At 45.3% G+C, this 72,089-nt stretch overlaps 1 protein-coding gene across 1 annotated transcript; it reads right to left on the reverse strand.

Annotated features, from left to right (window-relative positions):
• Positions 1–14,918: 14,918 nt before the first annotated feature.
• LGI2 (leucine rich repeat LGI family member 2) lies at positions 14,919–42,818 on the reverse strand. The gene is made up of 8 exons (XM_082608048.1): positions 42,607–42,818; positions 40,613–40,684; positions 39,555–39,626; positions 37,496–37,567; positions 32,109–32,180; positions 31,248–31,417; positions 25,131–25,295; positions 14,919–16,008 (listed from the first exon to the last, which is right to left on the reverse strand). The coding sequence occupies exons 1-8, from the start codon at positions 42,801–42,803 to the stop codon at positions 15,191–15,193; spliced, it is 1,638 nt and encodes a 545-aa protein (XP_082464174.1). The 5' UTR covers positions 42,804–42,818; the 3' UTR covers positions 14,919–15,190.
• Between the last annotated feature and the right edge of the window lie 29,271 nt (positions 42,819–72,089).

Consider the following 72,089-nt stretch of genomic DNA (forward strand, 5'->3'; position numbering starts at 1 on the left):
AAACCAGATGGACATTGTAACACCTTTTAGGGTGGACATTCCCTAGGGAGGCCCCCATGATTGCTGTGCCCTAATATCTACACCCTGTGTAATCCCCATGCCTTGAAGTAGCAGGAACTGTGCCCTGATTCTAAGAATGTGGCCAAGGCAACAGACTGTCACCCCCATGATTAGGTTACATTATATGAGAAAAGTGTAAGGATTCTTCAGATGCAATTAAGGTTACTAATCAGTTGACTTTGAGTTAATAAAAAAGCAGATGATCCTGAATGGGCCTGACCTAATCACATGTACCCTCTAAAAGAAGGCCTAGACCTTTCCAGAAGTGAGGGACTCCAAGAAACAGAGACTGTCTCTGTCCATTGCTTGCTGTTATGGGCTGAACTGTGATCTCTCTAAATTCATATGTTGGAGTCCTAACCCACCCCACCATATCTCTGAATGTGACTGTTTGGAGACAGGGCCTTTAAAGAGGTGATTAAGTTAAAATGAGACCATGAGAGTGGTCCCTAATCCAACCCAACTGGTGTCTATAAGAAAAGGAAGTTAGGACACACAAAGAGACACCCAGGATGTACACACACAGAGAAAGGACCATGTGAGGACCCAGCGAGAAGGCAACTATCCACAAGCCAAAGAGAGGGGAGAAACCTGAGAAGAAACCAAACCTGCCAACACCTTGATCTCAGACTTCCAGCCTCCAGAACTGTGAGGAAATAAATTTGCGTTCTTTAAGCCACCTGACGCTGTGGTGTTTTGTTATGGCAGCCCCAGCAAACTAGGACCTTGCCTTGAACAAGTCATTTGACGAATTTGACAGTCACAAGGAAATAAATTCTGCCAGAATGCCAAGGGAGCTGGAAAGTGGCTCCTTCCCTAGTTGAGCTTCCAGATAAGAACACAGTCCAGCCAAATGCCTTGATTTCATCCTTGGGAGACCCTGAGCAGAGAATCCAGCTAAGCTGTGCCTGGACTTTTGACCCACAGGGAGTGTGCGATCATAATGAGTGTTGCGGTTAGCTGCTGTATTTGTGGTAATTGACTACGCAGCATAGACGTTGAATCCGTCTTTTCTGATCCAGCCTTGGAAGTCGCAGCATCATTTCTGCTGCACTTCACTGGGGACAAGTGAGCCATAAGCCCACCCAGATTCAAACACTGAAATGGGAGTTATTGCTGGGACCAAATTTGGAAAATACAGCCCGTGGCACCTGTATAATTAAACTTTAATTTGTGGCTCATGGTTGAAATGGTAGCCTGTTCTTTATCTACATCATCTTAGTTTACACTGCATGCTTTCTCCAAGTGGTCTTCACATGGGCCTCTACTGAGGCCTGTTTGAGCCCCTCTGGAGGATGTTTGTCTGTTCCTTTGAGGACACCCCCCAACATACATAATACCAGCATAGCTTGTAAAACAGGCTTTTCCAAACATACCACCCACATTTTATGACTCTTCAGTCAGACGTTTTCTCATGGTGCCTTGATAGAAACATTTATTTATTTTCATAGATTTTTCTTCGTCCCACCTTTGCTGTTTCCAGTGGCTGGTTCCATCTGTCAAGGCTGGGAAAGCATGAGTGTGGTGAGTGATGGGAAGCGTGTCTCAACACCCTGTCAAGTGGCCCCTGACATAGGTTCTCGGCGGGTGGGAGGCGTTATCTGCTGTGAGAAACCCCCAGTCTGGGCTTGTACTGTACCTGAGGGCGTAACAAAAAGTCTGGCTCAGGTGCCTCCAGCTGGGAAGGCCCCTGGAAACCCCTAGGCCAACCAGACATCTGGGCTGCGTTCCCTTCTACAACATCCCCATCTAGTGGGTCTGCTGGAGTGCTTCTCCAGTGGGGATAATAATAAACCCCAGTTGCCCCAGGGAAGGAAAAGAGCAGGTTCTATCTGGAAGAAAGAGGTCATTCATCAGCTTGAGTCTCTAAGCTCCCTTCCTTGACCTCCTTAGCAAGTCAACAGTCTTCACAGCCAGGCACTGTCAAAAGGCACTGTCTAAATTCCTCTAGTTTGATTACATGTTAGAGCTTGGCTGACTAGAACAGAGAGTTTTACCTTAAGACAGAGGAGAAAGAAGCCATGGTATGAGGCAGAGAAGATGGGCAGTCCATTTCTTCTACTTTGGGAGATTATGGGAAAGGGGGAAGATGCAGGGGAAGCCAAGGGCCAGCCAAGGTCCTGGCTGTGCAGGATGTGTTGCAAAGGTCAAGGTGAAGGCCAAGAACTCAGCAGAGCCAGTGACCCACTTCTCTACACGTCCCAGTGGTGGCTGCAGGGTCTAAGAGAAGCTCACCTAGTGGCTTCTTCCAATATGGCACGAGGGGAGGGATGGTGACCCTGACAGAGAAGCTTCTGGCCCCATGGGATTTCAACATCTATGCACCTTGGGGAGCAGGGCTGCAGAGGCTGAGAGGGCTGGCAGGGAGGCCTGTGAGGGGGACAAAGAGGCCACTGGTCTTTTATTATGATCACAGTTTTGTAGATGAGGGAATCTGCGCAAGGTCACTCAGAGAGAAGAGATGGGATCAGCCAGACCTTAGTGGTCCCAGGGCCAGGGACCAGACCAGGGCAGGGCAGAGGCCAGAAAATTCTACATGTACGTGAGGACCACTCCCTACCCCAATCCCACTGCCATAAGGACCTTGAAAGCTCTCCTGAAGGAGAAGCCGAGAGGGTTGGAAATCTGAAAAACTGTGTGTTTGACTCACCACAGCCTGAATGATCTAATGAGACTATTTAAATTGTTGGGTTAGACTGAGTTTACTAGATTGGCCTGCACTTAGTTTACTCATTACCCCTGGGGTGGGATCCATTAAAAAAATATTAAGTCAATTAGAGGAAAAATACAGGAGCTTAATTTTTTGCATGTTTACTAGAGTGCAAGTCAACTTAGGACTTAACATCAAAGCTAGCCTGGCTTATCAAAGGCACTATTTGGTCTAAACTTGAGATTCAGACAGTTCTGGGTTGGAATTGCAGCTGAGCTACTACTCACTAGCTATTTGACTTTGAACAACTTATTTAACCCTCGAGGGCTTCAGTTTCTTCACATGTAAAATGATGATCACGAGTGTATGTTCTTTAGATCAGAGGCCAGCAAACATTTTCTATAAAGGTCCAGAGAGTAAATATTTTAGGCTTTGCTGGTCATGGAATCTCTGTCGCAACTATTCAGCTCTGGTTGAAGCACAAAAGCAGCCACAGGTGATACATAAATGGTGAGCATGGCTGTGTTCTAATAAAACTATTTACAAAATCAGACAGAGCTGATCAGGGGAGTCCTTACCGTGGTGAGGACTGGGGTCAAGGATGACGTCTCCAGCTTTTCATGTTCCCCACGCAGCACTCTTTGTGTTCCTCGATCCAACACTACACGTACAGGCTTTATTTAGAATGGAGTCAAACACATGTGGACCAGCAGTCGGCACTTACAGCCTTTTTTTGTATTTGTGAATTAAAGTGTGAATGTAGCACAGTGGATGAGGGTATACTCTTTGATGCCAGATTTTCCTGGGTTCAAAGCCAGGCTCTTCCACCTGCTGGCTGTGTGACTCCAGACAAGTTCCTTAACCTCTCTGTGCTTCTATTGCTCTGTGTGTGAAATGGGTAAAATGATTGGAACTGGCTTGCAGGACTTGTGAGGACTAAGTAAGAAAATAGGTATAAAGCTCTTAAAAGAGCACCCATCACTGGACAAGTGCCATGTAAGGGATAGATGTAATTAGCATTTTCTGTGTGATTTTAAGGCAAAAGGCATGAGCTCTTTGGGCCTCAGATTCCTCTTAGTATTGACCCTGCACATTGGTTATGAAGATGAGATGCAAAAATTTACATATGATGTAAACTATCCAGACATACAAACTAAAATGACGGTGGAGGGGGATCCTTCTCCCCAGCTTCACTTTGAGCATCTTGAAGACAGTGCAGTGCAGTGGTTAAAAGTGTGGGTTCCGGATTAGGGTTGCCAGATTTAGCAAAGAAAAGTACAGGACACTGTACCTGTTAAATTTGAATTTCAGAAAAACAAAGCATAATTTTTTAGCATAAGTATATCCCATGCAACATTTGGGATATCCTTATGCTTAAAAACACTGTTGCTATCTGAAATTCAAATCTAACTGGGCATCCTGCATTTTTAACCCTAGTCTGGAGGTGAACTATGTAATTGTGTTCTCAACCCAGGTCTTAATCGCTGAACAAACGTGAACAAGTCACCTGCCTTTGCCACTCTTTAAAGTGTGACCCAGAGAAGCCCTCAAACTCTTTGTGACTCCATTCTCTTGTCTGTGAAGTGGGGATACGAGAGTGTCTGCTTCACAGGCTCATGACATACTGGGTGCTGGGGAAACAGTGGTGACCCACAGACACAGCCCGTGGAATGAGAGCTTCCTCCTGCCATGGCCTCCTTCTCCACCCACAACTTTAATGGTTATAGAAGTTCCACGCCTTTAATTTCCTAACGGCCATTGAGCTTTTGTTTGAATTCACTTATTTTTCCTTTACAAATGTCCACTCATCCCTTCCTCTGGGCCGTCACGACTATAAATCCTTGTCTGTGATTCCATGCTTAGAAAGAGCCAGGGCTAGAACCTACTCATTGGAGGGTTATACTGGGTTATTTATTGTGACAGAAAATGCAAATGCATTGGCAGTAAACATCAGGGCAAAAAGCTACCTCAGCAGTACACACAGAACGTAAATGCAGATGGAAACGGTGGGGAGAGATTGTCATTTTTAGTAAGTAGAGCAGATACTCCACTTTGCTGAAAATATGAAATGCCAGAAAATTCTCCTGAATTTCTATGTTACTGAAAGACAATTAAAGTTGACCTGCTTCTTCTTTCAGGACCCTGGAATGACATTCTATTTCACTATATTTGGTGCTATGCAATGTGAAAAGCTGATAAAATAGCAAATAAAAATTAGAAAGGGATTGTGGGGAGAACAGAGCTTTACTGAGTCATATCTACTCCCATCACCTGCAGGGAGGATCCTCCCTCAGTGCTGGCAAACTTCCCTTTTCTTCTGGTCTATTTTATACCAAAAGATCTTTTCCAAATGGTTAGGAATATATTCCCCTGGTCTCTGTGGACGACTTGCAAAGAGTTAAGGAACAAGCAGCCGAGCTCCCCAGATCCACTCAAGGATCAAGAAACATTGCCTTATCCTGAGCTGTTGATGGTAGCAGAGAAAAGGCTCCTTTCCTTCTCCTGATGTTGCCCTCCACATGGAGGGGGCCCAGGAGCATTTATTCCTGGCACCAACGTGTTGGCCTTCTCTCTCCACCTTGGAAAGGGGGGTGGGATGTCCGAATGCAACTGGTGACTGAGGATGAGAAATCAGACGTGCTAAACCCAATTGCACCCTCTCCCTCCTAGTCTGCCTGCAGAGAGCAAGCACGTCCCTTGCTCCTCCAAACTGTAAGTCTGTGACCAGGTATGGCAGTCTGTTTTGGGGTTCAGTGTTAAGAAGCCCACTTGCCTGCAGATAAGTCACAGTCTCTGAAGTGACCCTTATCGGTTATAGAGGTGCTATTCTGGCATTTTCCTATTTCACAATGGGAACAGTTTTCAGACAGAGAACAGGGGCTTGTGTCTTAGTCTGTTCAGGCTGCTATGACAGAATACCATAGGCCGGGTGGCTTAAACCACATTTATTTCTTGCAGTTCTGGAGGTGGTAAGTCTATGATCAAGATGCTGACAGATTTGTGTCTGGTGAGGACCCGCTTCCTGGCTTGCAGACGGCTGTCTTCTTGTTATATCCTCATGTGACAGAGAGAAAGATCCCGTGTCTCCTCCTCTTTTATAAGGGCACTAACGCCATTCTTAAGGGCTCTGCCCTCATGAGCTAATCACCCCCCAAAAGCCCCACCTCCAAATATCATCCCATTGGGGATTAGGCTTCAACATATGGATCTTAGGGGGAAACAAACATTCAGTCCATAGCAGCTAGTGACAGGCTTACCCCAAAGCCCAGGAGTTGACAAAGATGTCTCTGAGGTATCCTGAATGGTCTTCAGAGCATCGCTATCTTTCTCTAGGTCAACCACAACCCACAAGCCTCACTGTCACTAAGAATTCTTCTTGGGAGTGGTTAAGGAAGTTAAGGCAATTGCATTCCTCTTCCACACTCAATTCCCAGTCAAGATTCTGCTCATATGTCTTCAAGTAACCTCTCCTGATTTTTTTAGGTAAACTGAATATTTTCTCCTTTTAATTTTAATACAGCTGTTTACTCAGGAGGCATATACCAACCTAGGAATGAACTATTTGTGGAAATGGCACCTGTCACTTAAACAATGTGTGTGTGTGTGTGTGTGTGTCTGATGTGGCATGTATGTGTGGGGCTGTGTGGCTTGTGTATATGTTGGCTCCTAAACTTCCTCAAATTAAGGGATTCACTTGGCAACAATCTCATTCCTATAAGCCAATAAAAACATTATATGGTTATTCATTACTGCGCAACAAATTACTCCCAAACTCAGCAGCTTAAAATAATAACACTTATTATCTCAGTTTCTGTGGGTCAGAAATGCAGGAGTGGCTCAGTGGCACAGGGCCTCTCATGAGGCTGGAGTCAAGATGTTGGCCAGGTCTGCAGTCATCTGAAGTCTTGACTGAGGTCGACAGATCCACCTCCAAGGCGGTTCACTCACATGGTGCTGGTGTTGGCAGGAAGCCGCAGTTCCTCCCACATGGGCCTCTCAACAGGCTGCTTAAGTGTCCTCACAACATGGCAGCTGGCTTCCCAGAGTGAGCAGTCCAAGAGAGAACAAGGAGGAAGCCACAATGCCTTTTAAGACCTATTCTCAGAAGTTACACACTGACACTTCCACTACATTCTGTTCCTTAGAAGTGAGTCACTAACTACAACTTGCACTCAGAGAGTGAAATCAGGCTCCAACTCCTGGGAGGCAGGGGGGGAAATAAAATAATTTGTACACATATTTTAAAACCACCATGAGTAACATGGTGCAGAAGGAGAGAAGCAAAGTAAGAAGAATCTTAAAATTTTCTGAATTTACTACAGCAAGCAATAAAATATATTAATGTTTGAGCATTAGTGCTTCTTTCCCTCTACTGTTGTCCCAGAAGAACTGAGGTGAAGAAATGGGAAAGAGGGCCAGGCAGCAGATGACAAGGTGATGGAGGGAAGGTTTTTGGAACAGTGGAGACTCAGGACTGGGGTTGCTGCTGGGGGTAAGCTGTTGGAGAGTGAAGGGCTTGAGGGAGACTGGATTTAGGAAGCAGTGTGTAGAAGGTTATGAACAGGCTTTCCTCTCCTTTCAGGGACACAAGTAGAGATCAGAATCACTCGTGTTAAGTCTTTGGTTTAGGGCTGTTTCATTAAGTGCTACACTGTGGTGAGACTGGATCACATGGGCCTCATTATTTACTCGGGTTACATTCACACTTCCTGAGAATTTTCACCATGAACGTAAAATGGCAAGGAAACACTATTTTTAAAGCTTCTTAAATGCTTCTGCCTCTTACTAAAGTCTTTTGTATTCTTGGTATCTAGCACAGCACTGTTCACATAGTGGGTACTCAATATTATCTAAAAAGAATCAAGTGAAAAAGTTCATTTGGATTTTCACATAATTTATGAACCAAGATGCTATAATCCAAAGGAACAGAGGAACAAGGTAAACTTGAAATGAAAATATTTTGGAGTTGCAATGTGTCCAGAATTCTTAGATGGGTCAGGAAAACCAAAGGCAGGAGATTAGGAGCGAGTCACCCCAGGGGTGAGCAGAGTGGTGCTTAGGGCCAGGCAAAATGTCAAGACTGCTATTTTTTCCTGAGGCCACAACCTTACTTTCAGATGCTCTTCAGGCCTACTGCCCTTGAGAGCAAATAGGGAGATGACAGAGCTAATTGGGCTGCCGACACAACCTGGAATCTCACAGCCCTACTGCTGGAGATGCTGACTGGGGCTCTGGGTCATTTCTAGGGATGCTGGATGGGGGAAGGTGGGGTCTGGAGGGCACAGCCAGTTTCTAGTAGACTTTCTGGAGCAGAACCTGGAGATGTATGCAGGAGAATGTTCTCCAGGGCTCACATATAATTTCAGAAAAGCCTGGGGATTCTGCCGTGGCTCCTCCATTACTGTGGACCTCTCTGCCTGTGTTGTTTTGGTTTGTTGTCTGGCTGAAGGAGAATCTCAGGTTTACCAACAGGCTGCCTGGAGCAGAGGGCAAGAGGTGGGGTTCACCAAAGGCCTTCAGTCTCAGCTCTGCTACCAATTTGTTGGAAGAAGTCATTTGTGCCAATTAGACATGGTTAGTAAAGGGCTGTAGTGTCTGGGAAATAGGTAGAGAAACCAATTGCAAGAATAGGTGATCAATGCAAGTAACACATTACTTATGCCTCCAGTTCTTTTTAGACAATTAGCCCCCCTCAATCAGCTCTCTGAGAAACAGAGAAAATAAGTGTGCTTGCCTTGCTAATGGGCACATGGTCAGGACCGGGCAACTTGCACAGAGCATTTTAGTTCCAAGATGAAATGCACTGAGAGACTGGGATGAATGAGCTTCTGACTTGCAGGTGTGGAAAAATTCAGTTCTTTCCTGCACGTCTCCACTAACACAAAACAATCATGAAAAGGAACGAGGCCCTTCTCCCCTGTATCCTGGTCAAGAGTTCTTGCCCTGTCATGAAGTGACTTTTTCTCCTACAAAATTATTATTTTTTTTATTTTTATTTTTTTGCGGTACACGGGCCTCTCACTGTTGTGGCCTCTCCCGTTGCGGAGCACAGGCTCCAGACGCGCAGGCTCAGTGGCCATGGCTCACGGGCCCAGCCGCTCCGCGGCATGTGGGATCCTCCCAGACCGGGGCATGAACCCGTGTCCCCTGCATCGGCAGGCGGACTCTCAACCACTGCGCCACCGGGGAAGCCCATCTCCTACAAATTTATTATCTGTATTAATAGCTCATGTTCCACTGGAATGCACTGGTCTAGGTTGTTCATGACTAGTATCTACTCTGATCAGCAGGGCATCCATTCTATTTGGCTGGTGCCTGTTTTGGACACACCCTAAGGTGATCTGTCTCCAGGAGTCATGCTCTTTATAATTCCCTCCCTATGAGTGAGGGTGGGACCTGTTTCAAATCAATAACAGGGCAAAGGTGATGGAATGTCATGCCCAAGATTCCTGATGACCATGAAGAAACCAACAGTTCATGTTGTGAAGACAACTATGGTGAAGGTCAGTGGCATGGAGCCGTGAGGGGCCTCAAGGAGCTGGAAGTGTCCCCCCAACCACAGCCAGCAAGAAATTGGCCCTCAGTCCTATAATCACAAGGAAATGAATTCTACCAACCATCAGAATGAGCTTGAAATCAGATCTTTTCCTAGCTGAGCCTCCAAATGAGAATGTGGTCTGGCTGACACCTGATTGTAGCCTCGTGACGCCCTGAGCAGAGGACCTGGTGAGACAGGCCAGGACTCCTGTCCCACGGGAACTGGAAGCTGATGAACGTGCTTCTGTTTAAACCGCTACATGTGTGGTCATTTATTAAACTAATTCAGGGCACACGCCATACCAGTAGTTAAATATTTGGTTGCCACCCTTACTTGTCCCATTCATTGCACAGTTAGTCACACACTGCTTTGCAGAATATTCCTTAAACCTCATACTGTAACTATAGCTTCATGCAATTATGACTTCTCCTCTTCACTGGATTGTAAATCCAATGAGGGCAAGAACTCTGGTCTTGTATTTTTTAAAAAGCCCCACAGCATATCAAAGTACCTGACACACAGTAGGGACACAGTCATATGTGATTTGAGGTTTTGACCCTTCATTTGTTCAACTAAACCAAATGGGTCTTAGATTAAAGGCAGGTGGCTGACTTGGACTGCATGACTGCTGGGTACCAGGTTAGACCTCAGACATGCAGAGAACAAATCAGAAGTCCTGACCTGAAGTTGATCATGGCTCAAGCCAGCCAATGGGATCTTATAATCTCATCTCCTTCTCACCAGCAGAATCAGAAAATACCCAAAGATCCCTAGAGTTCTTTGTCAATCTGTCAAGATTACGGGGTTCTGCTGATCCGGCCAAGGTATAACTGTAAAAGTTCTTCAGTGACTTTTTAGTTTGCAAGTAGAAGAAGCAAGAGGCACCTGCCATGCCCATCTTCCATGTAAACGGGGAGGAAGCCACCAAGAGAAATGGGCACACGTTGCCCTTCCTCAGTAGCCCATTGTGGGCAGCCCTCCAACTCCACGACTCAAGTGGCTCTATCCAGATTCAAGCAGACCAGAAATCAAAGCCATATTAGGCACGGGTTACTTTTTATTCACAGGCTTACAGACTATATTGAATTAAGAGGCAAGTCATTTGTTAAGTCTATTTACCAACAAGAGCTAAATATATATTCAGCCTTAAAATTCATCCATGGTAGCTTGCATTGTATTGTAGATTGCAAAATCTGCTTTCATATACATATAAACTATTCTTATTCGGCCTAAGTTATACATTTAAAATACATAAAAATGGTACCAAATGGCATATTGGCCAATTTGTCACAGGTCTTATACATTCCTGATAGTCAAAGAGATTGATAGGGAATGCATAGTTTCCTACTAGAAAAAAGGCAGATTCAGATACAAGCAATGGAATGATGTCAGGATAGGAGTGCCTCAGTGTAGATCTCAGTAGCTTTACAATATAATTCTTATTTTAAATTGCATTACACTTGGTCCTCTTCATTAATAATTGGGATGCTGTTAAATTTGCCTGGTCTTTCCACCCTCTACTTGCTCGGCTGAGGCAAAGGAAACCATTATTACTTTTTCTTTTCTTCCACTTTATTTCTACTTTCCCAAGAGAGTTTCCTCCACAGCCATCTGCCCTGCTTCTCTGCCCATTCCATTATCCCCCAAGTCTGGGCCACCTTGCTCACTGCATCAACATCTAGATTATGGCATTCCACTCCAGAATGCTGCTTAACAGAATCTTTGACCACAGCCTAATTAGAGAATTCTCTTCCAAAACCACGAGCGAAGGCCTGATACCTCTGCAGAAGAACCAGGAAGCTGGCTAAGGACATTTTCTTTAGATGGCATGCAAATAGACTCCCCTCCTGCAGACCTTCATCTCTCTTTCATTATACCCAGGTCGGAGAAATTGCCATTGTGAGTGTTCCTGGCAGCCAAACCTCCAGCATCCCACGCTGATTTCTTGCCTAAAAATATACAGCCTCTCACTCCATGGGGAAGAAAAATGCAACACTGCCATTTCCAGCACGCTCCCCAAAGGCTGATTACGGCCCGGGAGCAATTCATCATCACTCGTGCATTGGAGGTTTTAGTTTTTCCCTCATGGAACTCTTCTTGCTTATCTTGTGGACATTGTGACAAGAACCAGATGTGTCTCAACTTTAACATCCCTCCCATAGCTATCTGGGGAAGGGGTTGGGGAGAAACTATCATGCTAGCTAAAAACCCTCCTTAGAACAGAAAATTATCTGTAACTTCTGGCAGACTTTTAAGAGGGTCTTGCTTGTAATAGCAGTTCTGTACTGTTTAATTGTTAAATGGACCGGTTGATTGAATGGTGTCTGTTCAGCACGATTTTCCCTCTATGCACATTTTGTTGCATTTTTTATTTTATCTCAAAGTGCTGCTATATTCAAAATTGTGATAAAAAGTCTTTACTGGGAGGGCATGGCAGTGTCGCAGAAAGAAAATACAAAGCCTGCTGTTCAGAGGGAAAGCTCTAGCTCTGCCACTCACAACTGGATAACCTTGAGCAATTGACTTAAGGTTTTCTGTGTCTATTTCCTTCTCTCTGAAATTGGAATAATAGCTGCCCTCCAATATGCCTTCAAAAACTGAAGAACTATTTACGAACAGCTGAGATGAACACAAATGTACGTTGAAAAATATAAAGGTTTGCCAAAATGCAGGGTGGTCTTATTATCCATTGCCTGAGAACACAGTGCTACTCACACCTAAGGCTTGTTTTTAGAGTGTTCGTGAGAGATCTATTCCTGACCCCATGGAGTTTGGGGACAAGTCCTCAATTTAAGGCTGTGTGGCTTGGCCACATGGCCATGTGGAGGGACTCGATCTGGGAGCCTAGATGCTGAGATTATATAGAAGAAACAAACTGAGAAGATGTGGGTAATGGGAAGGAATGGAGATGCACAGGCAGACTCTCCTAAGGCCAGCTCCACAGGGGATGGGCCCACATGTCTCTCTGCTTTGGGTTTTTGTTGCTGCTGTTTGGGGTTTTTTTGTTTGTCTTCCATTATTACTGGAAGAAAGCTTCTTGCAGAAATTCTTTCTTGGGGTTCTTGGGACGGAGCAGTAAGATTAATGAAGCAAAGCTTCCATAGCCTCCCGTCAAGAACATCTATGCTGTTTCGGTAAGTTGACCAGAACAAATACCTCCTTCCTTAGCATGGGGACTGTACATTGCAGCCTCCAATGTTGTCTGCAGTTTTTTAAAAAGAAAAACTGATTGTAGCAGAGTGGGTTTCCCACCCTCTCATCCCCATACCCTTCCCCATCCCCAGTTGTTTTAGATCTTCCTTTCACTCTCCAGTGTCTCATCTGGACTTAGCAAGTCCCCCGACTCCCAGTCCCGCCCCCTTTGCTCCCTGGTTTTCCAGATTCCAGGCCATGGTTCCCAGCGTGGTGAGTGCAGAGGGCGGCCCCTAACTCCGCCCTCAGAGGTAAAGGCTGGGAAGGTGGTCACTGCTCCGTGGAGGTAGCACTGGGAAAAGATGCTCCTGCTGGCTCCTCTACATTTCAACCCAGCACGAGTGCTAGGACGATCTAAATGTCTCTTACACTCCTTGCCAAGTGCGCATTTTTCCTCCCAGGCTTGTTGCCTGAGGGGCTCCATGCGCCAGAAAGCATAGCTTGCCTGTCTTGACAGTCAGAGGAAAGGCAGATCAGCCTCCGATGTGAGGATCTGGGTATTTCTAGTCAATTCAAATAAACCAGGAAGGCAAAAGAACATGGAAGAAAGAGTGATTTGTGCTTAAAAATGAAAACAAACCACTTTTTTCCTTGTTTGCTCCATGGTTAGTAGGAAAGTTTCAAGCAGCAGCGCTACTATGTGTGGGTGAATTAGTTCGGCTGGAAGCCCTGAGCCTGCAGTCCCACAATGTTCCCAAGAGTGCTGCTGTGACACGGCCGCATCGTTCTCTAAGTGCTGTTTATTGCCTCCATCTGCACTGCTCAAAGTCTGGAAACAACAAACACATCCATATTTGTGACAAAACTTCTACCTACTCATGACTTGGCAAACAACCATTAAAAAACAGCAATACAGGGCTTCCCCCGTGGCACAGTGGATAAGAATCTGTGTGCCAATGCAGGGGACACGGGTTCGAGCCCTGGTCCGGGAAGATCCCACATGCCACGGAGCAACTAAGCCCGTGAGCCACAACTACTGAGCCTGCGCTCTAGAGCCCGCGAGCCACAGCTACTGCAGCCTGTGCACCTAGAGCCCGTGCTCCACAACAAGAGAAGCCACCGCAGTGAGAAGCCTGTGCACCACAACGAAGAGTAGTCCCCGCTCGCCGCAACTAGAGAAAGCCTGTGTGCAGCAACGAAGACCCAACACAGCCAAAGATAAATAAGTAAAATAAACAAAACAAAACAAAAAACAGCAATACAGTACAAGGTGACTGTGCTACTTTCACAGCCACAAGAGAACTTGTTGGGTTTCTCTTTGAGAGCCACTCTTGAAAGTACTCATTTCATATTCTCTGAAGAGAACCAGCTAACCAGGCAGACTATCTACCTGGAACCTTCCAGGAAACCAGACCCCATGAGCTTCCTAAATGGGCCACACCAGAGAGGCCATCTTGTCCCCTGCGTGTGGACGGGGATTCAGTATGTCTGGCTCCAAATCTGGTCTCTCTGGATCAACCTGAGACCCTTCCCACCCCCCAGCCCCAGCCTGTACCGGATGAGCCCCTGCCAGCGCATCACCCTGTGTAAGAGCATGGGTTTCCTCTGCGAACATGCTGGGAGAGGAAGGGGCATTGCCATCACGAATACCCGGGGTTCTGCAATTTGGTGCCACAGTCCTTCAGAAGGACTGGACTGGCAGCAGCAATATCAGCAAATCGACAAAGCAGGACTGTGACGTGAGTAGGTGGGTAGGCAGATGGGCAGGTAGGTAGGCTGGTATTCAGTTACTTGAAATATTAAGTTGCCCAGAGGACAAAGACATGCATCCATCACAGAATCATCTCTAGGTTTCAAAGAACATCAAGACGTATAAAAAAGCCCTCTCTGACTCCACAAAGCCTTACTTCAAAAATTCTACCAAATGCTCAACAGATGAAAATACCTGTTCTATTGCTCTAAAGGACAGAATAAAAAGCACCATTCAGTCTTTGGCCTGTCTGCTGGTTACCCACAAACTCAAAGGATGGGTCCAGAGTAGCAGATGAGTCATGGAGAGCATCAAACAAGCACAATACTCTGGCCACCATGGGGGTCATCTCTGAACCACAAGAAGAGGGGGAAACCTCTTTGTCTCACTCCTGGGTCCACAGCCTGTGATGGACCAATACATGTGTCAGCAGAATATTTTTTCTGTAGCAGAGGAAGCAATGTTAAACGTTATTTTGTTAACACACTCGTGATGAACATCCATCTATACGAGCCAATGAAACAGTCAAGGCTCTGCTATTAGGGGGGGATTCAGGAAACAGGGAAGGCTCAAAATAGCACTGCTGAGTGTTATCAGATTTTTAAACTAATCATCAGCAAATCTTTTCAGCTGACTTTGGCTTTAAGAGTTCTTACCCACTAGATTGCTAAAATGGAATGAGAAGGGCCCATAGTGTGTTCGGTCTTTTTTTGTTTTTATTTCATTATAAGAGCTGTCCCATCTTATCCGATTTTCTCCTTCCTCATTAAAAAGAAAAAAAGGCGCATTATTTCCCTAGATGATAAGAGTTAACGTTGTACTCTTTTCTCAGTAATTACAGGCTTTCAGATGTCTTTTTAAGTGGGAGAATGGACATGTCATGCAGTTAGCCAATAAATGCAATCCCTGATTAAAATATGAGTTCTAAAAGTTTGCAAACTTCTAACTATTTCCCCAGTGCATTTGTAATTTCAGACCTGTGAACCTGGCTTTTTTCCCGCCTTGGTCCTCTCTTGTGAGAGCTAAAGCTACGCGTCTTTTAAATTCACCAATCACACCTTCACAAACTTAAGTCAACAACTATGTGTTCAAAAATCTTTGTTTTCCCTTTGAAACTGGATGCAAAAAAGAAATCTCTCCTGTCAGTGGAGACGGCTGTGAAGGAACGAGGCGCCTGCACATAAATCTCCTTAAATTTTTTGAAGAGCTGCTTCTCTTTATCCCACTGGTATATCTGGGAGAACGTATAGTCACTCCCCAGGGCCAGGTAGTGATTCTCTTTAAAAGAAAAGGGCTGCAGGGTCATGGCCCCCCGGGATGGGAGAGCCTGGATCTCCACAAACTGCTTACTATTCCACCTCATGACCCTAGAGTCCCCGATGAAGCGGGTGAGGGAAAGGTAGAGGGCGTTCTGCATCCTGAAGCTCTTCACAGCCAGCACATCCTCCATGTTGGGGATGTCGCTGTGGGGGACAAACTTCTTAGAGCTTTTATTCCACTGGAGGATGATGGGGACCTGGGAGCGGCTGGATAGGATCAGGTGTGATTTGCCGTCTATTTCAACAAACTCGGCATCCGTGTCCCTAAACCACTCGTGCAGAGACTGGTACGAGTAGAATCCTTTGCTGTTCCATTTATACACGGTCGACAGACCAGCTTTGGAGCTGTCTGCGATGACAAAGAACGTCTCATCCTCGATCTGAAACAGCTCAATGTCGTTGGGCTTGGAAATGCGAGAGACTTCTATGTCCTGGAATTTGACAAACTTGGTCCAGCTCTCGTCGTATCTGTAAATGTGAGAGCCGCCGAAGAGCTGGGCAACCACCACAAAGACCTGGTCGTCAATGAGGATGGCCTTACAGCCCACGATGGACTGACCTGCGCTCCAGAAGAGGGGAGATGGGGTTAGGGCAGCCACCATGAGAAACACTCGTCCAGAGTCAGAGAAAGACAAATATTATATAATACCACTTATATGTGGACTCTAAAAATAAAACAGGTGAACTTATTTATAAAACAGAAACAGACTCACAGACATAGAAAGTAAACTTATGGTTACCAAAGGGGAAAGGGGGTGGATAAATCAGGAGTATGGGGTTAACAGATACACACTACTATATGTAAAACAGATAAACAACAAGGACCTACTGCATGGCACAGGGAACTATATCCAATACCTTGTAATAATCTATAATGGAAAATAATATGAAATATATATATACACACACACACATATATATAAAACGAAATCACTTTGCTGTACACCTGAAACTAACACAATATTGTAAATCAACTATAGTTCATTTTTTTAAAAAAAAGAAATAACAAAGAACAATGAACAGAGTAAATATTTGTTTATGTAAATCTAAACTATATATAACAAATATTTCTTTAGGTAAATTAACTGTATTGAATAATAATATATTAAACAATCAGAATATTTTTGCATTTAATCAAGAGAATGAAAAGGATAAATCTTTATGGAAATCTAATTGGTACAAAACAATAATAAAATCTTTAGGTAAATTAAAAAAATGAAGCCTGTCCACAGTGAAACTGGAACCCTTATGAACTGCTGGTGAGAAATATAACATGTTCAGCCACTGTGGAAATCAGTATGGCGATTCATCAGAAAATTTAACAAAGAATTAGCATATGATCCAGCAATTCCACTTCTGGGTCTGTACCCAAAGAACTGAAAGCAGGGTTTTGAAGAGATATGTGTACGCCATGTTCATAGCAGCATTATTCACAATAGCCGAAAGGTGGAAGCAACCCAAGTGTCCACTGATGGATGAATGGATAAACAAAATGTGGTATATACACACAATGGATTATTGTTACACCTTAAAAAGGAAGGAAATTCCGACACATGCTGTGTCATGGATGAATGTTGAAGACATTATGCTAAGTGATATAAGCAGTCACAAAAAGACAAATAGTGTATGATTCCACTCATATGAGGTACCTAGAGTAGTCAGATTCATAGAGATAGAAAGCAGAAGGGTGGTTGCCAGGGTCTGAGAGGAGGGGAGAATGGGGAATTACAGTTTAATGGGTACTGAGTTTCAGTTTATCAAGATGAAGAGTTCTGGGGATTGATGCATTTATTGAACCACACACAAACACAGTTAAGACAGTAAATGTTATGTTATATATATTTCCCCACAATTTAAAAAAAAGTTTTAAAAGTACCTCCATCGAAATAGGTAAGTGTTGGTCACCTGGGTCTCTGGCATCTTTAGAGGCAGGCGTATAATTCAGGAAATTCACTAAGACACCAAGCAAATTGACTGCATGCTATTCCCGGCTCCATAGGGGAGAATGAGGCATTTAAACGGGTTTCTTCTCTTGGGGGGTAAAAAGCTAGGAGTCAGGACTTAGAGGCAGGAAAAAAAAATGTAATGAGAGCTCTTGAGGACGTTTGACCTTTTCTGATTTCTGAAGCTGAGTGGAGGCAGAATAGACCAGTGTTAAACCTTGTGACTCTAGACCACATGGCCCAGCACCTCATAAGCTTTCTGACCCTGTGGCGGTTCCCTCAACTCCCTGTGCTCAGGCTCCTCCCCTACCAGATAAGACTAAGGATGCTGCCAGCCCTGACCTTACACAGCCGCTGTAAAGACTACCTGAGAAATTTCACGGTCAGGGTTTTTAGTACAGAGCTTGCACACACAGGAAGTGATCAATAACTAGTCACTCTCATTATTGGATCATTGAGGCAATTGAGATCACGAGCCATGATCTGAATGATCTAGCTCATGCGGCACCAAACCAGAACTTTGCAGGAAAAGGGGAACATTTTCAGTCGTGACTCCCCTGTCTGGGTCACCTCCCATCACCTTCTCCCTATCTGCACCCAGAACCCCCACCCTCACCGTTCCAGCCAGACAGCAGTAAGACCACCCACATCTCAAAGAGTATTGGCCCATCATCTAGGTCATTCAATTAAAAGTTATTTCTTTCCCCTAATTTTCTAGGCAGTTTGGACCAAAGTGAATTTGGTCTGTAAATTACAAGGATAATTACCCAATTTCTGTCCGCAGTATTAACACTGGGGGCAGACGGTGGGTGGATTTTAGAGTGGTATTTACTTTTCTCTTCCACTGCTTTGGCTTTCCTGCAAGAACCTGGTCCCTTTCCTTTGTTTAAAACTAATTATTGCATTTTTTCTGAGTATAAAGGTTTTTAATGTTCATCAAAGCAAATTTTGAAAATAATTATAGGTAACACATAAAGGCACTATACTAAGCACTTTACATGCTTATTATATACTTAGCAGACACTTAATTTTGTACCCTGTTTTATAAAGGCACAGAGAAGTTAAGTAACTTATACAAGGTCACACAGCTACAATGTGATGGAGCCTGGGATCCAAATCCAGGTAGTCTGGCTCCAGTCTACACTCCACCACCAATGTACCAAAAAGTACAAAGAAGAAAATCAAAATCACTTCAACTGCAAATGCTGAAATAACACTTAATATCTTGATATATTTCTTTAATTGCCAATCTCTGCACATATCCAAATGTGCTTTTTAAAAATAGATCTGGGCTTATAGTGTACATGGATTTTTTATAACCTGCTTTTTCCCCTTGACCACTATATTGTGAACATTTCCCCCTGTTATTGCATCTTTTACAACTTGATTTTTTTTTTTTTTTTTTTTTTTTTTTTTTTTTTTTTTTTTGCGGTATGCGGGCCTCTCACTGTTGTGGCCTCCCCCGTTGCGGAGCACAGGCTCCGGATGCGCAGGCCCAGCGGCCATGGCTCACGGGCCCAGCCGCTCCGCGGCATATGGGATCCTCCCAGACCGGGGCACGAACCCGTATCCCCTGCATCGGCAGGCGGACTCTCAACCACTGCGCCACCAGGGAGGCCCTACAACTTGATTTTTTAACGCTACATGGTATTCCATTGCATGGAGACACCATATTTGATTTAATCCCCTACTGCTGGACATTGCACTTATTTCCAGTTTTTCATTATTGTAAATAATAGGCTTCCCTGTAGAGAAATCTGTGTTTGAAAACCTTCTGGCAGCATTCTTAAATGGAGAGATTGCGGGGTAGACATTGTGCACATTGTTAAGGTTTCTGGGTTTAAACTACCAAACTGCTCCTCAGAAACTGTGCTGACTCCCCCCTGACAGCACTAACTGAGGTGCATGCTCCTCCTGAGTCCCTGGCTACGGAGGTCACTTCTACCCAGAAACATCCTGCAGCCATACTGGTCTCAGCCGAGCGGCCGTGTGAGAAAGAAAGAATTCCTTTCTTGGAGATGCTCCATAAAGCATCCTCTTTCCAGGTGTAGCCTGTGGAGTTGTAGCTTATGGAGTTGTCAGCAGCAGCAGAAATCCTCGTGTGTGTGTGTGTGTGTGTGTGTGTGTGTATGTGTGTGTGTGTGTGTGAATATGTGTTTTAATCTAGGAGGAGAGATGCTGCAACATACTTAGTGGGCAGAAATCAAAAGGCAAACAAAATTAACCAAAACCAGGAGAGCTGAGAAGAGATGTAGAGAGAAAAAGGAGAAGACATAAGGAGCAAAACTTGGGTGGGGAGTGGGGAGCGGGCGGCTCATGACCCTGGGTCTCCCTCTCTCACTAGAAGATGGATGTCCCTTTTGCACAATGCCCAGCAGGGCCACAGAGGGGGAAGCATGTGTCCCTCCCATTCCTCGGAGCCCCAGACTTGCCGGCCATGGATGGAGAAAATCCTGCCCAGCTCTTGCTGACTCTGGGATCACCCTGTGATCAAACGAGATGATAAATGAGGCATGCACAGCCCCATGAGGAGAGAATGGTCCACGTTTACCTTGGTCTTGTTCGAGGCAAGTGGTTCTGGGGCTGTGCCCTTACTCATCCATTTGTCATCTGCCCAGTTCGTGGGAGCTGCAGGGCTTTCCTTCACACCAGGCTGAATTCCAGCGAGCCACACTCATTTTCCTCCACAGAGCGAGCAAGGCCCCTACTTCTGTAACCACCCTCTTTCCCAGCCTCCCTCAGGCCATGCTCTGCTGGTCCTGGCACTCCTATGCTTTTGAAAGTTGTGGAGACAATTTTATTGAAGTCCAAGAGTTAGGGTCTATGGGAGAAGGAGGGCTGCTCCTATTTTTTTTTCCACTATAAAATAGAGACGATAAGTACACATTATGAGGTTGTGTAGCTGATGAAAGAAACAGCTTATAAATCACTGAGTATGTAAATGTAAGTTGCCTTCCTCTAAGTGAAAAATTATGTGACGAGATTTGTGTTTAATGGAAATTAATGTAATAAGGAAGCAGAGAAGGCAGACTTCATTCCAATCCGGTCATCAAGAAATGTTTCCTGTAGGAGGCTGCATTTGAGCCTGGAAACCCAGGTGAAGAGAGAAACAAAAGAGAAGTGGTTGAATTGTAAGATGTGATCAGAAATCAGTGTGACAGGAAATCGGCAATATGTATTCGGAAATGTGTGTTGGGACCCTGATGTATGAAATCTGTGTGCTTTCATGAATTAAGAAGAGTAAAAGATCCAAACCTGGTGGATTTCCCTAGCGGTGGTAGCAAGGAATAATAATCAAATATCTAATTTTTATCCGCAACTGATACCCCAACACTTGTTGAGAACTTACTATACGCCAGGCCCCATGCTAAGTGTTATATAAGCTACCCAGTTAAATTCCCATGGGCCCAATACTATGACGATACCATTTTACAGATGGAATTCCCACTTTACAGATGAAAGGGGCTCATGGAAATTAAAACTTGGCCAAGGTCACCAACTAGAAAGATCTAGAGACAGATTTATGAAAAAACCAGTATGACGTTGGAGTTCATAAACTTAACGAACACAGTTTTGTAGCTCACTTCTTGGGCTTGGCTCTGAAGAGGATCCCAGTGGGCTGCATGTCCAGCTGCCCACCTCTCAGAAGATTCAGACTTCAACACTCAGAGGCCAAGGAATCCCTGGAAACCAGTAAGCTCCAGCCCTGGCTCTGGCCACAGCCACTCTGCTCTCACTGACCACTTCCTACGCCCAGCTCTGTGGCCTCCGCTGGGTCCAGGCCATTAGCACTTGCCTGAATCCTTGCAATACCCTCTCAACTACTTGCTCTGATTCCACTTTGGTCCCCTCCCCACACACGGACTACTCTCAACCCAGCAGCTGGACACAACCCAGCCTTCTGGAGCAGGCACCTGCATCTTCTGTGCAGCCTGGCTGACCTCTGACCAAAGGTAAAAGCCCAAGTCCTTCGTAGGACCTGCAAGGCCCCCATGATCAGCCCTCTGACCTCTCTGACTTTGTCTCCTGCAACTGCCCCTGCATCATTCTGTCCAAGCCAAACCAGTCGCCTGCCTGTTCATCAAACAGGAAAAATACCCTCCTGCCTCTGGACTGCTGCACTCACTCTTCCCCGTCTGGAATGTTCTCCCCACTGTTCCCACTCTCCACATGCATCAAGCCCTCATGTCCCACAAGTTTTATTCAAACACCTTCTTAATGAGGCCTCTACCAGACACTCTATCTAAAATTACAGTCCTCTCATGCCAACACTTCAAACCTTTCCTCCCTGCCACCTTTTCCCTTCTTAGCATGCTGCCATCTAATGTGTTGTATGTATTACAATTATTTGTCTTATTTTATTGTCTCTCTCTCTCCCATTATAACACAGACTCCTTGAGGGTGGAGGTTTTGTGGGTTTTTTTTTTTTTTTTTTTTTTTTTGTGGTACGCGGGCCTCTCACTGTTGTGGCCTCTCCCGTTGCGGAGCACAGGATCCGGACGCGCAGGCCCAGTGGCCATGGCTCACGGGCCCAGCCGCTCCGCGGCATGTGGGATCTTCCCGGACCGGGGCACAAACCCGTGTCCCCTGCATCGGCAGGCAGACTCTCAACCACTGTGCCACCAGGGAAGCCCTAGGGTGGAGGTTTTCTTGTGACTTGTTCACTGCTATGGCCCCAGCACCTAGACTGGGCCTGGCTCAGAGTAAGCGCTCAAGAAATCTTTTTGAACAAATGAAAAAATGAATGGATGACTTGATGAACCTAGGGGTGTGACCAGCTGCTGTATGTAGGAAGGGCAGGTGGAGGGCAATGCTGTCCCCTTCTACCAAGGTCAACCTGGGAGAAGGAAAGGGTGGGATGCAGCAGTGACAGGTCCCGAGCTCTGCCTTGGAAGTAACAGTGGAGTGATTCAACATGCCTGAGCCTTCACCTCTTCGTTTGGAAAGGTGAGGAGGAAGCCAGCATTAAGAACTGCCTGCTTGGGACTTCTCTGGTGGTGCAGTGGTTAAGAATCTGCTTGCCAATGCAGGGGACATGGGTTTGAGCCCTGTTCTGGGAAGATCCCACATGCTAGAGAGCAACTAAACCCATGTGCCACAACTACTGAGCCTGTGCTCTAGAGCCCATGCTCCGCAACAAGAGAAACCACCGCAATGAGAAGCCCACGCACAGCAATGAAGAGTAGCCCCAGCTCTCCGCAACTAGAGAAAGCCCACGCACAGCAATGAAGACTGAACACAGCCAAAAATAAATTAAATAAATAAAAAAATTTTTAATTAAAAGAGAAAGAGGAAACACTTAAAAAAAAAAAAAAAAGAAGAACTGCCTTCTCTGTGCCTGGCACTCATCCAATTCTCACAACATCCATGAGAGGTACATCTCCTGCCCATTTCACCGATGAGAAAACAGAGGCTCAAAGGCCACAGCTACTTCCTAGCACATGGCAGAGTCAGGAGTAGAATCCATGTTCATAGGTTTTCAAAACCTGAACTCTTTATAGTCCATATGCCTCCTCTCTCTTGAAGAGAGGTCGCTTGTCCTCTACTTACGGGCAGGGAACCCGCAATAACACCTCAAACAGCTGTTATGAGCCCCAACGAGACTAACCCGAACCTGGCTCTCTGCAAGCCCACAACCATCACCGGCAACAAGCACTGGCCTCAGAACTCCCTGCACGAGAGCACGGCTTCACTCTGCTCCCACCTCCTCATGTGAGAGGGAGGAGAAAAGGCAGAGGGGCCTGCTCATTCAGCCCTCACCGATCTTCCAGGTCAGAGAAAAGATGGAAGCAAAAATCAATGAATTGGTACAGCCACTATGGAGAACAGTATGGAGGTTCCTTAAAAAACTACAAATAGAACTACCATATGACCCAGCAATCCCACTACTGGGCATATACCCTGAGAAAACCATAATTCAAAAAGAGTCATGTACCAGAATGTTCATTGCAGCTCTATTTACAATAGCCAGGTGATGGAAACAACCTAAGTGTCCATCGACAGATGAATGGATAAAGAAGGTGTGGCACATATATACAATGGAATATTACTCAGCCATAAAAAGAAACGAAGTTGAGCTATTTGTAATGAGGTGGATGGACCTAGAGTCTGTCATACAGAGTGAAGTAAGTCAGAAAGAGAAAGACAAATACCATATGCTAACACATATATATGGAATTTAAGGGAAAAAAATGTCATGAAGAACCTAGGGGTAAGACAGGAATAAAGACAGACCTACTAGAGAATGGACTTGAGGATATGGGGAGGGGGAAGGGTAAGCTGGGACAAAGTGAGAGAGTGGCATGGACATATATACACTACCAAATGTAAAATAGATAGCTAGTGGGAAGCAGCCGCACAGCACAGGGAGATCAGCTCGGTGCTTTGTGACCACCTAGAGGGGTGGGATAGGGAGGGTGGGAGGGAGGGAGACGCAAGAGGGAAGAGATATGGGAACATATGTATATGTATAACTGATTCACTTTGTTATAAAGCAGAAACTAACACACCATTGTAAAGCAATTATACTCCAATAAAGATGTAAAAAAAAAAAAAAAAACATGCAGGTGGCGAGTTCCTCTCTCACCTCGTTTCCTCTAACATGGACCGGCTTTAGGGTCCTGAGGCCTGGGCTTCCCTCCATAGGTTCACCTGCACTGCTCTGTGCTGAGTCTGCGCTTGGAGCGAGCGGAGCTGCTCCCAGGAATGTGGGCTCAGCACTGGGAGGCCAGATGGCATGTCAGAGCGTCAGATCTACATCTCATAGACCTCTCCGGGCTGCCAGATCAGCCTCATTAACAGCTTTGCTCCCCAAGGGTGAACGATGCTCTCCCTGCATCCCTGCACCTGCTGCAAGGCCAGAACCTCCGTATCTGGAAATGCTACCTGGATACACTTCTCTCTGCCCCAGCAAGACGCTGCTCGAACCAGAGAAGGAATCACTGAAGGAAACCCTCACATGGGGCAAGAGTCAGGCCACATGGTGCTGTTTGTAAAGTCAGTATTATTATCAGATTGCACTTTGATAAACGAGAAGTCTTTGAAAGATTATTTTGACTTTATCCACTTATTTAAAAAGCAAGTAGACAGTCCATTTTTAGTAGCGCTAAGACACTGGGATTCAATGATGGCCCCAAATGAAGCTCTAACTAAGTCTTATCCCAAAGGCTTGAATTAGGAAGTCATTTATGCTTATTTTGTATGTACTTATTAAAAGGAAGTAGTGATCACCAGGACTCGGCAAGGGGGCAATAGAAACAGCTATAGTGTGTGTGTGTTCATGAGTGTGTGCATGTGTGTACGTGAGCACGTGTGTGTGTGCGTGGGTGTGTGCATTCACATATTAGTTAAGAGCTTACAAAAGTCAAAGGATTCATTTAGCTGCTAAAACGCTCATGCAGTCTGAGGCTGTCATAACTGCTCAAAATCAAGGGACTCTGGGAGTGACTTCTTACCATTTCAGGAAAATGCTTCCCACCACAGGCCCCCATCACCCTCTCCCTTTACAAAAGGATCACCAACAATAAATAGAATCACCACCTAAGGTTTCAGCTCTCACCAATAACTGACCATGTCCAGAAAAAGTTGGAGGGAAGAGGGTGGGCTGGAATGTGTTCCCAAATCAAACCAAGCCAGAGAGCCAAGCTCCCTCTCGGGGTGACAGAGAACATTTCTTCTCTCCTGGGCTTTAGGCCACGCTGAAATGAGGTCAGTACATCCAGTCAAAGCCATAACACACCTGTAATATTGTCATAGCTCCGGAAATTCATTTCGATGTGGTCCCACTCCAGCACCATGCAGTTCTCCATGCTGGGCTGAGCGATGGCCACGTACACATCATTCTTGGAGTTGAACGTATCCACTGACACCGACTGGTAGGGCAGAGTCTGATGAACAACAAAATCTGGGAAGGGGTGTTGAAAAAAAAGTCTCCGTGAGCTCTCCTGTGGGCATTATGGACCGCCATTCCCCTTCTATCCTTTCTCTCATCAGTTCCAAAGAGGACTGGGGAGGGGGGAGGGCAGGAGAGAAGCAACACACATCCTGGCATGTTTCACTCTGGGTGAGCCCAGAGGGTTCTGGCTTGTGCAGAATTAGCAGACTGAACGCACAGCTTCTAATACAGCTTCCTTGAGATAAATAGCTCACAAGTCTGGCTAGAGGATCTCAAAGTTTTAAACAAATTTGGTGAGACCTGGCTTTCAGAAAGACAGGACAGAAAGGATACTGCAGGGCATCATTCCTGAAACTATGGTGAAATTTACTCTATGAAGAAGGGCTGCTGTGGTCAAATTCCTTTGGGAATGCTGTTATTTTTAGCTCTCTCAGAATAGTCCAGTTAGTAAAGAAAATTAAAAGTAAATTCCCCAAAGGGCACGCTGCAGTTTTGGAAACCAAACCAAACTCTTTGATGAGGTCTTGGAGGTTTATAAAGCCCACTGTGCGGGGAAGCTAACCTAAGTGTGTTTACTGGTTACTGGACTCGTAGCAGTGCTAAGTATGGCTGCGCCTGGGATCTGGGTAGTGCCCTGCAGCTCAGGGAGCAGTTACAGGAGATCTATTAGATCCTCCAGCAACATAGACGCCGTCCTATTTAAGCACGCATTCTGCTCTTACACTTAGTGGCAAGTCAATACCCATCATCTGTGTCGCTCCCTGAGCTACAATGACTCACTCTGTGAAATCTTGGTAGGGAATGTACAGTCTTACCAAGAAACAGGGTTAGCATGCCCTCGGATGCAAGAACAGCTAGTGTGTGCAGTAGCTACAGAAACAATGAAGAAAGAAGTTTTTTAAAAAAAACAAAATACTAATAAAGTTTACGTTATTTCTTTGGCCAGAGATCTTTCAGGGTGCACTGCTTCTTAGCAGGCTAAAAGTGCCCAGGGTAAAACGAGGGTGGACGTCTGGCTTAGGAAAGTAGTTCCTATGAGAAAATCCTGGCTTGGCCCACCTCTTCCCCACCCAATCCTTATCCATGTCCGCTGAAGTCCCATCTCCTCTGCAAAGCTGCCCTGACCAGTCCAATCAGGGACCCTTCCTAACTTGCTGGACTCATAATCAGGCAATGTTGTTTACATCTTATTATTTACTAGGATTTAGTCTCCAACATAGAGACATCAGGGTCAGATTTGAAGAAATGGGAGAGATCTTAGAGCAAGAAGCTGAAGCTCAGAGAGGGTGTGTGCCCGGCCATGGACACACAGCCAGCGTGGTGTGTCTCCTGAACCAAGGGCTTCCTAAGGAAGGTCCTACACTTCTCGGAGCTCCAATGACACAAGCCCACAGTAGCCACTCAAGAAATAATTGACTCAGAAGCCTCATGAAAGATGTCAACTGAGAAAGGCATCAAAAGGGCAGGTACCAGGTAGTGAGTAAGGAGGGCCAGTGCAAAAGGACTAGAGGCAGGTAAGGGGGCAGAGCAGCTGAGCGAGTGTTAAGGTGGGAAGCGTGGAGCCGGGGCCGGAAGAGCAGGTGCCAGGCAGCGGGCAGAAGGTAAAGCTGAGGTGTAAGGGTGGCGTGAGGCACTGGAAAGAGCGCTGTCCTGGAGTCAGACTACCTGAAACCACTTCCTGTGTTTGAATCCCTGGGCTGCGTGCACACCTCCCCTTACGAGGCCTCGGTTTACTCATCTGCAGTATGGGGGCAATGATCCAAGCTCGATGGCAGGAACGGACTAGGGAATGTGGTGGACGTGCCGACCTCAGGCTCAGCACATGGTAGGCGACTGATAAATATGGAATTGAGATCCAAGCAAGGACAGTCCCCCTCCACTGTCCTGGTCACCACTGGGCCATCTCTTGGGGAGAGTGTTCATTTTAATGGCATCTAAGATAAAATGCCGGAGCGCTGACTCTGCCTTTTTGCTGAGTGACCTTAGGGAAGTTACCCAACCTCTCTCTGCCTCAGTTTCTTCATCGTCTGTTATGATTCATACTCACGTAGAACAGTGCTTTGCACAGGGTGCGTGCTCAATGCATGTTACCTTTTGGAGGGGCCCCTTGTGTTCTCAGTGGACAGGAGCTGCTGAGTAAATGCTTGCTGGCTTGGCGAGTGTGGGAGGGCTGGCCTCGCCCCTGACCGTGGGGGGAGAGGACAGGGCTGAATGAAGGACGCTTGCAGGTACAGGGAGACGAGGGAGAAGCAAAGAGAAGGCTGCCTCTGCACCCGACAGCAAGAGGTGGCCGAGGGACAGTGGGGACAGTTGGCAAGAGTGGAGGAGGTACCCCCGCTTCTGGAACATTCGGAAGAGCTGGTTTCTACCCCGCCTGCACTTGCAGCTCCAGGAGCTCGGGCAAGAGCCTCAGGCTCCCCAGGAGTAAAATGAGGGCAACGTCTATTTCACAAGGTTGCTGTAGAGGCCGAATAGGAGAGTGAGGATTAAGTGTTAGCACCCAGCCTCGGCTGCGGTGATCACTCAGGAGGTCTACACGCGTAACAGTGACAGTGTGAAGCTCCCTGCGTGAAGACTTAGGGAAGAGTCACCGTGGATCCTAGTTCCCCCTCCTCTATCAAGTCCCCCAAAATACCAGTGTTGCTTGGTCAAAGACTAAAGACTGAAAAACCCCTGGTTCATTCCTGTGGGCCCTGGTGGCCCCAGGTGGCCCCAGTGTAGAAGTCGGAAAACGCTGCAAAAGGCTTCCGTGTTCACAGGCTGGTAAATGGGAAAAGGGAAATGGAAGCAGTCACGGTCTGCTTTCTTTCCTGGAGGTAGAAGAGGACTCAGAGAATACAGCTGTGTTCTTTTAATTACCACCAAGATGTCTATAACCTCCTCCAGCATCTCCGGTTGCCTTGCCTCATCCAAGTCTGCCCAAGGTACCTAACACTCCTGATGCTTATAACCCCATCTCCCTGGGTTCAGAGCTTCCTGACTACACTCTGAATTCTCAGAAACACGAGCACTTGTGAGCTTAAAAATGCAGGCCGTTTAAAGTGCAGACCCAAAAGTTCCAGTTTTTTATTTTAAAAAAATTCCAGAATTTTAACTTTATTTAAAAAAAAATAGAGAGCATTTTACAAATCTAGCCTTTCATGGTCCTATTTTCACTGATTTCCCCCAAACATTGGTTTCATAATATTTTCTCTATATACTGGCTATCTGGCACAGCACAGACTGTTAAGTCATTCGAATTATAAATCTAATTCCTAATAGGAGACTCCTCCCCCTTCGCCGCTCCTGTCCAAAAAAAAAGGAGAAGAGAAAGAAGGAAGAAGGGAAGAAACCGGTGAAACAATATGATTGATGAGTGTGCGTTTGTGTGAATGCGGGAGAGGACTCGGGGAATTTAAACATCTTCCCCATCGTAAGTTATTTCTCACAAACGGCAAAAGCACAATCATTGTGGAAAGATCTCAAACAATCCACATGCTGATAGGACATCAATTTACTGGTGTTAAAGTATTAATGGCCTTCTCTGCAAAAAGCACTTCCACTTCCATTCACATTGGATTAAGTTCATGATGTCAGTGGGACTCTTACAATTTAGGCCTTGCTCCCACTGGAATCAACAGATTTTTACATACCTATTTATAGCACTTGCAGAAAATAAATTATACATGACGCTGATCCTATTGGGAGAGAAACTGCACATTAATGCATTATTTCTCTCTGCATTTTCATCAGCCCTGAAATAGGGAAACTAACGGGACAATTAGGATGCAAAATTCACTCCCTCTAAGGAATTTAGTGAATTATCCTCCTAACAGGGGAATTATGAGTAGGTAACAGGGATTTTTAAGGTGGTTAAAAATAGACTTGAAGCAGAGAGTTATGGAGGGACTGATTATGCTGGAGAGCTGAAACCGGCCAGGGGTGGCTTTGTGGTGTTAATTACACCCCTGTGCTGAGGAACAGGATGGTAATTGTACCCTCCTCTCCCTGGGAAGAATAAGGTGAGACATCTACTGGAAGAATTTACTCCTTTGCTAAAACCCGGAGCTAAGAGGAAAACAGTGCACTCAGAAAATGTGCTTCTTCCCCAAACTCGAGTGAGGATGCGGTAATGGTACCATGAGTCTTAGACTTGGCTTTCCAACTTCCATCCATCCTCACCTATCTCCTCCCTGGCCTTAAATAGAGCACCAGCATATGAGGCTTGATCTGAGCCAGAAGATAGGAACCCCCAAAACTCATACTTTATCGACCTAGTTCTTACAAGGCAGGGACTATATTTGGGGGGAGGGGGAGGGGGTCACAACATGGTGGCACCATTTTTTCATGATGGAAGACACCGTGAGTGAGAGCTCATCTGTTCATGAGCCTTAAAGGGATAAAACAAGAGCCAAGACAGAATCATCTTCTCCCTGTTTCCAGGCAGGGGGGCTGACTTCCTAAATTTTAGCAAAAAGCTTGTTAGCAAAGATAAATATGTATAAGAGAATGCCCCCAAATGGTTAAGGGGCTCATGCTGCCCCAGAGATTCTGGGTTTAGGACAGATTCCTAGTTTCCAAGGCCCTCTATAGTCCAAGCCATTTCTCTCTGAGATTGGCAACGTTGTCACACACTAAGGCTGCGTGAGAAGAGAACAATGGAAAAGCTGCTCACTTCAGCATGGGGTTTAGAGAACTCTCCAGAAAAATGAGAAGAGGCAGAGAGGAGCCCCAGCGAGCTGGGGTTTCACATTTCATACAGCATGGCCTTGAACGCCACCTTTTGGTGCAAACGTCACTGACCGTGACCTCTGATATATTGCATTGCTCTACAATACAATAAATAACCCCCCAGTGGCCTCAGCTGGCTAAAGGGCACCTGCCAATTACACAGCTGAATAAGTCCCTGTTCAGTGATGAAAGACAAGGGCATTTCCATAAGACTTCAGGTTTCCTCTCAGAAAAGAACAGAACTTGTCAGGTCTCCTATTTACAAAGATATCTAGAAATAATTTTTACTTTTGAGTTTGTTTGTTTATTAGATCGGGGGATAGCAGTAGGACTAGCCTAAATGTGATATTTTGTTCTTAGAGTTTTTTTGTCTTTTGAGTTTCCATAACTATTTTCTGAGCTCTCATTTCTGCTGCTCCTACTGACATGACTTGAGGCTTTGTAGATACCAACTCTCAGCCTAAGTGTTTATTTTTATAAGTCTGGTAAGCAGGTTTCATACTGTGGATTAATCCACTCTCCTTTAAAATCTGGTTTTTAGAAGCTACAGAAACTCCATCTAAGCCTTTCATATGGAGATATTCTTGGGCTCTCTACAAGATATGACAGTTGAGGCAGTTAGTATTTTAGTTTTATCTTATAACCTGAAAATGTATAAACTGAAACCCTGAGGCAGACTCTAGAAAACAAAATCAAACTTTCTTGACATTTTTTTCCTCAATGTGAATTTTTCCTTTTGATAACTAGTTGTTAACTTATATTCCTACTTTGCCATTGATTAGGATGCCTAGTTATCTCATTTTACATGGAACTACAAAAGCAATTTATAAATTTTAAAGTCTGGTATTTATTAGTTAAATGTCCTATAAATTTCATAGTATTCAATCAAGAGAACAGTGACTTAGGTCTCTCTGTACTGTCTTTATATGAAACCTAGACTGCTTTGAAAATGTTCTCATGCCAAACTCACCTTTGACCTTAAAAAAAAAACCTTTAGACAAATTTGAATATTGTAAAGAATCAAAAAGAATCAAAAGTAAAGCCAGTGCAGTTAACAAAAATCCTTCCAAACTGTTGAGATTATTTTCCTTGCCACATCAAATCATTTCTTTGAGAATGCTTAAATTTCCCCTAAAATAATTTTGATAGAAAATTTTTACCCCCATGTTTCCCCACTCCCTGTTGACAGTCTAAAAGAAAAACAAAGGGTTATTCTAAATATAAGACTTTGATGATAGAGGTTCTGAATACCTGTAGTTGTGCATTCGTAGTCAAAGCTGGTCACGTCATTCAGCTTCTTTTCCTGATATTCTGGTGGACCGATACACAGGACATCAGAAACAGTGGAATTTGTCATCTTCAACCACAGATACAACCACTTGGCTTTGCAGTCACATTCAAACTTATTGCCCCTTAAATCTCTAAAAAACAAAACAAACACAGACACAGAGAAACAGACATGTCGGAAATATTTTGGCCCTAACATGAAAGTCCAGAAATCCTGATATCCTGACATACTTAATAACTCCCCAAAATGGAATTTTTTAAAAATTTTGTATTGAATACATCCGATGTCTTTTACATACCACTGACTTTATTTAACACTCTTCAGTGCCCATGATTTTAACCGTATAGCACGCAGAGAGTGCTCAGAGTTGACACAGCACCATTTTTCCAAATCCTCTTGAAACTGTCACCACGCCATGGTGGAAATGGGGGAGGGGTGACAGAAGAACACCACCCAGCATAGGTTCTCACAAGCAAAAACAGGACATTACAGGAAGATAGTTTTGACAAACACAATTGAAACTTTAAGATCTTGTTAAATTTTGCCGCAGCAAGGAGTGACAAGCACTAGAAAACAACGCAGATGGATACGCTACTGCTCTCTGGGAGAAAGGAAGCCCCCCGACCCAGCATGCCGAATTACCATTGGCCTAATGCTACTAAGTATATTCCACAATGGCAAAGCTAACACAATACAAACTATATGCTGTTTCCCAGTATTCGCTACTTTGTCATAGATTTTTAGCTACAACATAAAAGAAATGCAGTATAGGGGGAGAGGGGATTTCAAGACAAGCACACATAAACTTAATTTTCATTACTTACAGTTCAATCAGAGAATCTAAATCACTGAAGACATCCCTTGGGAGTGCTTTTATGTGATTATTGGCCAAAGAACTAGAACAAAAAGGTCACATTTTAATGTGGTTATTATCTTCATGCCCTATCCCTCTGAAGTCCCTTAAATAAAGCAAGTGATTTAAAACAGAGCTCTAAACGTCTTTAGCAAAAGGTAGTTCAATTTCTGGCTTTGGTCATTGATACTGAGATAAAGAAATGAGTTTAGTTATACAAAGATAACATTATAGATGCTGGAGCATACAATGTCAGTTTTTTGTTTTGTTTTTAAAACAAGCATTTATTAAGCTCTTGATACACGTGTTAATCCTCAGATGGCATCTCACGTTTCTCAGAATAAAAGTCAAAGTCCCTTTGATGGCACGCAAGGCCCTCCATTGTCTAGTTACCTCCATTCCCACTTACCTGTGGGACTGAATCTCTGATGATTCAGATCATCCACACTGGTTCCTTTGCTATTCCTCACGCAGGCTAGTCACACTCCCAGCTCAAGTTCTCAGAACGTGGTGTTCATCTGCCTGACGCTCTTCCCCTAGGTGTGGTTCATCCATCACCTCCTTTAGGTCTGTCCTCCACTTTTACCACCTTCCCTGATCTCTACACAACTCCTTTCCATGCTCTGTTGATCTTCACTGCACTACAGTCACTTAGCATACAATATATATTAATTTTCTATGTATTTGTTTACTGACTCTGTATTCTCCCTATACATAAGCAACATGAGGACAGAGATTTTTGTCTGTCCACATCTGTAAACCTTGCATCTAGAACTGTGCCTGGCACATAGTGGGCACTCAGTAAAGTCTTTCTGAATGGATGATTTAAGCACTAAAATGAGAATGATAAAAAGACAGATGTACAGTCTTATCCTAAGAAGTTCCCTAATGGGGCATCTAAGTGAATTTTATTACTTGTGACTATTCAAAAATAGTATTTACTTTATGTAAATATTCTTTTACATAAAGAATCTCAGCTCTAACCCTGATGATAATAGAAAATCTCAGTGAACCACAATGTTTAGGGAATGACTGGTTGTGACCAATTTCATTTTCTCATTAATTAAGGTCGACCAGAAACCATATTTTGTATTTTTGCTCTTAGTGTTGGAGATCTTTCTAAAATGTCCTAATCTACCCCCCATCTCCAGGAAGCAGACTTGAACAAACATCATCAATGCTTTCTCTGATGATTCAGGATTATGCAGTGCCCTGTCATCATCCTGCTGAAGATGAGTGTACATGGTGCTGGGCTGCTGACGTAGAAAGATGATAGGTGTTGAAATGATGTACATCAAGTCTGATTTCTCCCAGGCATCATGCCCTAGTGTGAGTCAGCCAAAAAACTGATGCTTACTTTTGTTTTCTTTTATACATTTGAGTATACAAACAGCAAAACATATAAATGATAATCCACATGTAGGTAATTCAGCACCAACCTCTTTAAAAATATATATGAAATTAATCTTTTGTAGCATCATAATGAACCATCCCAGAAGTAGGAATGAAAGGGTGTTCCTCCTTAGAGTCAGCTAGGGAAGAAAGCTTTGTGCCCATTTTAAATCCAAACATTCTTGCTGCATGAGAGCAATGGAATACAGGGAGACCTATAGTTTCTAAATTATGTCTTTTCCCATCCAGTTAACCATGAATGGATTAAAATACAATTTCATGTACTATTTTACCTTCCTTTCCTAAATGATTTATTGGTACAATTTTAAAGATGTTGGAAAACAGGCTGAACAGATTGAAATCGTAACTACAGACTGTAGATTATAGACTACAGACTGTAATCAGACTGAACATTCTCTAGAAGTAGCTTCTTGAAATTTAAAAAGGAGACAGTTTTGATTTTTTTTTTTTCTGGCTGCTAGTCACTTTTTCTGGAAAGTAAAGTACAATTTTTAGCTAATTAAAGGTTAGTAGTTTAGCTAAACATTTTTAGTGAATTGAAATGCATTGGATTGAAGTGATAAGCATATACGGAATGGTCAAGGCCAAAAAAAAAAAAAAAAGCAGAATGTTTAGTGACTGTTCCAAGTGTTCAATTTAGATTTCAGAAAACTGAATTATTTAGATGGACTGTCCACCCCTACCCTGCCCAGACTCCGTACATAACATCTCACTTTCCACTTCATTTTGTGTACAAGTTCATGGCACTTCATTTCTAAAACTACTTAACAGCAACTGGTCCCTTGGGCTTTGTGGGACCGCTGGAAAACAAACATCCTAGATTTTAGTTACAGATTGGCACTGCTCCTTCAATGCTTTGAAACCTGATCTATGTTTCTTTACATATGGATGTGAGTCTGCAGGTGTTGGAAAAGTTCATAAAGGTAAAAAGCAGATACTTAAAACAAGCAACTTCCAGATAGTCACTTCCTTAAGCACAGGAGTGAACCTTAGAGAGCTGATGTGTTCTCCTTGCTTAGAAGTTTACAAAAAAAAGGGGATGGGGTGGGCTGGGAGGATCAGTTCATTCTTTCAACAGTGTATTAAATGTTTTTATTACTACGTACATCTCCAGCCCAGAGGAGTCAACTTTAAAAGTCATAAGACTTGCCCTGCAGTAGAGCACATATGGAAAACCCAGCTTAGTAACTCATTGGTCAGTCAGTGAATCAGAAAGAACGTCCTGCTGGCTTAGCCCTGTGTGAGACCCTGGGGGAAGAGCAGAGTTAATGGAAGATCCGCAGGGGCCCTGCCCGCAGGGAGCTTTCAACACAGCTGGGGAGATGAAACTAACATCCGTGAAACAGCACCAACCAATATGGCCCATGTCTACAGCAAATTGCCGGTTGTGTGGAATCAGCTGAGAGGGCTGCAAGAGGTGTGGAGGGGAGATCAGGAATGGCTCCAAGGAAAAGACAGAACTTAATCTGGACTGTGAAGGAAAAGGCGGATTCCAGGAGATCATGGGCAGAAGAAACCGTATCCTGGGCAAGGGAAAGGATGTAAGGGAAAGGCCCAGTAATGGGGTGAATTGGGTGTGCACAGGGGCGCCCTGAGAGCCCAGTGTTGTGGGCACATTCACGGAAATGAGCTGGAGAGCTGGGGGAAGGCGGGCCCCATAGGCTTGACTGTGGGATGGGAACCCACGCTGGATGGGCTTACATCTCCTCTAATGCATCAGATGCGCTCTGGACCCAAACAAAGGACTCCTTTGTTCCCTCTGTGTGCGCCCCCTGCATGTCACATAGACAAGGAGGTGCCTCTTGCACACATATGGGTGATACACAGCATATGGTTGTATGTGCAAATGTGCAAGCACACACACACAGTTATGTGCACACATGAATAGAAGTCCATGTACCCAAGGGCCCACATGCACAAAGATATGCAAATACATATGCACAATACCTGCATATTTACATCTGTTTTCAGACCAAGGACCCACAGCCAACTGGTCAGATGAAAGTTGACATCTGGATGAACTCAACCAGTCACACGGGCTTTGCTCTAGGCGCATAATCTGCCCAGAGCCTTTGCTCAAAAACAAAGCCCTTCATTCCTGACTTCTGGGAACTGGATTTGTCTTGCCACAGCTGTTCTTCTCCAGACTCCCACAGTTGTCTTCCTAGCAGACCCTGTCTAGCCACCCAAACTGCCAAGGCTACTCAGCAGCCCCTGGAAAAAACTGAGGCTTCTTCATTAGCGGAGGGAGGGAATAATGCTATTGTTGTGAACGATGACGATGATGATGATGATAACAACGCCAACCAGACCTTGAACATTTACCGTGGCTAATGGGCTGGATGATTTGCAAGCAAGCACTAACCCACTACGTGCGGCAATCTTATGAGGTCTGTATAATCATCCCCATTTTTTTTTTTTTTTTTCGGTACGCGGGCCTCTCACTGTTGTGGCCTCTCCCATTGTGGAGCACAGGCTCCGGACGCGCAGGCTCAGCGGCCATGGCTCACGGGCACAGCCGCTCTGAGGCATGTGGGATCTTCCCGGACCGGGGCACGAACCCGTGTCCCCTGCATCGGCAGGCGGACTCTCAACCACTGCGCCACCAGGGAAGCCCCATCCCCATTTTTAAGGATGAGAAAAGTGAGGCTTGAAAAAGGCTAAGTAATACTAACAAATGGTGGCCTTGAGATTTTCACTCAAGTCTATTGTGACTCAAAGCCCATTGTCTTCGCCTCTACAAGAACGTGGGGATTTGGCATCTAGGCTGAATCTGAAAAAACAATCAAGACTATTATAGCAAGGAAAGAAAACATGGAGGAATAATGCCAATAAGAGTCTGATGTTGTCCAGGATCGGCTGTGCTGCTCCAGATGTTTAGACTCCCATTTCCACTCCCTCATCTCCTTACTCTACAAGCTGTAACTTAGGCAGGACTTCTGATTGGTACCATTCCAGAATCAAGTGCTTACTGAGCCTATTGACAGACCCCTTTGCCTCTATCAGGGTCTGATGTGAATGATTATCTCCTTAGATGTTGTATCGGTTACGGTTACACACCCTGGAGGTATTGCCACCCTGCCTAATACCCCTACTCAAAGCCCTCTAACTTCCCCAATTGTCTTTTTACCACAGATAAGCTGACTATGGAGATGGGACATGTTATCCTACTCAAACACAAAGTTTCTAGCTTGCAGATGGGACTGGTTCCTGGTTAATAAATTGCTCCTGCCAAGACAATGACGATGTTCACATTTTCATAAGCACAGGCACTATTTTTCCAGTTTTCTAAATTTGCTCAGTGTGTGTGCTTGCTTTATTTGATATGCCAATTCAAATCAGTTTGTTTAATTTTTTTCTCCAGAAAGCTATTAAAGAACCCAGAGAGCTTAGCTTAAACCACAGATTAATCCAACATAAAAAAAAAGCTATTTGCATCCAAATTGAAGGAACCACAAAAATGTCTCTATTCTACTTCATCCTCATGTTGATCCTCCATTCAACAAACATTCTTCAATGAGTCAGGTAAGCCTCAGTTCCCAAATCTGTACAATGGGGACTCACAGATTATGGTGAAATATAAAGAAGAGAAGGCTCACTAAGCACTCAGCCCAGGGCCTGGCACAGAGTAGGTATATGATACATGTTCCATTCCTTCCCACCTCGTCCATCACTCCCAGCTCAGAGTGCTCCTGTCACAAGCAGTCATGTGGACCATAACGGCAATTCGGGATGACGGAGAAGATAAGAAAGCCAAGTGTGTGAGTGATCACAATGGGCTGGTGTCTGATCAATAATACAGAAACCGCTCGGGCAATCTGGCAATGAGTTTCCTTCAGAAGCTATTACAATATGTACAAAACAATCAAGAAAGAGAGAGGCACTGGGACGTGACCCTCACTCTACACATTAAATAGGACTTACAACACTTTTCACAGGACTTACAGGTGAGTCAGGTCACGAAGGCCACGGAAGGCATTTCTTGAAATGGTTTCTATTTTGTTCCCTTCAATGAACCTAAGGAGAACAGCCATATAATTAAACTGAATTTTCTCTGCTTAATATCTCAAAAAAAAAAAAAAAACCAAAAAAAAAAACGATACTGGGATGCTTTCAGAATGAAATCTAAAAGCATTTATAAATTTCAGAAATTCATCTCCAAAGGCTCGGTCAGCTATACCAGATTCCAAGTGGGAGCTGGGTGTGTGTGCAAGAGTGCCTCCACACAAGTGTGCTTTTTGCACTCCTTCCAGAAGCAGCCTGGAAGTCTTCAAAGTCAGAATTGGCAGCATGGGTAAAAACATCTTGGGGGAAAAAAGAGAAGAAAACCCTACACAAAGGCAAGATATTCTCAAATTCCGCAAGACTGGAACGCTTCCAGACATCTTCCCCCCTCCAACCTTCTTACATTTCACAGTGCCTGGCTATTAATACTTCTGTTAACATCTTTGCCCCTTGAGGGGAGCCCATTGTTTTACCTCTTCATATTAAAGTCTTTGCCCAGGGAGAATTCCATTAAGCTTGGCTTCCGGCAAGCTTGAGTTCATCATGTCCTACACAGTGTCATCTCTGAACAAGTGGGTGACAAGGCAAGGATATTCTCAAGATCTCTAGGCTACTTGGAAATAGAATGTATAAGGAAGTTGAGCATGGGCCAAACTTCTTTCTCTGTGCTGATGTCTTAGGGCTTGCACACGGGACCTTACAGTAATAACTCCAGCCATGCTTTAAAGTGGGAAATACATGAAGTGAATGCACTAGGACTCTTCCCTAGGGTCACAGAGAACTAAATTTTAGTTTACAGCATCACATTTCTTCAAATGTAAGAAAGTCTCTGATGAGATGGTCCAAGGGAGACTTTGCAACATGATGTTTTTCGTTAGTGAAACAGTTCTTGATTCGTACACTGAGAGTGATCTGGTGCCTGTTTTTTTTTAAAATCAGGGGTCTATTCAGTAATAGACTTCAGTATAAGATGAGAAGCGAACTCCCTCCTCAGTAACCTTGACAGGAAGATGTACTGCTTGAAAGAGAGAATGGATGGTTCTTTGTTCACCACCTCCATCGACTGTTGATGTGCTTTGACAGAACCTAGTTGGCCTAGCACTTCAGCCTGACCACTCTTCCCAGGTTACCTAGACTATCAAGTATCATGAGAGTACCCGTATTATGTATCCTCTGAAGAAAGAATTTCTCCAGAGACATCTTTCCTGAGGACAGGAAATCAGCAGAGAGCTTTCTTAGACCCAGGATGTATTTAGAATTCAAACATCTACCTGTTAACCTCAGATAAGAAAGCAGAGACATGGATTTAAAAAATCGCCCTGAATGTTAAGTAAGGAAATTCCATCTGATAGCAGGATTAATATTATTACAAGGTGACAGAAGACAAGGGTGGAAGAACTTAAAGGGAAAAAAGACCACCTGAAAGTGTGAAGAGGCAGAAATCAGAGCCAGGCATTGCTGGGGGGAAAAAATGCACAACTGAAAAGGGAAGAATAACCTTTATTTTAAAGGAGAAAAAACAAAATGAGACCCTCAGCTGCAGCTCACAGGAGACACTGCAAACAGGATATAGGACAGGTAAACTAAAAACATGAAGCTGTATCCCCAAATAGGGAGACTTTCTTAAAAATATGTAACCCTCAGAATCCTTCAGCTTTATTTCTGGCTGATCAGCAAATCCATGTCTAGCTTTGAGAGGTAAAAATATCCAATGTAATTTCCAATTGTGCTTATGACATGACAAATTAAATGTCAGCAGAGAATGAATGAATATCTTTCCTTCTTTGTTTCCTTTCCCCCTCTTTGTCTCCAAACTCGTCCTGTCTCAGCATGTTTATACACAAGTAAACTATAAAAGGTCAGCACTGAAAACAGAATGGGGTTTTCTGAATTTTCTCCACCCTTAAGCTCTCTAAGAGATGCTGTTCCAGCTTGGAAAGCAATACAGCCATTCCACTGACACCAAACGCTCAGCAAATAGACAAAGCACAAAACTTACAGGTATTCAAGATGAAAAAGTCCAGCAAAAGCATCATCCCGGATGACTGTGAATGAGTTAGAATTCAGCAATCTGAAAATAAGAGACATTAGGTTTCAATGCAGAAGTGTAAAATTTGAGTCACATCGCAAAGCCATTTCTGTTTCTTTTGTTATGTTCTGATCTGTGGGCAAACATGGGCTCTTCTCAGTGTAAAACTGGCCCATCTGGTGTGCGACCTGACTCAGACACTGATGGACAATGGCAAGTGGATTCCCTTTGGCCAGATTTTCTGGTCACCCCCATTATTTCACCTTTCTTCCCTACGGGTCTCAGTAAATATGACCTGAGAGCTCCTATTTCCATAATAACATTTAGAGGTTAAAAATGGAGGTTCTCTTTTAAAGTGAGGTGTTTGGGAAATGGTATGTTTAGGTGAAGTTCAGGTCATAATTCAATGTAATCATGTCCCCAGTTGCTGGATATGGGCGATGGCATCTACAGTAAAGTCCTTGACAGGAATAAAGATGCAGATGTAGGGAATGGACTTGAGGACTCGGGGAGGGGAAAGGGTAAGCTGGGAAGAAGTGAGAGAGTGGCACTGACATATATACACTACCAAATGTAAAACAGATAGCTAGTGGGAAACTGCCGAATAGCACAGGGAGATCAGCTTCATGTTTTGTGACCACCTAGAGGGGTGGGATAGGGAGGGTGGGAGGGAGACGCAAGAGGGAGGGGATATGGGGATATATGTATACGTATAGCTGATTCACTTTGTTATAAAGCAGAAACTAACACAACAATGTAAAGCAATTATACTCCAATAAAGATGTTAAAAAAATAAATTAATAAAGTCCTTGAGGAAAACATGTGCTGAAAGAAGGAAAGGACACTGAGCACTGGGGACTCAGCTCAGTGGGGACACAACGGGGCAAGTAAACACTAAGAGCCAGCCACAGTTTACTTGTCGAGCTTGGGAATCTTGGGAAGGACTGATACCCAAGAGACAGAGACAGCTCTTCCCAGGACCACACCTCCACGACCGCCATTTCCCAGAGAGGACTTCCCATACTCACAGCAGCTGCAGGGAAGGCAGATGAGAAAACATTCGGTCCTTGATTTCCGAGAACGTTCCATTTACCAGGCTCCTACGGGCAAGAGAGGAACAAAACAAGGACAAGATTGCTTTGAGGAAGTGCTGGGCAAGACGGACAAGAGGCCTTATCCTCTACCTGTGCTTTAAACTCCTCCACTCAGGAATGAGGCTTCAAATGGTTGGCCAGGGTCTTCTCAGGGGTAAGAACAAGATGAGTCCAGCCATTTTCCAATGAACTGGATCAATAAGAAAACTGGACTGAATAATAGAAACCATTACTATCAGTCTAGCTCCTTGCATAGACATCATCTCAGCCGGTTTATATCAATAACCCCTCACTTCCTTTTCTTAACTACAGGAGGCCCTAGCTGAAGACGGATAATTCCTTCACCTCTGCCCATGATTCTGTTTGTGTAGACACAGCATTAGTGTTGGCCGACGAAACTCAAGGGTGGGATTAAGCATTCCCCTTGGGAGCACATCTCTGAAAGTCGCTCAGAGCACTTCTGATTAAATGTACCGTGAAAGCCTTGGGAAACAACCCAGAGACCCCTGAACTTGAATGTGTGGTGGGAGGCCACGCCATCTGCCAGAGTTAACGGCCAATCAGAACAAGGAACCTGACTATTTTAGCCACCAGGGCCCCTATCCTTTCTGGCCGCAGTAGGACCTCAATACATCATTTCAGAATTATTTCAGTTAATATGCAGATCCGTTAAGCAGCTGCTGGTCTAAGGGATTTAACCAGGGGAATTCTCATTTCTGGAATGCTCCATGTCACCCGACTTAGCAATATTAGGCGTCAAACAGGCCCTCTGTTCCTGCTCAGCCAGACTCTCCTGACTTCCTATAAATGCATACAGGAAGCCCTTCACTCCTGGGTCCAGGCCCCAGCGCCTTGCCTGGGGTAGAGACGCAGAAGTGGAGCACAAGAGCAACCCCCTGCCCCCCCATGGGAATCCCTGCCTCTATGACTGAGTTGGCGTCACCCAGCACCCTGGCCTGGATGTGGGAGTCATTTCAGCAGGAAACATTTCCTGACAGTGAAGATATTGCCCAGTAGCCCCTTCCACAGCCATTATGAGAGCTGGCCATGTGGTTTGAGTGGCTGTGTGAGGCCAGGCTGAAAGCCCCTGAGCAGGTGGACCAATAATGGGAAGCCCTTTCCTGTCCGTTCCTCCAGCACTGAATAAGCAGCCAGCACAACGCGCGGTGAGGAGTGGGGCAAGAAGCCCTTATGAACTCAGGGCAAGGAGTCCGGCTGACTCCCAGCACTTGCCCTCTGGGCTGGACACCCACATTCCCCAATGCTCCACCAGGTCCTCCGTGCTTCCCTCTTCCGGGCCACATGCGGCGGCATCTCCACTTCTAGAGGTGACATGCCTTCTCCCAGGTACTGCCCCACCTGCAGTGTGGACAGGTCCAGAGGAGGGCACCGTGTAAACCACAGCCCCAGACTTCAGGAGGGACGGTGAGGCCTCATCCCTCTGCAAGCGCTCCAGTCATGCTCAGCTGCATACACATGCCCCACACACACACAACCTTCCCACCCCCAACTCACATCCTCTCAAACTTTAATGCGCCCCAGAATCACCTGGGGAGGCCAAATGTAGACTCCAAGGCTCCGCTCTCAGACCCTGCATCATTCGGTGCGGGCCCCGGAATCTGCATTGGCACAAGCCCCCCCCCCCCAGGTGGATCTGATGCAGGTGGCCCGCGGGTCAGACTTTGAGAAACACTGCCCCAGGGACTTGTCTGGCTTCCCAGACTCTGGATCTCGGGTTCCCCTCATCCTCCCAGGGGCCCGAGACTCCATCCCACGTCCCACCGCGCGCCCCAACCCAAACGCAAAGGAAGGAGCCGGGAAGTGGGGTCAGGGTCGCGCTGTCCCGGCGCCAGAGGCAACTCCCGGGCGGCGGCGGGCGCCGGGTGGGGCAGGACGGGGCAGGGGCTGCCGGGGTCCCACTCACTCACAGGGAGCTGATGTCGCCCGGCACGATCCTGGGCACCCAGGAGGAGCCCACGCAGATGATGGACTCCTTGGTACAGCTGCAAGTGGCGGGGCAGCGCGCCAGCCGCCTCACCTGCGCGCTCGGCGGGATCAGGCACGCGGCTCCCAGCAGCAACAGCAGCCGTCCCGGCGCCCCGCCGGCGCCCCGCCGCAGCGCCATGCCGCGTCCCCGGTCCCCGCCCCGGCCGCGACCCCCGCTGCCGCGCCGCCCGCTCGGACTCCGCGCCGCTGCAGACGCGGGTGCCGCTCTCTGCTCCGCCGCCGCCGCCGCCGCCGCTGCTGGCTAGGACGAGGGCGCCGCGGGTGTGGGAGGCCGAGCCGCAGCCGAGCAGCATGCTGGCCGTCACCCCCACTCGGCGTCCCCCACCGGCGCCCGGGCCTCGCCCGCTCCCGCCTGACATCAGCACCCGAGCCCGCAGCCAGCTCTGGCCAATGAATAATGCGGGGCGGGCGCCCGCCCGCGGGGGAGGGGGCCTCGCACCGCCCCCCGCCGCGCCCCGCCGGCCCCTCCCGGACCCTTCCCAGGAGCTGCGGAGAGACGAGAAAGTTGGGTGACCTTAGGGGAGGAGCCGGCCTGGACGGAGCCCCTCTGTGGACCTGGCCGAGCGGTTGGGGATCAGATGCCCGCAGTCCCTCCACCGGCTCGAAATAATTTGGGGGAGACACTGGGCTCCTTTTAGCCGGGCCAAAACGTGAGGGGCTGGCGGCTGAGAGAGTAGAGTCTGGGGAACTGGCTTGATGACTGGGAAGGGAGACTTTGTCCCGGGTCTTTGAAGAGTACGGAATTTTGAGCAGCCTTTATTAATGTTTAAAAGACGTGAATGCTGCCATTGAGTTCAGCGGGCATGGCTTTGCTTGTCTTTTGCGGTGCGCGATGGGGCTGGCTCCCTGCCCACAGCGCCCTGGGCTCACTGAAGCCAGCCCCCTTTCCCTCCTGAAGGCATGTAGGCAAGCAAAGCTGCTACGGCAGTGCACGCCCGGCTGCTCTGGGGCCTGCCGCCTGCTTGCCGCAGAGCTCAAACGCCCGTACCAGTTCTCCCTCCCTCAGCGGCTCACTAGGCACCGCACTCACCCCAGTTAAAGGACAGGGGGCAATTGTTAATAGAGATCAATGGTGTGATACATTCTAGGCTCTGTACATTTAATCTTCTAACCCTTTGAGGCAGGTCCTAATCTACGGATTAGGAAACTGAGGCACCGAAAGCATCAGTAACTGGCCGGTGATCAAGGAGGAAATGGCTGGGGAGAGATGGGGATGAGAGCCTGGGCTGGGGATTGGTAACCAGGCCCTACTGGGCCCCTCTTCTCTCCACACCTTTGGTGCAAGGAGCTTGAATCTTACCACAAGGTAGTGTGAACTGGAGAAATCGAAGAAAATGGCCAAAGCAGAATCAAAGTTGCTAAAAACCAGGGCTGCTCAGAATGGGGAATCAAGGGCCCATCATCAGGCTACTAACCAAGGAAAACCATTTCATATGTTAAGCTATACCCCGAAAAGGCAGTGACCGATGCAAAAGGTTATTATTACTGTAGGAATCACCAATACTAGACTCCTTCAGCAGTCATTTGGAGCACATATGGATGGCCACCGGTTGGAGGGGGCAGGGGAACAAAGGGACAGGTCCTGTCCTCAGGGAGCTTGAAGTCTAGCTGGGCAGATAGTCCTGAAGAAGTAACTCCACGTGGCTACATGGGGGTCACACATTAACCAAAAGGGGTTCAGGAATCAAAAGTCAGTTTGTTGCAGGTAACTTCATGGAGGGAGTTGACATTCGTTACAGGTCACCATTTAGCCAGCACCTAGCATCCATGGGAACCAGTGTAGATTTATCATCACACAATTCACATCTGCCCTGAGAAATGGGTCTTCCCATCTTACAGATGGGAAAACTGAGCTCAGAGATGTTTCTTCTCTTGCCCAGGGTCACACAGGACACAGCCAGGAGAATCCTACTCCAGAACTGGCTGCTGTGCGTAGCCCTCACTGTTGTGTGGACATGCATTGCCCACATGCCTTACTCAGCAAGGCCCAGTGCTGGCACTGAAGATGCAGACCACGGTCTGGAGAGGGTGATAGGCACATGGACCCACAATCATGGGTGTGTGTCCTGCACATCCTGAAAGATGTCTGCCTTAAGTGAGATGGGCTACTGTTTTATGGAGAGGAGCGGGTGGGGATTCTCAAACACAGTGCCTTCCTGCTGACCCAGGAAAAGGTTCTCAGCTGTGTTGAACAGGAACAAGGAAAAAAGGGTGGGGAAGGTAAACTCTCTGTCCCCAGAGCTAGACAGCTGTGGGTTTGCAACCCAGACTGCCACTTACTAACTGTGTAATACTGGGCAAGTTATGACTTCTCAATGCCTCAGTTTCCTCACCTGTAAAATGGGATAGTTGTATGCACCTTTGGGAGCTAAATGTGATCAAGACTCTAAAGGGCCCAATGCGACACAAGAGGTACTAGGTATTTGTTCAGAGATCTGTGTGATATTGTGGGCAGGGCAATTCTCAGATAAATCCTGGGACTGGAGGGAACGGGTGGTGGGTGGGATGTGAGAGGCAGTGAAAGGGGATGAATTTTCCTAACCTTTGTGCCTCCATTTTAATCAAGGACAAGGGCACAGTCTAGCACAGTGGTTCTCAAGCAGTGGTGACACTTGACAACATCTGGGGACAGTTTTGGTTGTCACAGTGGGGTGGGTGATACTGGCATCTAATAAGTAGAGGCCAGAGATGCTGTTAAACATCCTGCAATGCACAACAAAGCATGATCCAGCCCAAAATACCACCAGTGCCAAAGTGGAGAGATCCTAATCTAGTATCCTAGAAAGACCCTTGGCATGAAGAATTCCAGAGATGCAGATTCTAGGCCTGGCTCCATCACTCCTAAGCAAACCTTCTTGGTCATGTCACTCCCATCTCCAGCCTACATTTTATCATCTATAAAATGGGTATAATGAGACCTTCCTCTTTCTTCCCTAAATAAATGTGACATATCATTATTACTTCTATCCTTACCCTCCCCAAGCTAGGTCTAGCTCCAACCCATTCCCTCCAACCTGAAAAACTAGAAAGTTCCTGATAGGAAGGGTACAGAGAGAAGACTTGGGTGGTATAGTTGGCACGGTTGGTATTTGTTTCGGCTCCGTTAGAGACACTAAGTGAATGCTTGTAAATTATAAGGTGCAGTTTATAAATTAAGATATAAAAATGGAAATGCAGATTACTTTGGTTTGATTCCAAGATCTTCAGTGGTTAAAAAAAAAAACTTAATAGACAATCAGAGAGACACAATCTGTTTCCAGGAAATAGCAAGTTTTTCAAAATGTAAAAATCCTTGTTCGGATGTACAGTTACTCAAGCTGTATCTCCATGGCAGGAGCACACATTCCTATGGGAGATGAAATGGCGCAGGCTGGAGTAGCATGTGTAGGCAGCTCAAAGCATTGTTCATTCATTCATCTCTCATTCAACCACCTGTCATTAGGTCAGTATTGATTCAGAGCCTACTAGGTGCTGGGTTGGATTTAGGCATGAAGTTGAAGGAAAAGTCAAAAATGCCTCCTCCCAGGTTTTGACTGGAGCCAGTGGGTAGATGGAGGCACCATTCCTTTAGATGAGAAAGCCTAGAAGAGGAGAGGTTTGGCTGGGAGAGAGATATCAACGGTTTGGTATTGGAAGTGTTGACTCTGAAATGCCCATGAGCCATCCACATGCTGATGCTGAGTTGGCAGCTAGATGACCAGTGGGAATGGTAAGGAGGAGATGGGGGTTGTGGGTAGGAAATCTTCAAGATGAAACCTTGATTCTCCCTCAGTAAGCCCTCAATGTAATGTTGATTGATTGAATGAATGAATGAGGGGATGAATGAATGATATTTTGTACATAAGAACATTAAAGACATTCAAGAGAAAATATCTCTCAGGTGCAATCGGCAAGGAATCACAGAAATCTTGCAGAAAAGTGCAAATCTAAGAATACTGCGGTTTGGGGATCTATTTTTAAACCAAGCATAATCTTCAAATTCTAAACCAAACTGTAAATCGTGTAAGAATCTCAGAGACCTCATCATGCTTCTCATCCCCCTCCCCCATTTTTCAAATAACCTCCACGGCGCCACCCGCCCCTCTCCCACCTTGCTGGTGTTCTCACCGGAGCTCTAAGCTTTGTAAAGCGTTCACTAACATCTAACTGGCTCTGATGCTTGCTGTAACAACCGAAGAAAACTTATTCATCCAAACCTCAAAGGCACTTGGTTTGAATGGCTACAAATTGGATTCTCTGGGGAAAAAAACCAAACAAACACAAAACACAGTCTTGTCTCTCTCTTTTTTTTAATCAAAGAGTTTGCCAATCCCTCTTTGACCACATCACCCTAATATGTTACTCTTGTGGTTGGCTGCTGGTCAAATGTAGATGCCGTTTCTGGCTTCCCATCGTTTCCTTGCTTCATAAACTCAGTGGGTGTCACAAGTCTGGAATTCATTCTGAATATGCCCCAGATTGGCCTCTTGAATTCAGTCATGTTCTTGAAGAGCCGCCTGTGGATATTTCATGCAGTTTCCTGAATCAGCTGAAGGGCCCTCAAGACGCTGACCATACCACCAGTGGGACGGACACCTGTGGGAAATTTGTTGCCCAGCGTGAGCCACCCCTTCTCATGACAACAGGACACAATTTTGCTTTGGAGGGAATCATTCCTTCCCAACATTCAATCCATGTGGCTCACTTGATGAATATTCCCATTTCCCATGGCACATGGCTCTAGACTAGAGCATTCCGGAACATTCCACTCTCCCAGCCACAGTGACTGGTTCTGTGGTGAATACCTCATCCAACTGGAGCGATCAGGGCTAACAAAACTGCTTGACAGGACCTATGCTTGACATATTGGAAAGCAGTCTCACTCTTCCGCTGGCCAAGGAGTTGGGGTGGTGTGAGCCTGAAACCCACACAGGTTCCTGAGAAGGTGCCCCCCACACACACACCCAGGAGAGAAATCCTGATGGTATCATTTGGGTCTCAGATCAAGTCACCCATTAAATTCTGCAGTTTTCTGGGATAATAACTTCCCTTTTTTGTTTAACTAGCCAGAGTATGGGTTTTGGTTTATTGCAACAAGATGAATCCTGCCTCGTCCATCCAGACATCACTAGTTGATTCAGACATCATTAGTGCATGCAGACATCAGAGACAATACATAGCACCTTTAAGATGAAACTGAGAAGCAGGTAAAACTCAGTAAGTGTCCCCAGCTTTGTCTCTCAAAGCTCTTTTCCCTCTTTCCCCAGTTTTGCTTTCCCCAATTTTGTGATGTCCTTTCCCTTCCCTTTGTAAGGGAAATTTTGAAATTCTATACATTTTTTGTCATTTTTCTTCTTCTCTTGGTCAATACTGCCAGAATTTCGTCTATTTTATTAGTTTTCTCAAAGAATCAAGTTATGCCTTTGTTGACCTTTTTCTATTTGATCTTTGTTCTCTATGTCATTACTATATTTTAATCTTTATCATCTGTTTTCTACTACTTATTCTGAAATTTTGCACCTTTTTAAAAAAAGTTAGGGGTTTCCCTGGTGGCGCAGTAGTTGAGAGTCCACCTGCCAATGCAGGGGACACGGGTTCGTGCCCCGGTCCGGGAGGATCCCACATGCCGCGGAGCGGCTGGGCTTGTGAGCCATGGCCGCTGAGCCTGCACATCCGGAGCCTGTGCTCCACAACGGGAGAGGCCACAACAGTGAGAGGCCCGCATACCGCAAAAAAAAAAAAAAAAAAAAAAAAAAGTTAATCAGAGTAACATTAGTTTACAAGTCACTTTATTTTACAAGAGTCATTTGTGATGGTTAATTTTATGTGTCAACTTGACTGACCATGGGATGCCCAGCTAGCTGGTAAAACATGATTTCTGGGTGTGTCTGTGAGGGAATTTCAGGAAGAAGTAAGGTGCTTTTGAATTGGTAGACTGAGGAAAGAAGATCACCCTCACCAGCCTCACCTGTGCAAGCAGACGTCAATCCAATCCACTGAGGGCCTGAATAGAACAAAAAGGCGGATCAACGGTGAATTTGCTGTCACTGCTTGAGCTAAGACATCTGTCTTCTCCGGCCCTCAGACATTGGTGTTCCTGTTTCTTAGGTTAGAGGAGTCAAACCAGGACTTACACCATCACGTCCATGACCTACCCATCCACCTCTCCCCAGTTCTCAGGCTTTTGGATTAAACTAAAGTACACTGGCAGTGTTTCTGGGTCTCCAGTCTACAGACAGCAGATCATGGAACTTCTCAGCCTCCATAACTGCAACCAGCCAATTCCTATAATAAATCCCCTCTGGGCTTCCCTGGTGGTGCAGTGGTTGAGAGTCCGCCTGCCGATGCAGGGGACACGGGTTCGTGTCCCGGTCCGGGAAGATCCCACATGCCGCGGAGCGGCTGGGCCTGTGAGCCATGGCTGCTGAGCCTGCACGGCCGGAGCCTGTGCTCTGCAACGGGAGAGGCCACAACAGTGAGAGGCCTGCGTACCGCAAAAAAAAAAAATAATAAAAATAAATAAATAAATCCCCTCATCTATATCTTATTGGTTCTGTTTTTCTAGAGAACCTTGATGAATACATCACTTTATTTATATTTATATCAGAATGCCTTTAACTATGTTCCTAGTTCTAGGAGAATGTCCCCAATCTTTGAGTTGGGTTGAGTTGATTAGAAGTACATCTGTGATTCCCAGACAGTGGGTCTGTGAGTAAAGTCAATCTCCTAAGACAAGGACGGTTTTCTATATAACCAACTTTCACAGTCTCAAATTTACAAGTCAATATAATAATTTTATGGGAAATCGCTTCACTCTTCTTGGCAAACAGACTTAGAAATTCTACTTTAGGAGAAAAAGTTACAAAATGAGTACAGATTTAACTTCAATGTATAATAATGGGTCTTTAAATATCCTCTAAGCTCTTCTCTAATCCATAAACCATGGCTAATTCGAAGCTTTGCATTCTCTAAGGACATATAGCCTCTTAAGTTTCTTGCTGTTGAAGCCTGTGGCCTCTGGTCTCAACTTAATTTTAAATAAGACTAAATTAAAGATATTTGGGGCTTATTTTTTCTTCCATTCAATAGCATCTGAGTTATTCTGTGATCTTATGCCCTCTGCTCAAACCGCCCCAGCCCACATCAAAATATATTCTGAGGGAAGTATCTGAAATGCATCCACATTTAATCCCAATGGCTATTAATGCCCTTCCCAGGGATGTTTGTGTTTGAACAAAGCTTTCAGGAGTAAGCTCAACACCAAGAGAAGAATTTCAGACAGACTCCCTGAAATCAGAAAACGGACTAAGTCTTCCACTGCTACCTGCAGACCTGGCTATGAGTCTCCCCTCTTCAACCCACCCATGTCTTATAGGAAGAGTTGCTCTGAAGAAGAGTATCCAGAACTTATCTTCAGAGGCCTCCCTCGTGACTTCCTTCCTGAGCTCTTCAGAATCTAGTACTAGGACCCACGGGTGGAATGGGAGGCATCATGGAATGTGTTGTCAGGGGTCCTGATATGGATCCCAGTTTCACCATTTATCACCATTGAAACCTGGGCAGGTCTCATCTTCAAAGGGCCTTGATTTCCTCTTCAGCAAATGGGAGAGGACGATGCACATCACCCTGGATTGCCTGAAGGATGAAATCAGTTGAAGAATATGAAAATTCTTCATATTTGAAGTTAGTTAATTACATGATTAATTACATGGTTAGCTAGTTGGGCTCTACCTGTTCATTGAGAGCCACAACTCACAATAGATAAAGATGTAGCTTTAGATATGAATAAAAATTGATATAGATATGGATAGATATAGATTTAAATATAAATAGATTCTCCTCAGGGAGCTTAAAACATACCCAAGGAAGTAAGACTTTTCTATGTCAAAAAAGCCTGCTGGTACTCAGAAGGGTCTTAGTTCTTCCCCACCACTTTCTTTCCACATCCCAAGAGACAGAATCTGTGCATTTATCTGAAAGCTGGAAAAATTAGTTTAATTGGCCAATAAATATCTATTGAGAAGAAACTGTGCTAGACTCTGGGAATACAGTGATGGACAAAGCAGATGTGGTCCAGCTGTGGATTCCCACTGCCCTCGGCCGGCCCTGCACATGCAGTAAATCGGGGAGGATGTCCTGCGTGCCTGGGTTAGCAGCCCCCGGGCAACTGGGCAGAATCTCAGGAGTCTGGCCAAAGGGCAAGATGGTGGTGACTCCAGCACACTGTTCCCCTCCCCAACACACACACTCACATTACACTAGGGCGAGACCAGGGCAGGACCAGACCTGCCACTGCCCTGAGATAAATTCGCATCCCTTAAACAAACCTCATGACTCCTTGTTCTCGATCGTTAGGATGACACTGGAGCTTAGAATTTATGTGGCTCCTGAAGACTGCTAATTCTGTAGGAGAGCAGGGGATCCATCATTTAAGGAAGGCAAGGGGGTGTATCCACTGGCACGAATGCTGACCCACAGGGGCAGTCATTTTGGGAAGAGGGCAGTAATAAATCCCAAGTTTGTCCTCAGCAGGCCATCTTAGCTCATGTCAGACAAAGGCTTGCCCTCTGTTGAAAAAAAAGGTCTGCAAGTGTTTCTAACTCAAGCATCCCTGTGTAGGGATATTTACCTTCCCAGGCAGGAGAAGTAAAGTACCTCTTAAGGGTGCAGTGATAGGGGACTTCTCTGGCCATCCAGCGGTTAAGACTTCACCTTCCAATGCAAGGGGTGCGGGTTGGATCCCTGATTGGGGAGCTAAGATCCCACATGCCTCCCCGCCAAAACACCAAAGCATAAAACAAAAGCAATATCGTAACAAATTCAATAAAAGACTTTAAAAAAAAGAGGGTGCAGTGATAGGATCTGACATTCACACAGCAGTTTCACAGCTTACAAAGCCTTTTCACACTCCATGATCTCAATTGCAGCCTCATGAATAGAAGGCATTTTCAGAGGAAGAAACTGAGGCGTGGACAGGTTAAGTGTCCTGATCAAGATCAGGCAGCCAACGTCAGGGTGTCAAAGAGTGCAGTGGACAGAATTGTCCTATCCCATCACAATACTGCTGGAGGATATTGGGGAGAGTGTTAGGGATAGCTTGGGAAAAAAAAATACACATCGGGCTTCCCTAGTGGCGCAGTGGTTGAGAGTCCGCCTGCCGATGCAGGGGACATGGGTTTGTGCCCTGGTCCGGGAAGATCCCACATGCCACAGAGCAGCTAGGCCGCGAGCCATGGCTGCTGAGCCTGCGCGTCCGGAGCCTGTGCTCCGCAACGGGAGAGGCCACAACAGTGAGAGGCCCACATACCGCAAAAACAAACAAACAAAAACAAACACATCAATGCCTTTCACAGTATTCTAGAAAACAGAAGCCTTGGCATTCCTTTCTCCATCTTGTCCCCCCGTTATTTGAAAGCATATCTTCTCCCCACCGCCCCGCCGCCCCATGTACTCTTGATGGGAATATAAATTGGTGCAGTCATTATGGAAAACGGTGTGGAGGTTCCTTGAAAACTTAAAATAGAGCTACCATATGATCCAGCAGTCCCACTATTGGGTATATACCCAAAGGAAAATGAAATCAGGATCGTGAAGGGATATCTGCAATCCCATGTTCATTGCAGCATTATTCATAATAGCCAAGATACAGAAACCATCTAAGTGTCCAATGATGAAGGCATATCTCTATGTTGGGCTACTGTCCAAAAGCAATGTTAAATATAACCGTTCCTCAAGCCCTCAGAGGGTGGGTCTTGATGATTTTCAGGCATACGTGACCTACAAGAATGAAGGCAGAAGGAAGGCCCTCTACAAATTTCCCCTTGATGCACATGAGGCCTGGCTTGAGGCAAAAATCCCCAGGAACCAAGAGAGAGTTGCTGAAGGGTGACAAGAGCAGAGAGAGGAAAAGGCATAGTCACCTTTGTAGATCATGAATAATCCTGGAGCCTCCAGACCCAAAAAGGGCCAGCTGAGAAAACTACCCCCAGCAACCCTCCACACTCTTCTCCATCCCAGTACAAGCTGAGGCAGTTCCCTGGAGTGTACAATCCAGACAGTGCTGTTTATTTTTATCTTTTGTCCTCTGAGAGGAATAATAGAATTAATCAATAATGTCTTGTTTTTAGACTCGTTTGGGAGATCAGAAAATGTGCCATGAGGATGCATTCTTTCTGATCGATTTCACTATAATATTTTGGACAATGTAATTTTATAGTTGGATTTCCCCATAAAAACCAAAGATCCCTTGGAGTCCTTTGCGGTATCTGGGCAGGCCACTGGAAAAGGCTTGTAATGGTCAGGGTATGGCCAAAATTGGTGCTGTCAGATCAGCTCAATATTCTGTATTTCCTCACCTGCCATAAGTGTACATCTCTCCTGGAAGATGAGGTCAGTCTTCCTTCTGGCTCTTTCTAGGCTCTTTTGGGACACTGGTCTACAGTGCTGTGCTATTTGGGATCTGGAGGAAGCAGAGGCTGAGCTGAAGTTGAAATTGCAAAAGCTCTATTAGGGAGGAATGCCTATAAAAGAAAACAGGGAGAAGCAGGTCGGGGCAGGGGAGCCATCAGACTGCAAGGCAGACCCCACCAAGCTCAGCCAATCTTGCTGCCCAGTAAAGGGGTCCAACTTCCAGCGGAAATGGCCAGCCCTTGTACCATCGCTTTGCTCAGTCATAGTGCAAAGTTTCCCTGAGAGAAGAGTGAGCTCGGCTTGCAAGCTGAGAAGAATCTAGAAGGAGCTGGCAGCTGAAGACTGTCAGCTAAGCCCACTCCTGGCCGCTGGAGAACCAGGCCTTTCACAACGAGACATCTGAGTTGTGATTCTCTGGGTCTGCTATAAATGGTGAAGAAGACATTTGGGCTTTGCCAGTCAACATGAACTGAGAGGAACTTGGTAAAAGCGGTTACAGAAGATGTCTAGGCCTTTCTGAACCCAAGAGAATATTAGCAGTGATTTCTTCTGAGAAATGTACTGCTTAAGAGGAGCTGATAACTGCTGTTCATTGAATTCCATGCTTTCATATTTCACTGGTTGATTCAATAAGCATCTATTGAGCACTTTCAATATTTATCTATTGAGGTCCTTGAATATGGCAACTGGAGTGAAGGGCTGAGGCTACAAAGATTCCTGAGGCTTAAACCCTGTGCTCAAAGAGCTGGCACTTAAGCAGCAGATAAATAACTAAAGAAATGCAAGAGATCACACAATCGCTATTGAAAAGAAAAGCTTCTGGGGCTTGATCAGTTGACAAAAACTGAGAGGAACTCGATAAAAGTTGTTACAGAAGATCTTCAGGTCTTTCTGGACCCAAGAGACTATTAGCAGTGATTTCTTCTTCTAAATTCACTGCTTTAACAGGAGTTAATAACACAGAGTGCCATAAATGTACAGAAAAGGGAGTGATTTCTTCTAATTTGTAAGCCTTCCCAGGCCTGCTCTCATTGGGCCCTGACGGATGGGTAGGATCTGAGAAGACAGATACAGAGAGGGACATTCTGCATGGAGGAAATAAAAGGAGCAAAGCCACTGATTAATAACAACAGCAAGGATAGTAGCTAACACTTTTCTAATGCCTATTTGTGTTAGGCACTTTGTATAAGTTTATTTTTCTTAGGACTTGACACATCTCTGCCAAGGAGGTGTTTATATCCCCAACATACAGGAGAAGAGTCTGAGTCTCAGAAAGGTTAAGTAATTTGTCCAAGGTTGCATAGGCAGTAGCTGATTCAAGAGTCTAAGTCGGGTCATCTGACCTGTAAGTCAATTCCCAACCCTATGCTGTCCCCTAACATGGGTAAATTGGAGACCAATGACACCAGTGGCCAGGGAGGGCACATAGCCAGATGAGGAGGAGAAGGAGGGAGGGTTCTAGGGAAGAATAGCGGGTCCAGCCCTGGGTTGTCTGTGGAACATCCAGGTGGACATGCCGAAGAGCCAGGTGGAAATTTGCATCTGAAATGCAGACAAGAGACTGGCGTTGGAAAAGGGTCTGGGAGAGACATGGGGAGAGGATATTGCTGTGTTAGGAGGTGGAGACCTGTTTATTTACCAAGGGAAGCAGTGGGTCTGAGGTTGGCTAGCGCCTTGTTTGCAGAGAAAGAGGAGCAGGCTATGTTTTGTTGGGGGTGAGAGTGGGCTAGAGCGACAGGGAGAGAGCAGGAAGGACAGACACAGAGACAGGAGGAAGGCTCTGCTAGCTATGAGCCCTTCCTCACCACTGCCCAGTCTTTGGGAAAACTGCCAAAAGCACACATGCTCACAATGAGTGATTTTGTGTGTGTGTGTGTGTGTGTAAGCCAGCAAAGGAGCCTTTCATGTCAGACCCACACTGAGTCCAGCAGAGTCTGTCTGCCTGCAGCAGAGGCCCAAGGAGGAGGGACCCTGACAACCGAAGCCCCAGGAATTCGTAGAAACCATGGGTGGGGCTCCGGCCATTCACAGGCTGGAGATTCAAGTCAAATCTGTCAAGTTCTCCACGGAGCAAGGGGGCCATGGCCAAGAGAAAACATGCTGAGGATGGAACTTCAGCCACTGAAGAAGCTGCAGCGGAGACCAAATCCAGAGAAGGGAAAGTCAAAGGACAGACTAGAGAAAGGCTGACGTGACATTGAGCGGACAGGGCATGGGGCCTGGCTCTGCCCTGAGGCAATTGTCGGGCACTGGATAAATCAGCAGAGCGCCCCTGGGTCTCCTGTCCCCATATGTGAGCACCAGACCCCAGGACTCCAGAGCTTTTCAACTGATGACGCCTGTGGGCTTTCAGGAAGGTTGGCAGAAGGTAGGAACACCACAAAGAGCTGCATGTCCTGTGTGCAAAGAGGGGAGTTACAGGGAGGCAACTCCCTGTGCTGTCAGGTGTGGAGACGGAGAAGGTTGTGGACTTAGAGTTGCTGTGGGTGCGGTGAGGGGCAGTGCCTTTGGGGAGGGTAAGTGCCCTTCTTCTGTCTGGGAGATTGTGTCCACAATTCCTTTTTGTAAAAGGTGCTGAGCCTAAGTGTGTTCCATTGGGAAAGTGTCCCTGTACTGAAGCTGTGTCCTGATGTGCATGTTGGCAAGGCTGCCCACTTGGTGAGGGTGGCACAGTCTGTCCTGGCTGCTGACCCATTTCCCAAAGCCAGGTGACAAAAACCCCACTGCTCAAACTCATGGCTCCAGGGATAATTAGGTTCTGATCAAGCAGTTCTGGGAAATGATGCCTTCCCCTCTCCTGAACGGATGAAAAAGTCCCAGGAGGCAGGAGGCATGCGATTTCGTGCGGTGTGTCTCCTTTGTGCCCCTCTGACTTTGACTACCCCAGCTGACTCTCCACAGTCCCCTGGCTTCGCTGTCATTGGGCAACTTCAGACACAAATTCATGAGCCCGATGTGGGTGGGGCAGACCCAGTGATGCTGGGAAGACCCCCTCCCCCACTCAGAGGCCACAGAGACTGAGCCCACATGGGCTCCCTTCACTGTCGGTTCTGCCGTGGGAAGAATAATAACCCATCACTCATCTCCACTGGGCAGAGGCTCACCCCTCACTTCATTTGGATCTTTTCTCAGGTGTCTCGTCTTCAGCAAGGCCACCCCTGCCCCCAGCCCGTCTAAAACGGACCCTCCATCACCCTCCGTCAGTTCATGCAGCTTTTTCTTTGTAAGCAGTTCACACTGCCTGACAGAGTGTATATTCACTGGCTGGTTTATTTGTTTAATACTGTTTTTCTCATTAGAATGGGGCCCCCATGAAGGCAGAGGCCTTGCCTGGCCTGTTCTCTGCTGTCTCAGGAAGGCCTAGAAGAGCCCCCGGCAGTGAATAGTCTCTTGATAAATACTGGAGAATGGGTGAATGAGGGGACGGCATTGAGGTGATACGTTCCTGGGGGAGCCCAAGGGCAGAGAGCATCTCGTTTGGTTTACCTTTCTAGTCGCATTGCCTAGTGCAGTCTCTGACACATCATAGACTTTCAAATATTTGTTGGATGAGTAAGTGAAAGAAGGAAGGAAGAACCAATGTCCATCCCAGCATCCCCGTAGGGTAATTGAGGAACTGTCCTGAATGGCATTGGGATTTGGAGCACCCGGAATGGGACTAATGAACAGGAAACACTGTACAAAGGGAAGTCAGGCACCAGAGATGCTCTAGGCCCTGGAGTCATTTGAATGTCTGGTCTAAGATGGGGAGGTTCCTGTCATACAGTGTGAAGGCTGGCTTCTCAAATTCTGTGCTCGTGAGAGGAGTGATGTTCCAGCCAAAAGTGACAGGCTCTCTCACTAACTGGTTCTGTGACTTTCATTGCCTAACTCCTCTGGGTTCCGCAAATGGTTATTTGAATGAATGAATGAATGAATGGTAACATGATGCTGTAGGAACTTTCAGTGGAGCATGGAGGTGGAAGGGGATTAGATCGTGTGCAAAATTAGATTGCCTCAAAGATGTGCTTCGAGTACTCACCATCTACATTCCCATTTTTCAAAGTGTAAGGGAAATTTCTTCACAAGTTAAGAAATAGATATGTTTAAAGGCAGCGGGGCTTGGCCTGGAAATCAATATGTGAATCTCCTTCTCTCTCCCCTTCCTTTCTTTCTGTCATCTTCTTGGCTAAAGTTCTCACCTCATCCGTGTTCTCAGCTCAGGGTGCTGGGTTCACCTCATCTGACTGGATGGAGGACAGATACCTCTTCCGGGCACAGAGATCAGAATCTGGTGGGTCTTGCTTGGCTTCTACTCAAAGGAATCCTTGTGGAGTTGTGATTGTTATCTCTGATAACCCACTAAAAACTGGTCCCATTGCCTGCTGTGAAGAGTGTCAAGGAGTACAGTGGAGCTGTTTCATTTGAGTGGTGACTAGGGAAAGTTTTAGTAACTTGGAATCATTAAATTTGGTAACAGGCTCATCTCACCTTCCAAGTGTGCCTGAATTGTTTACATCCGTGTTTATTAGATGAATTATTTGTTCTACACTTTCATTGATATGCAGTGTTCCCCCCTAAACTGTTGACTTATTTTTTTATTCTTCTTTACTATTCCATGTCCATGATTTTGTTCTACAGCGCCCATCAGCAGCCAAGGATGGTATTGCAGGGAGTAATTTACCCCATAGGAGTTGAATGACTTTCAGCAGAAGAGTGTTTCATTTGGACAACTTTTGGCATATTGTGACTACGGAGGGTTCACGCAAGAGCTGTGCGTTTTTCTGCCTGAATGTCTGCAAAAACTATCCCCTCTGCCTGGAGCTCTCTGCCCTTCCACCTCCCACTCGCCCAGTCCCTCACTTAATTAAGCCCTAATGATCCTCTGTTTCGTAGCCCAAACATGGCTTCTTCAGGGAAGATTTTCCTGAACTCCCTCAATAGGTCAGGACTCACCCCACCCCCATCTTATATGCTTATAACACCTGTAATTTTCTTCTAGGAAGAGCTGCCCAATAGAAAGATTATGCAAACTACTGATGTAATTTTTAACTTTCTAGTAACCACATTTTTAAAAACTAAAAAACGAAAAAAGGGGAAATTAACTTTGACAATATATTTTACTCAACCCGAGTGTATTAGTTTCCTAGGGCTGCCATAACAAAATAACACAAACTGGATGGGTTGCACAACAGAAATGTATTGTCTCATATTTCTGGAGGCCAGATGTCTGAAATCAAGGTGTCAGCCAGATGGGTTCCTTCTGAGCACCATGAGGGGAGGATCTGTTCCATGCCTCTCTCCTAGCTTCTGGTGGTTAGCTGGCAATCTTTGGTGTTCCTTGGCTTGTAGATGACATTCTCCTTGGGTCTTCACATTGTCTCCCCACTGTATGTGTCTCTTTATCTTTACCTGGTGTTCTTTTTATAAGAACCCCAGTCATATTTAATTAGGAACACCCCCTGTTTCAGTATGCCCTCATCTTAACTAATTACATCTGCAATGGATCTGTTTCCAAATAAAGTCACATCCTGAGGTACTGAGGATTAGCACTTCAACATGTGAATCTCGGGGGGACACAATTCAACCTATAACATCAAAATATTTAAAACATCATTTCATCATGTAATCAATATACAAATTTTTGAGGTATTTTGACTTTTCATATTAAGACTGAAATTTAGTGATGAATTTTATACTTAGAGTATAGTATACAGTAGTATATTTTATAATAGTTTATACTTATAGCATTACATTTTCATCCAAAATACTTTATCTGTATTTAGAGTTCATAAAATTTCCAGTTGAAGAACAGATTCACCTATCCAAGTTTTTCAAAACACACTTGAAAGTTTTCTAATAGCTGAAATGAGTACCAAAAGACTCTTTTTCCTTTGATGTTTGCAGAGTGCAAACACCCAGCAGGCCTTTACTCCTGAAGGAATATGTGAAAAGTGTTGAAGACTCAGTAACCCAGGTCCGTCACGGCCCCTCCTTTTTTTTTTTTTTTTTGCGGTATGCGGGCCTCTCACTGTTGTGGCCTCTCCCGTTGTGGAGCACAGGCTCCAGACGCACAGGCTCAGCGGCCATGGCTCACGGGCCCAGCCGCTCCACGGCATGTGGGATCTTCCAGGACCGGGGCACGAACCCGCGTCCCCTGCATCGGCAGGTGGACTCTCAACCACTGCGCCACCAGGGAAGCCCATGGCCCCTCCTTTTTGTCCCACTGCATGTGTGAGGGGTGTCCCTTGCTGCCATATCAGTCCAGTCTCTGACTTTATATATCCCTGGATTTTTTGTTGTTGTTGTTCCATGAGACAATACATTCTTTTTTTTTTTTTTTTTTTGGTTTTTACCAATTTGAGCTGAGTTTTCTGCCACTTGCTACTAAGAATGCTAACAACAACAAGATCTCATTTGTTTCTCATGTCAGGAATCACAGTTTCCATTCAAAAGATGAGGAAACTGAGGCTACAAGAAGTGAAATAACATTCCCAAGGTCACCCAGCCAGGAAGTAGCAACACTAGGTTCACCCCCATTTCTTTCTGACTCCAATGGGGGTGGCATTTCCAACAGTCCACACTGCCTCCTAAGCACAGGACACATAAGAACCAGATAAAGCAGGAAAGCCAAGAAAATGGTAAATCAGGCTGTGGAATGACAACGCCAAAGCACAAAGTGTAACAGGGAGGTTTTTATTTCCAGTGCATCAAAAATAGGAAATTGATTACATTCATGTACGTGGGGTGAAAAGAACTAAAAAAGGGAGACTAAGTAAAGACTCTTAAGAGATGTGCTTTAATGAGTGGGGAAGAATAATTAGAAATTATTACGTCAATTGCAGGTAAACAGGGGAGAGTAAAGTATTGGAGAGTACTGAAAACAAATTAAGGTTTTACATGACTTTAGCATTCTCCCTGGATTTGCTCTTTACCCAACAAGCAGTTTTGTGGTCACCGATGACCCTTTGTGGAACCCACAGAAGGTGGATCCATTTGAAAACTTACACTGGGTCTCAGTGGGGTTCGTCCACCACCCGGTGGATCATTTGGGACATACCAAGATTCAGAGTGAAGTGGAGGAACCCTGGGGAAAAGAAACCATGTGTCCTGGAGGATGGCAGGCAGGGCATGGAAATATATCTCTTTCTCCAGCAGAGACTGGGAGGCCTTCCTCTTAGAAGATCCCATGAGTCCTCACACTCTTCTCCTGGATGGGGAAAGTGAGGCTCAGAGAGGTTAAGTAACTTGCCCAGATCACACAGCACACAGGGGACAGAGCTGGGCTTCACTGTCCTTCATAGGCTCGGAAATCTGTGAAGCCTAATGGTTTTTCTCTTTGCATTTCTTTCTTGCTTTCCTTTCTAGCTTCCCTGAGTGCTTTGTTCTGTCAGTCTAACTCCTCCAGGCCTCACCACCTTGTGTTCTCATAGGAAGACCCGTGAACACTGATGACATAAGTGTTAAGTCTCAGATGTGTTTACAAACTAGTCCCTGATGAAAGGCTCTGGAACCCTTGAGATATCAGAGAGCTTCCTGATGGGAAGTGGGAAGGACACCCAGCTCCCAGTTTTGTTTCCTGCTCTGTTAACAGAGTATTCCAGTAGCACTGAATGAACCTAAGCACCTTCTAGGGTTTTTATGAGAAATATTATTTTTCTGGAACAACATCGCACTTTGGAGCTTCCTGCCTCTGCTTCCCCATTTACAGTAAGGTGAACCTGAGTTCACCATTCACTCTATCCGAGAACCAGTGTCTTAAAGTGGTCTAAAGAGTCCTAACCTCACAGGGGTTGTTAGGTGAATTACATGTAACATTTAGACAGTTTTTTTCCTAATCACCCCTCACCATGAAATGTGTATTTATATCCGTGCTTTATACATAAAAATGATACGATTTTTTTATCATCCAAGAACCAATTTTCACATTGAGAATGCATGATCTGTATCATCCCATATCATCTTTCTCTATCATCCATTGAATCAAAGTTTCAGAGGCAAACAAACTATCAGTGCTAAAAACCCACTGAACAAGCCACTATTCTCCCAAGTCACTTCTTCAAGGGTCCAGGAAACATGGAGGCAGATTTGAAGACAGCTGAGCCACGTCCTTGTGTATGTTGAATAGGACACATCCTGTACGTCTTTTAAAAGTTATAGAAGCTGCCCTTTCTGGCTTGGAATTTGATTTCCTTGGTGCTGGCACTCTTCCTGGTTTGTTCTGACCTCCTGGACTTTTCACAGGCAGTCATGGGCCTTAAGGACACGCTCTCCTCATTGGTGTATTGGGAATGTTGTCCATAAACATGTATCTTCCTGCTACTCTGTCCAGTGTGGCCCAAAGGGCAATGGGAGGGAAGAATTATAAGTATCTATTACTTTTGTTGTTGTTGTTAAGTGGTCATGACTCAAGCATGCACAATAGAAAAATTAGATATTAATCATTTGTTATTGAATTACAAAAGTGTGTTTTCCCAAATTGGCAAAGTCACTCTTGTGAGAGATTTCATCATTCATACAGCAGATATTTATTGAACACTCGCTACATGCCAGCCTGTGCCTTAGGCCGGGGGGATGCAGCGGTAAGTGAGGCAGACTGTGTTCTTGGAGCTTCCCTTCCTGTAGAGAAGGCAGACGATAAACAAGAAAGAACCCGGGGATGAGAACCAGGAAGGACATACAACCAGGCAAGGGCTGGAGAGTTAGGGAGGGAGCGCTGCCTTTGAGGAGGTGGCATTTAATACAGCAGGGTCAGCTGAGAGATGGTTGCAAAGGTCATTCTGAGTAGAGGGGACAGAAGGCAAAAGGCTTTGGGACAGGGCTTCCCTGGTGGTGCAGTGGTTGAGAGTCCGCCTGCCAATGCAGGGGATACGGGTTCGTGCCCCGGTCTGGGAAGATCCCACGTGCCGCAGAGCGGCTGGGCCCGTGAGCCTTGGCCGCTGAGCCTGTGCATCCGGAGCCTGTGCTCCACAACGGGAGAGGCCACAACAGTGAGAGGCCTGCGTAACACAAAAAAAAAAAAAAAAAAAAAAAGGCTTTGGGACAGGAAAGGGCTTCATGTGTTCAGGAGCAGAAGGCAGGTCCGGTGACCAGCACAGAGGGATCAAAGTGGGAACGGGATGGCTTGAAGGCAGAGAAGTCATTGGGGCCTCGCAGCCCACGGTAGGAAGCTTGGGTTTATTTTAAGTGCAATGGGCACTCACTGGAAGGCAGGGAGCGCCCAGATCTAGCATGTAAAGAAGAGACTGGACATAGCAAGTGAGAGGGAGAGCAGGCTGTAGAAGGGTCCCTGCAAGATGTGACGGGGGCTTGGACAAGTCGTGGTACCAGGAAGTTTGAGGTCTGGAATCTCTATTTTTTTTTTTGAAACTTTAGATTTTTCATTTTTATTTTATTTATTTTTTTGTTGAAGTATAGTTGATTTACAATATTATGTTAGTTTCAGTTGTACAGAAAAGTGATGCTGTTATACATATGTATATATATTCTTTTTCAGATTCTTTTCCCTTATAGGTTATTACAGAATATTGAGTAGAGTTCCCTGTGCTATACAGTAGGTCCTTGCTGGTTATCTATTTTATATATAGTAGTGTGTATATATAGTAGTGTGTATACACTCCAAACTCCTAATTTATCCCTCCCCCTCTTTTTCCTTTGGTAACCATAAGTTTGTTTTCTATGTCTGTGGGTCTATTTCTGTTCTGTACATAAGTTCCTCTCTATTTTAAATAGTTACCAAAATATTCAGTCTCATCACTTTATATTCACACGTTGTTTAACCAATCTGGAAGGCACGTACAGTATAGATAAGCAGATATGACACACAGACATTAAATATTCAATAATGGCAGGAGGCAGTGCATACAGACTCAAAACATGGCAGAGACAGTGACATATAAACATGTATTGAGCGCTTCCTATGGGGAAATCCTGAGCTAAGCACTGGATATCATCTCATATGAACTTCAGCTCAACCCTCTGGGGTGTGTACAGCTGGCCCTCTGTATCTGTGTGTTCTGCATCCACGGGTTCTGCACCCACAGTTTCAACCAACTGCAGATAGAAAATATATTTTTTTTAATTCCAGAAATTTCCAAAAAACGAAATTTGAATTTGCCATGCACTGGCAAATATTTACCTAGCATTTACATTGTATTAGGTATTATAATTAATCAAGAGATGATTCAAAGTATACGGGAGGATGTGCATAGGTTATATGCAAATACTATGCCATTTTATATAAGAGACTTGAGCACCCTGGGATTTTGGTATTCTCAGGAAGTCCTGGAACCAATTCCCCGGCAGATGTACTAATATCCCCAAGTGGGCAAGTGCAGCAAATGAGGTCTAGCTGGTAAGTAACTGACCCAGGATGTGAACCCAGACCTATCTGACCCTCAGCTACAGTCCAGCTGGTCAGCTGATTCCTCTTTCACATGAAGATGTCTTCCACATTTCCTTTCGGGTCTAGGCTTTGTGAGTCAGTGGTGTCGAAATTATCAGAGTGGGCAGAGGTTCCTGGCGCTAAGAAGAGGCCACAGAACATCCCTAAGAGAAGAAACTGTCTTCTTCACCTGTAAGTCCCACCAGCCAGCATAGTACTTGGCTTTGGGTAAGTCTTCAGTGATGTCTGTTCAATGGGGCAAAGAATGAATGAATGAATGAATGAATGAACAAACTCAAGCCATTCACTCTTTTCTCAACCAGAAGCAGTCTTGACTCTTTTTTAACACATTGCTCAGGCATAGGATTAGCATATAGCTTGCCTGGAGGTGTGCAGTGTCTGGGTGGACAATTTTCATTCATTTATTCATATATGAATGTGATAAATATTTAACAAATGCATACCATGTATAAATTACTGTTGAGCTGAGGCATTCTCCCCTTTGCAGAAAGCTAAGGTGAGGGGAAAAAATTAAAAACCTGAATATATCACTTAAAAAGTTTGACTCAGGAGTTCCAGTTCAGATGCTTAACTACCTGGATGACCTTGATCTACCGAGACTCAACTGCTTCAGCTGTGAAATGTGGCTAATCATACTTCTTTTATTAGGTCGTGAGAGCTAAATGAAATGAGTATGCAGGGCTTCCCTGGTGGTGCAGTTGTTAGGAATCCACCTGCCAATGCAGGGGACACGGGTTCTGATCCCTGGGCTGGGAGGATCCCACATGCCACGGAGCGGCTAGGCCTGTGAGCCACAACTGCTGAGCTTGTGCTCCAGAGCCTGCGAGCCACAGCTGCTGAAGCCCACGTGCCTAGAGCCTGTGCTCCACAGCAAAAGAGGTCACCCGAATAAGAGGCCCTTGCACCGCAGCAAAGAGTAGCCCCTGCTCGCCGCAACTGGAGAAAGCCCGTGAGCAACAATGAAGACCCAATGCAGCCAAAGATAAATAAATAAATAAATAGATTAAAAAAAAAAAAAGAACCTCTAAATTAAATTAATAAATAAAGAGTATACAAAATCACTCCTTCATAGATTCTATATAGTTAAATTGAATTATTATTGCTATTGCTATGTCATTATTAGTCTGTCACTTGGTCTGAAAAGAATCTTGCTCCTTACTATTCCCTTTTTCTTTCTCTGTTTCCTCCTAGAATGGAGAAAGAAGAAAGGAAATAATGTTGGTGGCGTGGGCTCTGCCATTAATTAGGTTGTAAAAACTCTTGGAAATGCATGACCTATTATTTTAGAAAATATCCTTTCCTACTTAATTTATCTGAATCAAGCCTGTTTAATTTAATGAAGACACTAAAGTGATAGCAGGAGACATTTTATAACTTTAATAAATATCACCAAGCAATGCTAACCAACCACCAAAGTAAAGGGATTATGCCCAAGTGTTGAAAAAGGGCATTTGTCAGAATGCAATGTAATTACCTGTTGAGTACAGGTATTGAATTAAATACCACTCTATAGATGTAAATCCAACTTTGACACAAAATAATTGTAACATTATTTACTAGAAAAACTATGGTTTGTAATCCTTTGGATTGCATGAAATCACTGCAATTATTCTCCTGGCCTTTTGACTTTACACTGAACTTTCCTGGTGAAGAGGTACATTGAGAAGTGAGTAGAAAAAGTAAGGTGTGACAGCTGGAGAGATAATAACATTGTATGTTTTCACCTTACTATTTGAAGTAGAAGGTTAAAAAGCTTAATTTTTCTTTGCTTCGGTAAGAAATGACCATAACTCAGTGGCTTAAGACAGCATGAATTTAGTATCTTACAGTTCTGGAGTTCAGAAGCCTAAAATCAGTCTCACAGGCTAAGATGAGGTGTTGGCAGGGCTCCATTCTTTTCTGGAGGACCTCGAGGAGAAGCCTTTTCCTTGCCTTCTCCAGCTTCTAGAGGCTGCCTGCATCCCGCGGCTGGTGGCCTCTGCCTCCATCTTCAAAGCACATCACTCCAACCTCTGCTTCCATCATCACATCTCCTTTTTAGGCTCTGACCCTCCTTTCTTCCTCGTATAAGGTCCCTTGTAATGACATTGGGCCAGCCCGGGTAATCCAGCATGATCTCCCCATCTCCAAATCCTCAGCTTAATCACACCTAGATCACATCTTAATCACATCATTTGTCAAAAGAGGTAACATATTGACAGGTTCCAGGGATTAGGATGTGCATGTCTTTGGGAGACTGTTATCCTGTCTGCCACAGAGAGGAAAATAAAAAAAAAAAAAAGAGAGAGAGAGAGAGGAGTGACTCCAAATCTTCTAGGAAATAAGTAGAATGCCATTCCAACCTCTAGAGCATTTTTCTTGACATGTATCTCCATAACAGGCTCCAGGTCCTGGGCAGATTTGTCTTCAGTGTGTGCCTTGGCCTTCCCCTGCTCTGGCACCTAGAGGCAGTTTCTGGGCTTCTGTGCCAGGGAGCTGTTGACTGAGTTCAGCCCGTGAGAGGGGCTGAGTGGGATGGGAGGGGGAGGAAGGGAGAGTGGGGGTATTTCTTCCCTCCCTCTCCACCTCAGATCGCGTCTCCTGCAGCCCAAGCTCCTCCCACATAACCTCACCATGGTTCCAGCTTCTTCTAGGTGATCCTGACACCCTCCCTACAGGTGATCATAGCTTTCTGCTGCTGTTGCTGATCTCGGGGTTACCGCCCTGTCTCCTTTTGACTTCTCTCTCCGTGGTATAACAAATTCCTGCATTCAATTCCCTCCCTATAAATACCCAAAGTGATTTCTCTTTCCCTAGTTAGGCCCTGATTGATAGAGATGGGGAGGAATTATTTTAAGTAGACGTTGGGGGAAAAGAGACACATTTCAAGGATACTGTCACTGCTCAAATTAGCTCGGAAATTCCTTTCTCTTTGGGAATTGTCTTAAAACCAAGTTTTCAAGCCCCCAAAACAAAACCAGAGTATGAATTTTCTGGAGCTGCTGCAACAAATAACCACAAACATGGTGGCTTACAAGAAAATTCATTTATTTTCTTAGTTCTGTGGACCAGAAATCTGAAATCAAGGTGGCAACAGGGCAGTGCTGCATCTGAAGGAACTAAGAGAGAATTCTTTGTTAGCTCCAGCTTCTATGGGCCCCAGGCAGTCCCTGGCACGTGGCTGCATCACTCCAATCTCTGCCTCTGTTTTCACAATGTCTCCTCCTCTTTGCTGTCTCCTATCTCCCTCTGCCTCTATCTCATAAGACACTTATCATTGGATTCAAAGCCTACCCAAATATTCAAGGATGCTCTCATCTTGAGAACCGTAATTACCTCTGCAAAGACTTTTTTTTCTAAATAAGGTCACATTCACAGTTTCCTCAAAGTACCAGAGGAATTATGTATTTTCCTCAAATACATACTTTTTCTGGGAGGGGCACAATTTAACCCACCACAACTAGTTTCATTGCTTTATAGTCAATTAGGAAAATCTCTTACACACACATACATTCATTACCCTGCTTGATCATCAACTTCCTCCACTCAGCTTAGCTCTCAGTGTTCTTTGCTGTTGCCAAAAATTAAATCAACTCTGAAAGATAAGCAATGTGTTCCACAGCAAATAATGGAAAACCTTATCATAGCAGCATAAATAGAGGGGAAAAGTGATTTGCCAACATCCACAAAAGTTGGTTAATGGAAAAGTTGTGCTTTGAACAGTCTTTCACAACGGCTGACTCTTCCAACCAGCAGAAGAGGGATTTGGGTCTCTGTACTTGAAAAATCTGCTCAGTCTACTTCACACTCTTCTCTGCCCTCACTCAGCAGTTGTTTTTTTTTCTGTTTTTAATCCAAATATATGTTTTCTTGTTTATTCTTAGTACATATTCATCTGCCAAGTTAAATATGGTCAAGACAGCTATTTATTGGTCCTCTGACTCTTTTTAAGGGTAAAGGGAGGCCCCTCATAAAGGCATAAGTTTTCACAGAATCATCTGAATGGGTAATTTGTATCACTGTGTCCTGGCTCAAGTTGGTGAATGATGAACAATGACGTAAATGAAGATTTTAGAGGATTTTGCTGAGATTATACTCCAGTTACTGGCTTGAAGCAAATAGAACACTTTAAGAAAATATATGCTGTACTGACTAATGCTCACCAACAATAAACTAGGAAGAGCATTAGCTGTAGAAATAGAACGAGTAATTGCTCTGAGTCAAAAAAAAAATATGTGCTTCATCGATGAGTCAACTTTCAGATAATTTTTAATGTGAGGGAGAAGCAAGGTCCTATGGAGAATATTTGTAGAATCTTTAGAAAGTGGAGGAGAGGAAAAAACTGAGCTTTACGAGCACACCCTAGTGACTGGTTAAACAGCGCCTCTCTCTCCACGGCTGGAGCCAGTGAAGCCTTACTAGAAGTAGAATACTAATAGTATACTAGAAAGAGTTTTTGTACAGCATTAATTAAAATGTAAAGAAGAAAGAGCTTCTAAAATCTTCTCTCGTTTCCTTTTTAAGTCTTTGAGTAGCCAAATATGTGACTGATCATGCAAGGATATGGGTTATTCTAGCAAAACACTAATCTGACACATATTTTATGAAAGTCCTAATAGACTTCCTATTGATGAATTAAAGCTACCAGCCACTGTGCTGAGGCCGTGATATACATCTCCAATATTTACTACAGCCCTGCCCTTTTATAGATAAGGAAATTAGGACTCAGAAGAGCAAAGACTTTACCCAAGGCCACAAATAGAATTACCTCAATTCCAAAATGCCATTGACATGGGACTCACCATTGATTTCATAACTGCTTTACAGGGACCAACAAAAAACACACTTCGTTAAATGTACAGCTCTGTTGTAAGATCAATTGTGCTTTCAAAAACATTAAAATTTGAACGGAAAAAAGAACATCTGAAATATACAGAAATATGACAGAACCTCAGCCCTGAGGAAGGGCTTCATTTCAAGGTCTTTCTGGTCCCAAGACCAAGCTCTCATTATGACAGCCCATTAGCTCACTGCTCTGTGTATCACGACCAACAACTGCAGCTTACACTGAGAACTAGAATTAGTAGCATGACTGTACAACAAAACCACATGGTTAGTCCTCTCTGTCTCTGGTTAGCTTTTCTATAATCTGCATCATAAGGACTTTTTTTTACAACCTGGTATCAGGTATCATGGATTCATCAACATCCTCCTCATCCATCTCCTTCTGCAAATATTGAGAGCCAGACCCCATGCTGGGTCCTGAAGGGACAGCAGAGAGCAGAATTCTGTCCTCATGGAGTTCATCCATGGGATGGAGGAGGTGGGAAGAAGGGAGGCAGGGGCATTATCTAGTAATCACCCAAACCAACAAGAGGTAGAAGTGGGTATGTGCTGTGCAGAGAAGTTCACACTGCCCTGAAAGCCCATCTAGGGGGATTGGATCTACTGGGGGAGATCTTGGATGGCCTTCCTGAAACATGGTCTGGGAAGAGTTGCTTCCTCTAAGAGAGAAAAGAAGAGGATGCTCAGCAGAGCAATGTGTGTGCAAAGGCCCTGTGGTGAGTGAGAGCAGGAGGGGTACAAGAGAGTGGAAGCAGGCCAGTGTCACTGAAGGGCAGGGAGTGAGGAGGCTAGTGAGATGGCAAGAGCATCATGGAGGGTTTCAAAATTCACTAGACCATTGTCCAGAACAGTGGCCTAGTAAGAGTCCAGATTCTGGAGCCTATTTTCTTGGATTCAAGTCTCCACTCCATCACTTTTTTTTTTTTTTTACTATTTATTTATTTATCTTAGCTGCTCCCACTCTCAGTTGTGGCATGCGGGATCTTTAACTGTGGCATGTGGACTTCGTAGTTGTGGCATGTGGACTCAGTTGCAGCATGCCTGTGGGATCTAGTTCCCCAACCAGGGCTCGAACCCAGGCCCCCTGCATTGGGTGCATGGAGTATTACTCACTGGACCACCAGGGAAGTCCCTCCATTCTATCACTTATTAGCTGTGTGACTTTATCTCTCTGTTTTCACATGTGAAATATGACAATATTAATGGCAGGATTAAATTAATTAATATGGTGTGTGTAAAACTTGAGAACAGTACTTGGCACATGTTTGATGCCACACATATTTGTCATCATTTTAAGAACAACAGGGAGACGGCAGCTTAGTGGCAAGAGAGTGACATCATCAGGTCTGAATTTCCAAAAGATTACTCTAGTTTCTGTGTAGAAAATGGATTGTAGAGAGGCAAAAATTCTAATTGGGCTGGCCAGTTAGAATCGTTGCAGTAGTCCAGGTGAAATTTAGAAAAGGATGGTGGAGGGGTGGTGAAGAGAGAGGGACAGAATGAAGAGATAGGCGACAAAATCAATAGGACCTGGAGAGAGAGTGAGGAAAGTCTCATCCCAGTGTCATCATCTTCCCCCTTGACAACTAAAAAACCCACCTGAAAGGAAGACTCAAGAGACAAAAGCAAGATGTCAATTTGCAAAAAAATTGCAAGGAAGCCAGAAAATAAAAACACAACAGATATTTAAAGGAAAAAAAAAAAACCCTGCAAAACTATCAAGGTTACCAACTTTCCATGATGGAATAACAGCCATTTTCAGACATGATTATCATCTCCACATCTGCAGAAATCAGCAACGCACGAGTCAGGGATAAAGGCATTTTACTAGGTAATCAATGACTGTCAGGAAGTACTCAAGGACTCATTTATTTTGGGTACTAGAACTAGACAGGGTGATCTTGTTCTTTTGTTTTGTCGTTTTCTTTTGTTGTTATTTTATGGCAGGATGCAAACTGTTTTTTGTTTTTTGGGGGTTTTTTTTGCGGTACGCGGGCCTCTCACCACTGTGGCCTCTCCCATTGCGGAGCACAGGCTCCTGACGTGCAGGCCCAGAGGCCATGGCTCACGGGCCTAGCCGCTCCGTGGCATGTGGGATCTTCCCGGACAGGGGCACGAACCCGCATCCCCTGCACCGGCAGGCGGACTCTCAACCACTGCGCCACCAGGGAAGCCCACAAAGTGTTTTCTAATGTACTCTCTTTGGGGTGTACTCAGTCCTAGTGGAGGTGTGCAAAGCATCAATTTTGCTTCTACACCCTCTGTCCTCCACTCCCTTCTGCCACCTTCAGTGCTGAGGGGCTTTCTTCTCTACACAGCATTCCCCAGTCTTTTCTGAGTCCTCCTGCCATATGGGAGGTCCTCAAGAAACTCCCTGAGCTCTTCTCTGGTGCTGGGTTTCCTACATGCGAGGTCCTTTGAGCAGAGGAAATTTAGGGCCATGGGGAGAAGGTGGTTGGAAAGCTTCTGGCCATGATTCAGAGTCCTAATAAGGCATTGTAGTGGATTGAATAGTGTCCCCCAAATTCACGTCCACCTGGAACCTCAGAATGTGACCTTATTTGGAAAAAGGGTCTCTGCAGGTGTAATTAGTCAAGGATCTTGAGATGAAATCTTCCTGGATTGGGGATGGGCCCTAAATCCAATGACTGGCATCTTTGTAAGACAAGAAGAAACAAAGGAACCCAGAGAAGATGACGTGAAGATGCAAGCAGAGTTTGGAGTGATGAGTCTGCAAGCCAAGGAAGGCCAAGAGCTGGGCTAGAAGTGAGAAGAAGCAAGGAATTGTGCTCCACTAGGACTCTGGAACTGTGAGAGAATAAATTTCTGTTGTTTAAACCATCAAATTTGTAGTCATTTGGTACAAGAGTCTAAGAAACTCACACAGATGGAATATTGGTGCAGGGGATGGAGACGGACAGAAGGATGGCAGAGGGATGGGTGGTGTCAAGGAGAGAAAGACAAGGTCTGAATTAGGAACTCCCATCCCTCCCATCCCAAAAGATTGACTTTCAGGACAACCCTAGACCAGAGTGCGATTTCAGAATCAGAGCTAAGGCTCTGTTGAACAATTAAATAAATCTTACATGGTATGGCAAAAATTGCTGCCTACTAATAGCTTTTCTCCCCTTCTTCCTTTTAGTGATAGAACTGCCCCTGCGAAATATTAGCTGGGCACATGGCCACCCAGCTAGAAACTACCTTTCCCACTCTCCTTGCAGCCTCGGGGCTTGGGCCCGGAATGTTCATTGTCACCACAGACCATGAACCTATAATGTAAGGTCAAAACTTCATCTGGGCTTAGCACCTAATTCTGAGAAACCAGTTGATGATAGGGGTCATGGAAGTTAATTGCCAACTTGTACTCAACGCTCACTCTCTCGGCATGTTAAACCCCTTTGTCACCAGGCTATGGCTTGTTTAAAGCCCTCAGTAAGAATGACGGTGCTGTTTGGACACTGACTCCAAAATGTGCAGTCAGCTCTCTTTCCCAGGCTCAACAAGTGCTGAATATCTGGCCTCCCCAGAGGACCATGACAGTGTCCCCAAATGGGAAATGTCCAAACACATAAGCTGGGTGGTCCTTTCTTTGCCCTGTCTCCGAGGCCCTGGGCTCTCCTTTTCACTCCTCTGCCGGCCGGAAGAGTGCCCCCTTACAGCACTTTGGCAATGCAGTTATTTACCTGCATTCCCTGCATGACAGCAGTGCCTGAGGAATAAATTCTCCTCTCCCTGACATGCCTGAGAAGGCAGCCTCTTCAGCTGATGGAAGAATTAACCTTATAAACCAAGGGCCTTATTACCAGA

This window comes from Mesoplodon mirus (genome assembly GCF_964341445.2).
Source record: "Mesoplodon mirus genome assembly, chromosome: 2".
NCBI lineage: Eukaryota > Metazoa > Chordata > Mammalia > Artiodactyla > Ziphiidae > Mesoplodon > Mesoplodon mirus.

What these genes read in the sequence shown, in the direction of transcription:
- LGI2 (XM_082608048.1), bottom strand. Translation starts at nt 42,803, where the DNA reads ATGGCGCTGCGGCGGGGCGCCGGCGGGGCGCCGGGACGGCTGCTGTTG. An exon ending in TTAGATTCTCTGATTGAACT is followed by an intron (nt 31,418 to 32,108) that starts GTAAGTAATGAA and finishes TTTGTTTTTTAG; the next exon opens with AGATTTAAGGGGCAATAAGT. An exon ending in CTACGAATGCACAACTACAG is followed by an intron (nt 25,296 to 31,247) that starts GTATTCAGAACC and finishes ACCCCTTCCCAG; the next exon opens with ATTTTGTTGTTCATCAGACT.